The following is a 69,931-nucleotide window of genomic DNA, read 5'->3' as shown; positions in this document are numbered from 1 at the left end:
CACAAGAGCCTCCAGAGCAAGCTGTTTGCCCTGTTGCCTGAATGACCGCCCAGCAGTTTTCTCAGGAAAGAATCAGGGGTTTCTGTGGCAGCGTCCGCAGGCAGCTCTGCATCTGGGCCCATGTTCACATCTTCTGTGTAGACACCGAGAACCTTCCCTGACACATGCCCCCGGGTGACCACCTCCGCACGCCGACCACAGGCCCCAGTGCGGGCGTCAGACTGACCGCCCGTCTCAGCCTCCTGTTGTTGTCAGAGCTGCTCCAGGCCCTGCTCAAGCCCCGTGCACCCACCTTTCACAGGGCTGTCCTCCACCCCCACCTTCAGCAGCAGTTCCCCTAAGTATTTAAGTGAAGGCGCCCAGAGATAAGAAAGGACGCTACAAACAAACAAACAGATGGAACCAGCTGGGACCAAGATGGCAATGAGTGTGACCTCCAACCGACCCTGAGTCTCATCACGTGTTGAATTTACTACATCAGCATATTAAGTGACACACCTACTGGCGGCCATGGCTGGACATGAAGGACCAGAAAGGGGTAAAAGGAGGTGGTACCCCAGCCCCTTGGAAGAAGCCCCGCCCCTTCCCCAGAAGGCTTCTTCATCCCATCACTAGCCTCCCTCCTCCTCCCTTTGTCTTTACTCTTTAAAATTAAACCTCTCTCTCCAGGAGGGTGAGAAGGTGATCTGTGACCTCAGTTCCCGCTTCTCCACTCTTTGGCCACTGAATGGAGCCTGTGCTGTGTTGGTCTCGGCTTTGGTTCTGTTATTTGCCTACTTGAACCCACGTGGAAAAAGGAAACCTTCCCCGCTGAGGCAGAGCGCCTCACAGGCTGGGGCCCGAGCAGGGTCCACATGACTTCACCTGGTAACAGTCTGTAAGGGGACGGTGGTCTCTGCCCGCGGGGTGGGGAGGGAACACCTACAGCCACAGCAGCGGCTTCGTGGACGGCACGGCGCCTCGTGGGCCTGGACCGTGTGCTCTCGTCCCCCCACGCCTGACACCCCTGACAGTCGTGACGTGGTGACACTGGCTGCTGGGCGTCCAGTCAGGGGGGACCAGAGGCAGCACCTGGTGCCAGGTGAGACGTGCCTTTTCACGGGCAGGGGACATAGGAGATATTAGGACTTTGTGTCTAGAAAACAAACCAAGCGGCTAGAAGGTGATCTGAGCCATGGACTTGAAACTCACGTGCGAGGTGAGGGCTCCCACTGGACACTGGCTCGGGAGCTTCCGCACAGGCGAGACCACACCCGTGCTTCCCGCCCGACCCCTCCAGGCCTCCCTGTGGGCACAGCTGGGCCTGCGCCCCTCAGGCTTCCCGACCCATAACCTGGAGGGCTGATGCTGGCAGAGCCTGGGAATGCGAGGGGTCCCTCCACCAACGCTGCTCGGCCCCTCCTCCCCAGTGACCAGGGGAGGGAAGCCCCGTGGAGTCTGAGGCCCGGCACAGGCGAAGCTCATACCGCCCCCACCCCGGGACCCCCAGCCCCGCCCTGCTTCCTCAGGCCCACCGCCTGCCCCTCCCGGTGCCCGCGTCCCACCGACCCACATTCCCGGTGTGGACGTCCACGTGCACAAGCCGCCGCGTGTCCTGTTCCCGCATGGGACACCCCCATCCCTGCTTCTCCCTAATGACGGCCTGGACCCCGAATGTTCTGGGCAGGAAGAGGGCCGAGGAGGATGCCGGCCTGTCCCGCCTTCCTCCCGGGGGCCCAGACACAGGGCTCGGGGCTGCTGGGCCTTGAGTTCTGGATGCTCTCAGGTGTGGGATGAACCTGCCCATTGGAGCTGCCCCTTCCAAGACTCAGGAAACAGGGGGACCCACCAAACGGAGCCCGTCCCCAGGCTCTGCTGCAAGTCTGCTCGGCTTTGCTCTCCCCATCCTGAAGACAGACCTGCGGGAAACAGGGCCTGCGATTCCCACACTGACGGTGTTCTGTGGAATTTCCCCTAGACCCCTTCCTACCCTGTTCTGAGCAAATTACTAGTCAGTCCATGCTACCATCACCCCACGAGCAGACCAGGAAGCTGAGGCTCCGAGAAGCCAAGTAATCCAGCCGGAAGCACAGCTGTGGGACACGGAGTGGGGTCTGCACCCGCCACCCGCCCAGGGGGACTGCCCACTCCCCGCAGCTTCCACGCCTGTTCCCTTCACCCCCTCCCGGGGCCAGCTCACAGAGCCTCCTCTTGGGGGGATTCACTTACCTTCTTCTAACAGGATCCGTCTCACTGTCCTGTTCTGGGATCACCCGGAAGGCTTGTCACTGAAGCACGTTCAGCCTCACGTCACCAGGGCAGCTTTCCTGGATCACACTCACCACCTGCACGTCCACTCCCAGCTCAGACCCAGAAAGGCCCCCTCGGCCCCGAGCCCCATGGCTCTGCCTGGGCTCCCACCCCCTCCTGCCTGGTCCGTCCCTCTCATGTCCCCTGCAGCGACACCAGGAGCTCCCACCTGCCCCAGGCAGGCTGTCTGCTCTGTCCGGGGAAGGCCTCCGTGGTGTCAGGCGGAAGACACAAGAGGTACCCGTGGGGCCTCCCTCATGCAGCACAGTGGCCAGCACCTGCCTACTGACCTCATCACTCTAGATGGACAGGGGTTCAGGGGGCCCGTGGCATCTCCCGGTTCTCATTTCATCCCAGCACTGCCCACAGGGAAGTTGCTAAGCAACTCTGTGCCGGCTGCACAGAGAGGACGCTCATACACACGCCCCCCGCCCCCCCCAGCACACAGGGCTCTCGTGGCCAGGCCCCTCCCAGGATGTGGAGCTCACCTGAGCAGGTCCCCAGCAGCCCGCCCCGCCCCCCAACCCGGGGCCCTCGTGGTCAGGCCCCTCCCAGGATATGGAGCTCACCTGGGCTGGCACCCAGCAGCCCACGGGGCTCTCGTGGTCCGGCCCCTCCCAGGATACGGAGCTCCCCTGGGCAGGTACCCTGGCAGGGCTGGACACACAGGAACCGTGCACGTAGCCCTCATTGCAGAGCACCCCCAGCCCACCTGTCGGTCAGAGCTGACACAGAGCACCTCAGAGCAGGACCTGAACTAACAAACAGCAGCTCCGGGACACGTCTGTGACCCTGGGCTTCACTCTGTGTGGTCTCCTTCCGCCTGGTCTTCCAGAGGCTTCCACTGCAGCCGGGGCACCAGGCCTCTGTCTCCACCCACCACCCCTCATCTCTCTGACTCCTGGGTTCCTCTCATTAGGAGAGGGTCTTCTTGAAGTTGTCTCCCACTCAAGGGCCAGATAAAATGATTAGAAAACAAGCCAGAGCTGCAGCCCCTTGTCTATCCTGACTCAGGAGCCCACACCTGTTCCTTGGACCTGGCCGGTTCAGCAAGGTCCATTTTCTGCAACTGTGAGCCCCTGAGGGGTGATGATTGGCTGACCTGGGCAGCCTTACCGTGCCGGCCAGCCCTCCCCAGGTGTGCCTGGGTTGAGGTCAATATAAACAGTGCTCCAGGCAGCAAGGGCCCCTGTAGCTGTGCCTGACGCCATATTCTCTGCCCCGTCAGCAGTGTCGGGGCTGGGCTGGTGGGTGGGAGTGAGGGGCCACGGCTTTGTGGGTGGCCTGGTGTGAGTGGGCTCTGCTGGACTTTCTGCAGGAGTTGCCAAGCTGCTACCTGCTAAAGAAGAGGATGTGTCACCCGTAACTGCCGCTGGAATTTCTCCCCGGGCAGAGGTGAGGAAGGAAAAAAGCAGTGGGGGCTTGGACAGGAGGGGTATCTCAGGCAGGGAAATGGAAAGCTTCCAGAAGAGCGCCCGGGGCCAGGACAATCCTGGCTGGCCTGCAGGCACCAAGTCGGCCTGCGTGCTGTCGCTGGTGTGGCTCCATGGCCCTTCCTGTAGGATTTCAAGTCCTTGTACATATTCAGGTGTTTTACCTGGGAAGGGTGGGAACAGTTCAGCAGCAGCTGGCCTGGGGCTCAGCTCACGTTTACTCACAGACGCCTCGGCACGGTCCCCCAGGCTTGCAATGAGGACACTCCTTGCGGGGGGGCTGCTGGCTGCATGCGAGACGATTCCCCACCTCTGACCAACTTCAGAATTGTCTACCACTGGAGCAAGTGCCCTGATAGGGTTTTCATCTGTATAACTGGTGGGTTCTGTTTTTTTTTTTTCTTTTTTGGTTCAAGGTAGGTTTTATTCCTCTTTTTTGTACTTATAGATATAAGCATGGAAATAATTCATTCATATAAATACATGTATGTGAAGGGAATAACTTTTTTCCGTTTTTTAAAAAATTTTATTTTTCATTTTATTTTATTTATTTTTTATACAGCAGGTTCTTATTGGTTATCTATTTTATACATATAAATGTATACATGTCAATCCCAATCTCCCAACTCCTCCCACCGCCACCCCCCCACGGCTTTCCCCTCTTGGTGTCCATACATTTGTTCTCTACATCTGTGTCTCTATTTCTGCCCTTCAAACCGGTTCATCTGTACCATTTTTCTAGGTTCCACATATATGTGTTAATATACAATATTTGTTTTTCTCTTTCTGACTTACATCACTCTGTATGACAGTCTCTAGATCCATCGACGTCTCTACAAATGACCCAATTTCATTCTTTTTATGGCTAATAGTCCATTTTATATATGTACCACATCTTTATCCATTCGTCTGTCTGTGGGCATTTAGGTTGCTTCCATTACCTGGCTATTGTAAATAGTGCTGCAATGAACATTGTGGTGAATGTGTCTTTTTGATTTATGTTTTTCTCTGGGTATATGCCCAGCAGTGGGTTGCTGGATCATCTGGTAATTCTATTTTTAGTTCTTTAAGGAACCTCCATACTGTTCTCCATAGTGACTGTATCAATTTACATTCCCACCAATCGTGGAAGAGGGTTCCCTTTTCTCCACACCCTCTCCAGCATTTGTTGTTTGTAGATTTTCTGATGATGCCCATTCTAACTGGTGTGAGGTGATACCTCATTGTAGTTTTGATTTGCATTTCTCTAATAATTAGTGATGTTGAGCAGCTTTTCATGTGCTCCTTGGCCATCTCTACGTCTTCTTGGAAGAAATGTCTATTTAGATCTTCTGCCTATTTTTGTATTGGGTTGTTTGTTTTTTTAATATTGAGCTGCATGAGCTGTTTATATATATTGGAGATTAATCCTTTGTCCATTGATTTGTTTGCAAATATATTCTCCCATTCTGAGGGTTGTCTTTTCGTCTTGTTTGTAGTTTGCTTTGCTTTGCAAAAGCTTTTACGTTTCATTAGGTCCCATTTGTTTAGTTTTCTTTTTTATGGCATTACTCTAGGAGGTGGATCAAAAAAGATCTTGCTGTGATTTATGTTAGAGTATTCTTCCTATGTTTTCCTCTAAGAGTTTTATACTGTCCGGTCTTACATTAAGGTCTCTAATCCATTTTGAATTTATTTTTGTGTATGGTGTTAGGGGGTGTTCTAATTTCATTCTTTTACATGGAGCTGTCCATTTTTCCCAGCACCACTGATTGAAGACACTGTCTTTTCTCCATTGTATAGTCTTGCCTACTTTGTCATAGATTAGTTGACCATAGGTGTATAGGTTTATCTCTGGGCTTTCTTTCTTTTTTTTTCCTTTTACACCTTTATTGGAGTATAATTGCTTTACAATGGAGTGTTAGTTTCTGCTGTATAACAAAGTGAATCAATTATACGTATACATCTATCACCATATCCCCTCCCTCTTGCATCTCCCTCCCACTCTCCATATCCCACCCCTTTAGGTGGTCGCAAAGCACTGAGCTGATCTCCCTGTGCTATGTGGCTGCTTCCCAGTAGCTATCGATGTTACATTTGGTAATGTATATATGTCCATGGCACTCTCTCACTTCGTCCCAGCTTACCCTTCCCCCTCCCCGTGTCCTCAAGTCCTTTCTCTACGTCTGTGTCCTTAATCCTGTCCTGCCCCTAGGTTCTTCATAAACTTTTTTCTTTAGATTCCATATATCTCTGTTAGCACACGGTATTTATTTTTCTCTTTCTGACTTACTTCACTGTGTAGGACAGACTCTAAGTCCATCCCCCTCACTACAAATAACTCAGTTTTGTTTCTTTTTATGGCTGAGTAATATTCCATTGTATATATGTGCCAGATATTCTTTATCCATTCATCTGTCGATGGACACTTAGGTTGCTTCCATGTCCTGGCTATTGTAAGTAGAACTGCAATGAACATTGTTGTATATAACTCTTTTTGAATTATGGTTTTCTCAGGGCAAATGCCCGGTAGTTGGATTGCTGGGTCGTATGGTACTTCTATTTTTAGTTTTTTAAGGAACCTCTGTACTGTTATCCCTAGTGGCTATAGCAATTTACATTCCCAGCAACAGTGCAAGAGCGTTCCCTTTTCTCCAGTAAATGCCTCTCCAGCATTTATTGTTTGTAGATGTTTTGATGATTGCCATTCTGACTGCTGGGAGGTGATACCTCACTGTAGTTTTGATTTGCATTTCTCTAATGATTAGTGATGTTCAGCATCCTTTCATGTGTTTGTTGGCAATCTGTATATCTTCTTTGGAGAAATGTCTATTTAGGTCTTCTGCCCATTTTTGGATTGTGTTGTTTGTTTTTGTGATATTGAGCTACACGAGCTGCTTGTAAATTTTGGAGATTAATCTTTTGTCATTTGCTTCATTTGAAAACATTTTCTCCCATTCTGAGAGTTGTCTTTTCATCTTGTTTATGTTTTCCTTTGCTGTGCAAAAGCTTTGAAGTTTCATTAGGTCCCATTTGTTTAGTTTTTGTTTTTATTTCCACTTCTCTAGGAGGTGGGTCAAAAAGGATCTTGCTGTGATTTATGTCATAGAGTGTTCTGCCTGTTTTCCTCTAATAATTTTATAGTGTCTGGTCTAACATTTAGATCTCTAATCCATTTTGAGTTTATTTTTGTGTATGATGTTATGGAGTGTTCTAATTTCATTCTTTTACGTGTAGTTGTCCAGTTTTCCCAGCACCACTTACTGAAGAGACTGTCTTTTCTTCATTGTATATCTTTGCCTCCTTTGTCATAGATGAGTTAGCATAGGTACGTAGGTTTATCTCTGGGCTTTCTATCTTGTTCAATTGATCTATATTTCTGTTTTTGTGCCAGTACCATATAGTCTTGATTAATGTAGCTTTGTAGTATAGTCTGAAGTCAGGAAGTCTGATTCCTCCAGCTCTTTTAATTTCCCTCAAGACTGCTTTGGCTATTCGGGGTCTTTTGTGTCTCCATACAAATTTTAAGATTTTTTTGTTCTAGTTCTGTAGAAAATGCCAGTGGTAATTTGATAGGGATTGCATTGAATCTGTAGCTTGCTTTGGGTACTATAGTCATTTTCACAATATTGATTCTTCTAATCCAAGAACATGGTTTATACCTCCATATGTTTATATCATCTTTGATTTCTTTCAGCAGTGTCTTACAGTTTTCTGAGTACAGGTCTTTTACCTCCTTATGTAGGTTCATTCCTCCGTATTTTATTCTTTTTGTTGCAGTGGTGAATGAGATTGTTTCCTTAATTTCTCTTTCTGATCTTTCATTGTTAGTGTATAGGAATGCAAGAGATTTCTGTGCATTAATTTTGTATCCTGCAACTTTATCAAATTCATTGATTAGCTCTAGTAGTTTTCTGGTGGCATCTTTAGGATTCACTATGTGTAGTATCGTGTCATTTGCAAACAGTGACAATTTTACTTCTTCTTTTCCAATTTGTATTCCTTTTATTTCTTTTTCTTCTCTGATTACTGTGTCTAGGACTTCCAAAACTATGTTGAGTAATAGTGGTGAGAGTGGACATCCTTGTCTTGTTCCTGATCTTAGAGGAAATGCTTTTAGTTTTTCACTATTGAGAATGATGTTTGCTGTGGGTTTGTCATATACTGCCTTTATTATGTTGAGGTAGATTCCCTCTATGCCCACTTTTTGGAGACTTTTAATCATAAATGGGTGTTGAATTTTGTCGAAAGCTTTTCCTGCATCTATTGGGATGATCATATTTTTATTCTACAATTTGTTAATATGGTGTATCACATTGATTGATTTGTGTATATTGAAGAATTCTTGCATCCCTGGGATAAACCCCACCTGATCATGGTACATGATCCTTTTAATGTGTTGTTCAATTCTGTTTCCTAGTATTTTGTTGAGGATTTTTACATCTATATTTATCAGTGATATTGGTCTCTAGTTTTCTTTTTCTGTAGTATCTTTGTCTGGTTTTGGTATCAGGGTGATGGTGGCCTCATATAATGAGTTTGGGAGTGTTCCTTCCCCTGAAAAGTTCTGAAGAGTTTGAGAAGATTGGGTGTTAGCTCTTGTCTAAATGTTTGATAGAATTCACCTCTGATGCCATCTAGTTCTGGACTTTTGTTTGTTGGAAGATTTTTAATCACACTTTCAATTTCGTTACTTGTGATTGGTCTGTTCATGTTTTCTATTTCTTCCCGGTTCAGTCTTGGAAGGTTATACCTTTCTAAGAATTTGTCCATTTCTTCCAGGTTGTCCATTTTATTGGCATAGAGTTGCTTGTAGAGGTCTCTTAGGATGCTTTGTATTTCTGTGGTGTCTGTTACAACTTCTCCTTTTTCATTTCTAATTTTATTGATTTGAGCCCTCTCCCTCTTTTACTTGAGTCTGGCTAAAGGTTTATCATTTTTGTTTATCTTCTCAAAGAACCAGCTTTTAGTTTTATTGATCTTTGCTCTTGTTTTTATTTCATTTATTTCTGCTCTGATCTTTATGATTTCTTTCCTTCTATTAACTTTGGGTTTTGTTCTTCGTTCTCTAGTTCCTTTAGGTGTAGGGTTAGATTGTTTATTTGAGATTTTTCTGGTTTCTTGAGGTAGGCTTTTATTGCTATAAACTTCCCTCTTAGAACTGTTTTTGCTGCATCCCATAGGTTTTGGATCATCGTGTTTTTGTTGTCATTTGTCTCTAGGTAGTTTTTGATTTCCTCTTTTATTTCTTCAGTGATCTCTTGGTTATTTAGAAACGTATTGTTTAGCCTCCATGTGTTTGTTTTTTACGTTATTTTCCCTGTAATTGATTTCTAATCTCATAGCATTGTGGTCGGAACAGCTGCTTGATATGATTTCAGTTTTCTTAAATTTACTGAGGCTTTATTTGTGACCCAAGATGTGATCTATCCCGGAGAATGTTCCGTGTGCCATTGAGAAGAACTTGTAGTCTGCTGTTTTTGGATGGAATGTCCTATAAATATCCATTAAATCTATCTGGTCTATTGTGTCATTTAAAGCTTGTGTTTCCTTATTAATTTTCTGTCTGGATGATCTCCATTGGTGTAAGTGAGGTGTTAAAGTCCCTTGCTATTATTGTGTTACTGTTGATTTCCTCTTTTATAGCTGTTAGCAGTTGCCTTATATATTGAGGTGTTCCTGTGTTGGGTACATATATATTTATAATTGTTATATCTTGGATTGATCCCTTGATCATTATGTAGTGTCCTTCCTTGTCTCTTGTAACATTCTTTATTTTAAAATCTATTTTATCTGATATGAGTATTGCTACTCCAGCTTTCTTTTGATTTTCATTTGCATGGAATATATTTTTCCATCCCCTCACTTTCAGTCTGTATGTGTCCCTAGGTCTGAAATGGGTCTCTTGTAGACAGCATATATATGGGTCTTGTTTTTGTATCCATTCAGTGAGCCTGTGTCATTTGGTTGGAACATTTAATCCATTCACATTTAAGGTAATTATCAATATGTATGTTCCTATTATTATTTTCTTAATTGTTATGGGTTTGTCTTAGTGGGTCTTTTTCTTCTCTTGTGTTTCCCACTTAGAGAAGTTCCTTTAGCATTTGTTGTAGAGCTGGTTTGGTGGTGCTGAATTCTCTTAGCTTTTGCTTGTCTGTAAAGCTTTTGATTTCTCCATCAAATCTGAATGAGATACTTGCTGGGTGGAGTACTCTTGGTGGTAGGTTCTTCCCTTTCATCACGTTAAATTTATCATGCCACTCCCTTCTGGCTTGTAGATTTTCTGCTGAGAAATCAGCTGTTAACCTTATGGGAGTTCCGTTGTATGTTGTCATTTTTCCCTTGTTGCTTTCAATAATTTTTCTTTGTCTTTAATTTTTTCAATTTGATTACTGTGTGTCTCGGCATTTTTCTCCTTTGGTTTATCCTGCCTGGGACTCTCTGCGCTTCGTGGACTTCGGTGGCTATTTCTTTTCCCATGCTAGGGAAGTTTTCAACTATAATCTCTTCAGATATTTTCTCGAGTCCTTTCTCTCTCTGTTCTCCATCTGGGACCCCTATAATGCGAATGTTGTTGCATTTAATATTGTCCCAGAAGTCTCTTAGGTTGTCTTCATTTATTTTCATTCTTTTTCTTTATTCTGTTCCATGGCAGTGATTTCCACCTTTCTGTCTTCCAGGTCACTTATCCGTTCTTCTGCCACAGTTATTTTGCTACTGATTCCTTCTAGTGTATTTTTCATTTCAGTTATTGTATTGTTCATCTCTGTTTGTTTGTTCTTTAATTCTTCTAGGTGTTTGTTCCTTAATTCTTCTAGGTCTTTGTTAAGCATTTCTTGCATCTTCTCGATCTTTGCCTCCATTATTTTTCTAAGGTCTTGGATCATCTTCACTATCATTATTCTGAATTCTTTTACTGGAAGGTTACCTATCCCCACTTCATTTCGTTGTTTTTCTGAGGATTTATCTTGTTCCTTGATCTGGTATCAAGTCCTCTGCCTTTTCATTTTCTCTATCTTTCTGTGAATGTGGTTTTCCTTCCACAGGCTGCAGAATTGCAGTTCTTCTTGCTTCTGCTATCTGCTCTCCAGTGATTGAGTCTATCTGAGAGGCTTGTGCAAGCTTCCTTATGCGAGGGACTGGTGGTGGGTAGAGCTGGGTGTTGCTCTGGTGGGCAGAGCTTTAATCTGCTTGTCTGTGGATTAAATAAAAGTTTAATAAAAAGTTTAATCCGCTTGTCTGCTGATGCATGGGGCTGGGTTCCCTCCCTGTTGGTTGTTTGGACTGAAGCGACCCAGCACTGGAGCCTACCTTGCTCTTGGTGGGGCTAATGGTGGACTCTGGGAGAGTTCACGCCAAGGAGTATTTCCCAGAACCTCTGCTGTCAGTGTCATTGTCCCCATGGTGAGCCGCAGCCACACCCCACCTCTGCAGGAGACCCTCTAAAACTAGCAGCTAGGTATGATCATTCACCTACGGGGTGACTGCTCCTTCCCCTGGGTCCTGATGTGCACACTACTTTGTGTGTGTCCTCCAAGAGTGGAGTCTCTGTTGAGACTCTGAGTCTCTGAGTGCAGTTGAGACTCTGAGTGGAGTCGCACAGACTCTGGGTCCTGTGAAGCTTCGATGCTTTGTGGTTCTAGAAATCCTATAGGAGACGGTCCACAGCAGGTGAAGCTAATGCTGTCATAGAGGTGGTGAAGCCAAAGATCTGCAGTTCCGACTAGAGGTGCTGATGTACAAACAGGACAAAATCAACTCGTGTGAATGTAGTTCAGGCACGTTTAAAATGAATGCAGTCATGTTAATGCCTAACATCTTCTATCTTGTGCCTCTCCTCAAGGACCCCCTCCTCAGTTCCTGAGGCTCCTGTAAGTCATGTACAGGGGAATGGAGAGTGGGCTCTGTCCAGTCTGAGCCCTGAGTTACCCTGTGTGTATCTTAGGATACTTTGTATTTCTGTGGTGGCTCTTGTAACATCATCTCTTTCAGTTCTGATTTATTTGGGCCCTCTCTTTTTAAAAAAAATGCTACTGTTGTCTTTTATTCTTTACAGAAGTTTAATAAGTGTTTGATCTACTACCCTTACTCTATGTATACTTTTTGCCGTGAGATTTTTACTTTTGTTTGTTTTCTTGTTACTGTCAATAATTAGTGAGAATTCTTTTAAGCTACCTTCAACATTGCTTATAAAGCTGCTTTATTAGTGATGACAGAGCTTTAATGGAAGTCGTGTTCTGGTTGTAAACTAGGATGCAATGTGCCAGCAAAAAGCCCCTTAAGTGTATGTCTCATTACTTCTTGTTCTTTTTTTTCCTTTTTTTCTCTCTTTTTTTTTCTTGTTCTTTTTTTAATTTTTATTTTTTATCAGAGCAAATTTGATTAAAATGTTTTGTTTGTTCTAGGTGTGTAAGATGTGGTTCTTTTACACATATACATGTATCTATACTTCTTCAGATCGTTTTCTCATGTAGGTTATGACACAATGCTGAGTAGTCTTCTCTTGGTATTCCATAGGTCTTTGGTGATTATATATTTCACATGTGTTTCTATATCTATGTTAACCCCAATATCCTAATGTATCCAGTCCTCACACCTTTCCATTTGGTGAACCATAACTTTGTTTAATGAATCTGTGATTGCCTTTCTCTGTGGAAATATCTTCATTGGTATCAATTTTTAGCTAACACCTATAAGTGATATTATAGGATATGTGTCTTTTGCTGTCTGACTTAGTACAATTTGCCTGATTACCTCTAGAATCATCTACGGTGCTGCAAATGGCATTGTTTCATTTTTTTCCCTAGATAATATTCCATCTGTACATGTACCAGTTTTTCTTTGTCCACTCACTTCTTGATGGACTTTTTGGTTGCCTCCATGTCTTGGCTATTGTAATACTGCTGCACTGCACATTTGCCTGCCTGTGTCTTTCCAATTCTGTCTTCTTATGTTATAGGTCCAAGAGTGGGCATCCTGTATCATATAGTATCTCAGGGTTTACCGTTTAAATGCACCACGATTCTGTGCTCATTAGTGGCTCTTTCCAGGTTACATCCCACTTAAAGTTGAGGGTATGCATTTCTCCACAACACCTTCAGCACTTATTTATTTTTAACATCTTTATTGGAGTATAATTGCTTTACAATGGTGTGCTAGCTTGTGCTTTACAACAAAATGAATCAGTTATACATATACATATGTTCCCATATCACTTCCCTCTTACGTCTCCCTCCCTCCCACCCTCCCTCCCCTCCAGGCGGTCACAAAGCACCGAGCTGATCTCCCTGTGCTATGCTGCTGCTTCCCACTAGCTATCTACCTTACGTTTGGTAGTGTATATATGTCCATGCCTCTCTCTCCCTTTGTCACAGCTTACCCTTCCCCCTCCCCATATCCTCAAGTCCATTCTCTAGTAGGTCTGTGTCTTTATTCCTGTTTTACCCCTAGGTTCTTCATGATATTTTTTTTTTCTTAAATTCCATGTATATGTGTTAGCATACGGTATTTGTCTCTCTCTTTCTGACTTACTTCACTCTGTATGACAGACTCTAGGTCTATCCACCTCATTACAAATAGCTCAATTTTGTTTCTTTTTATGGCTTCAGCATTTATTGTTTGTAGTTTTCTTGCTGATGGATATTCTGACTGGTGTGAGCTGATACCTCTTTGTGGTTGAATTTGCATATGACTCATAATCCTTTGAAATTGAGCTTTAAGGCATGTTCTTTTTATTTTTCAAACTGTGATTACAGCTTAGCTCTTCAAAGTGTTTTCTAAAGTATGTGTTACATTTTGAAATTTATTGGCCATTACCTCCCTCAAAACATTTTGAGGGCAGGTTTCATTTACAGCCCTGCAGTACTTGTTCACATGAAGCGACCATTAGCACAGGCTTTAAAGCTGCTTTTGCAGGTAACGGCCAGATTGCGGCAGCCGTTCTTTGTTCCCCATGCTGGTACTAGGGAAACAGAGCTTCCGGCCAGTGGTCTTCCTCGGTTATAAATTAGAGTGGAATGTGCCCGGATAAACCCCCAAAGGCTGATGTCTCCTTACTTTTGTTTGTTTTTTTAATTTAATTTATATTTTTATCGGAGTAATATTCCATTGTGTATATGGACCACTTCTTGGTGCATTGCTCTGTTGAGGGACATTTTCGTTGCTTCCAAGTGTTGGCTATATTAAATATTGCTGGGGTGCAAGATTGCCAGCCTGTGACTTTTTGATTCTCATTTTCTCAGGTGATAGGCCCAGCAGTGGGTGTGACTGATTGACTAGTAGCTCAATGTTTACCTTTTCAAAGCACCTCCATTGTGTTTTCATTAGTGGCTCTTACCATGTCTCCCTTAGAACCGAGGGTACGAACTTCTCCACAATCCCTTCAGCATTTATAGTTTGCAGCATTTTTGCTAATGGCCAATCTGACTGCTGTGACCTGATAGGTTTTTGTAATTTGGGTTTGCATGACTTTAAAAATTCCTAAAATTCATCATTTTCCACGCCTTTTTCCTTTCTGTTAAAAATCAAGTGTGAGTACAATATATCTCTTGAAACTGTCTTCTTGGAAGGTTGCCCTCTTTTGAATTTTTGGTGGATATTCGACCCCAGGATTTTTTTGGAGGGCAGACGTCATTACAGAACTGCAAGTTTGGTGAATATTTAGTGACCATTAGCACTGGGTTTAAAGCTGCTGTTGTGGGAAACGGCCACAAGGAGGCAGCATTTGTCCTTTCCCAAATCTGGGTACTAGGGCAGCAGAGCCTTTCTGGAAGTCGTGGTCCTAGGTTTTAAGTTAGAATGGAATGTGCCAGGAGGAACGCCCATAAGTTTATGTCTCATTACATCATGGTTTTTAAAATTTATTTAATCGGGGTAATGATTAGATATTGTTTGTCCAGATGTACACAATCTGGTTCATTTGTACAATATATATGTCTATTCATGTTCAGATCCTCTTCCCATGTAAAATATTACAGTGTTCCGTAGACCTCCCTTGCTATATGGTCCGTCTTTTTGATATATGTTTATTATATGTATTTGTATACGTATGGTAACGTTAATCTTAATTTATCCATTCTGCCCACCTTTCCTTTTAGATAAGCATACTTAATTTCTAAGTCTGTGAGTGTCTTTCTCTGTGGAAATATGTTCATTTGTGTTAGTTATTAGATAACGCCTATAAGTGATATCATAGGATATAGGTCTTTTGCTTTCTGACTCACCTCATATTCTGTGATTATCTCCAAGCTCATCCATGGCGCCTCAAATAGCAGTGTTTCATTGTTTTCCATGGCTAATATGCTATTCTGAGCGTGGACCATTTCTTCTTCATCCATACATCTGTTGATGGACATTTTGGTGGCTTCACTGTCTTGGCTATTGTGAATAAGGCTGCAGTGCAGCTTTTGCAGCCCGCGTCTTCTCGATTCTGGTCTTCTCAGGTGAGAGGCCCAGTGGTGTGACTGCTGCATCGAATGGCACCTCAACTTTACTTTTAATCGTAGCCCCTTTCTGTTCTCATTATTGGCTCTTACCACGTTACATCTCACCAGCAGCTAGAGGGGACACAGTTCTCTAAAGCCCCTTCAGAATTTATTGTTTGTAGACCTTTTGCTGATGGTCAGTCGACTGGTGTGAGTTGAAACCTTTTTGTACATTAGATTTGCATGAGTCTAATAATTCCTGAGGTTGAGCTTTCACCCATTTTCCTTTTTTTAAACAAGAGAGTGAGTCAAACTTACCTCTTCATACTATCGTCTTGAAAAATTTGCCCGTTTTGAATTTTATTGTCCATTCCCTACCTAAGCACAGTTGTTTAGGGCAGATGTCCTTTGCAGCCCTGAGTCCTTGTGAATGTTAAGAGAACATTAGCTGTGGGCTTAACGCCGCTCTTGCGGAAAACGGCCACAAGGCAGCAGAATTTCTACATTTCCAACTCTGAGTTTTTGGGCAGCAGAGCCTTCCTGGAAATCGTGTTAGTAGGCTGCAAATTAGAGTGGAATGTGCCAGAGCACATCCCCAAGAGCTTATATCTCCTTACTTCTTGTTTGTTTTATAAATTTAATTTTTATTAATTATCAGAGCAAACTTGATAAAAATATTTTGTTTCTCCTAGGTGTACAGAATCTGGTTCATTATATCAATGTATCTGTCATTTATCTTTGCATTCTTTACCGTGTAGGTTATTACAGAGTGTTGCCTAGACCTCTCTTGGTATTCCATAGGTATTTTGTGATTATATATTTCATATGTATTAGTACATGTCTGTTAACTCTCATATCCTAATTCACACATTCCTTACACTTTTCCATTGGTTAAACATAATTTTTTTTTCTTAATCCATGCTTTTCCTTCTCTTGGAAATAAGTTCATGAGTATCAACTTTTAGGTAACACCTAGAAGTGATGTCATAGGATATCTGTCTTTCACTTTCTTTCTTTAATTTGAGTGATTATCTCTAGGTCCTTATATGGTGGTGCAAACGGCACTGTTTCATTGTTTTCCGTGGCTAATATTCCATTGTTTACATGGACCACTTCCTCTTTGTGCATTTTTCTGTTGATGGACATTTTGGTTTCTTCCAAGTCTTGGCTATGTTAAATATTCCTGCAGTGCAGGATTTCCAGCGTGTGTCTTTTCCATTCTGCTCTGCTCAGGTGATAGGCACATCAAAGGACCTACCAGATCACATGGTAGCTCAATTTTTACCCTTAAACGCACCTCCATTATGTTCTCACTACTGGCTGTTACCAGTTTACATCCCCCCAGCAGCTGGAGGGTACACAGTTCTCTGAAACCCCTTCAGCATTTATTCTTTGTAGACTTTTTGCTGAAGAACATTCTGACGGCTGTGAGGTGAACATTTCTGTAATTGGATTTGCATGGCTTTATTCATTGCTGATGTTGCGCATTTTTCAATTCCCTTTTATTTTAAAGAGAAAAAAAAGAAAAGACAAAATGTGCGTAAAATATGCCTCTTGACATTGTCTTCTTGAAATGTTGACGTCTTTTGAATTTTCTGGTCGATTACGACCCCAGGACATTTTTTGAGGCCCGATGTCCTTTACAGTGCTGCACATATTTTGAATATTAAGTGACCATTACCTCTTGGTTTAAAGCTGCTGTTGTGTGAAACAGCCACAAGGCGGCAGCATTTCTCCTTTACCAAATCTGGTTACCAGGGCAACAGAGCCTTAATGGAAGTCCTGTTCTAGGTTGAAAATTAGAATGGGATGTGCCAGGAAAAATTCCTTTCAGTTTATGTCTCATTATTTCTTGTTCATATTTTTAATTTAATATTTATTTTTTATCGCAGCAAATTTGATTACAACGTTTTTTTTTTTTGTTCTAGGTGTGCAAGATGTGGTTCTTTCACACACATACATATATCTATTCTTCTTCGGAACCTTTTCCCAGGTAGGTTATGACACAATGTTGAGTAGTCTTCTCTTGGTATTCCGTAGGTCTTTGGTGATTATATATTTCACATGTGTTTCTATATCTATGTTAACCCCAATATCGTAATGTATCCAATCCGCACACCTTTCGATTTGGGGAACCATAAGTTTGTTCAATGAATCTGTGATTGCTTTTCTCTGTGGAAATATCTTCATTGTTATCAATTTTCGGGTAACACCTATAAGTGATATACGTTAGGTGTCTTTCACTTTCTCACTTACTACAAGTTGCATGGTTACCTCTAGACTCATCTATGGTGCTGCAAATGGCATTGTTTCATTTTTTTCCCGAGCTAATATTCCATCTCTACATGTAACAGTTCCTCTTTGTCCACTCATCTGTTGATGGACTTTTGGTTGCTTCCATGTCTTGGCTATTGTAATACTGCTGCAGTGCAGATTTGCCTGCCTGTGTCTTTCCAATTATGTCTTCTTATGTTATAGGCCCAGGAGTGGGCCTGCTGGATCATATAGTAGCTCAATGTTTACCTTTTAAAGGCACCTCCACCCTGTTCCCATTAGTGACTCTTACCAGGTTACGTCCCACTTCAAATTAAGGGTATGCATTTCTCCACAACCTCTTCAGCATTGATCGTTTGTAGTTTCTTTCCTGATGGTTATTCTGAATGGTGTGAGCTGATACCTCTGTGTGGTTGGATTTGCATGTGTCTCATAATCCTTTGAAATTGAGCTTTCAGGCATGTCCTTTTATTTTTCAAACGGTTATTACAGCTTAGTTCTTCAAATGGTTTTCTTGAAATATGTGCCACATTTTGAAATACTTTGGCCTTTACCTCTCGCAAGACATGATGAAGGCAGGTTTCCTTTACAGCCCTGCAGGACTTGTTCATATGAAGTGACAATTAGCATAGGTTTTAAAGCTGCTTTTGCAGGTAATGGCCAGAGGGTGGAGCATTTCGTAATTCTATGAAACGTAACTGAACACACAATATATATTTTTTCTTTTAAATTTGCATTGTTACTTTTTTAAAGTACAATTATAATTGAAGTTCTTTGTAACAAGTGAAATTTAAAAAATTAAAGGAAAAGATAACATTTTACCACTTGCCATCCTTTCCCATTTACTGAAACGACCAGCATATTGTGTAGATTTCTCATTTTATCCAGGTGTTCTATACATCTGGAATATCATGCTTCTCACTGTAGAAAAACAGATTTAGCTCTCACACTTTTTATAGGCTACATAACAGTCCGTAGAACAGAAGTACCAACTATTTCAGACTTAGCTTTTTGAGGGACACTCAGGTTACTTTCTGTTTTATTTTGTTGTTCTTTTTTGGGGGGGGTAGGAGTTTATTATTTATTTATTTATTTTTGTTGTGTTGGGTCTGAGTTTCCGTGTGAGGGCTTTCTCTAGTTGTGGCAAGTGGGGGGCCACTCTTCATCTCGGTGTGCGGGCCTCTCACTATCGCGGCCTCTCTTGTTGCGGAGCAAAGGCTCCAGATGCGAGGGCTCACTGGTTGTGGCTTATGGGCCTAGTTGCTCCATGGCATGTGGGATCCTCCCAGACCAGGGCTCGAACCTGTGTCCCCTGCATTAGCAGGCAGATTCTAACCACTGCACCACCAGCGAAGCCCCCTATTTTGTTGTTCTGCTAGTTTGTTTTAACCCAAGAAAATATTTTTTTAAATACAAAAGAACAAAATTAAGCTAGGGGTAAGGATTAGGGTTTAGGGTAAGGTTTAGGGTTAGGATACAGGTTAGGATTATTGTACGGCTTAGAATATGGTTTAGGGTTATGGTTATGGTACGGGTTAGTGTTAGGGTACAGTTTAGGGTATGGCTATGGTTTAGTGTTAGGGTACGGGTTAAGGTATGGGTTAGTGTTAGGGTATGGGTTAGGATTAGGGTACGGTTTACGTTCAGGGTTATGGTTAGGTTTAGTGTATGGGTTAGTGTTAGGTACGGGTTAGGGTAAGGGTTAGGGTTAGGTTTAGTGTTAAGGAAGGGGTACAGTTTAGGGTACAGTATAGGGAACAATAAAGGGTTAGGGTTAGGGTACGTGTTAGGGTACAGTTTAGTGTTAGTGTACGGGTTAGGATTAAGTTATGGTTTAGGGTAAGGTTTAGGGTTACAGTTAGGGAACGGGTATGGTTTGGGGTACAGTTTAGGGTATGACCACGGGTTAGGAGTAGGGTAAGTGTTAGGGTACGGTTTAGTGTTAGTGTACAGGTTAGGATTATGGTACGGGATAGTGTAAGGGTTAGGGTTAGGGTTAGGGAATGGGTACGGATTAGGTTACAGGTTAGGGTATGACAACGGGTTAGGGTTAGGGTACGTGTTAGTGTAAGGGTTAGGATTAGGGTACGGGTTAGGTTATGGGTTAGTGTTAGGGGATGGGTTAGGATTAGGGTACGGGTTATTGTACGGTTTAGGGAAAGGGTTAGGATACGGGGTAGGGTTAGGATAAAGTTTAGTGTATGGCTATGTGTTACTGTTAGGGTACATGTTAGCGTACGGGTTAGTGTTCGTGTACACCTTAGGGTAAGGGTTAGGGTTAGGGAATGGGTACGGTCTCAGGTACAGGTTAGGGTACGGTAGCGGGATAGGGTTAGGGTACGTGTTAGGATGAGACTTCTTTGTAGTGCAGATTTGAATTTCCCGCTTGCTTTGTTGGCCAAAAAGTGCGTATGCGTTTTATCCTGAATATATTCAGGATATTCAGGCCCTTTTTGGCCAAGTGCATCGTGGCCGAAGATCTGCCGCTTTTCATATGCTTTAAATGCAATTCCAATCTACCTCCTGAAATCTGTTTCCTGCAATTGTGCCTTGTTTCAAGTCCTCTTCACAGCCTTACCTCAATATATTTTTGGACGATAGTTGTCCTTTATAACTCTGCAGGTTTGTGAATTGCAGTGCCCATGAGCTCCTTTTTTCAACTCGCTCTCTGTGAGCTGGCCACAAATCAACAGGATTGCTTCAGGCCCTATTCTGGTTCCGGCACGGCACGCTGAGCCTTTGGTTAATTCTACATCCTGGTGGGAAATTAGAGTGAAATGTGCCCGTCCAAACAACTACAGCTAGTCTCTCATTGGTTCTCCCTATTCCCGTTCATCCTCCGCAGAAATTGCAGAGTGTGCCAAACAGGAGGTTACAAGCACTGACTCTCCAAGTGGGGAGATTGTTAGTAAAGCGTCTGGAATGGCGAACCCGAGTACCAGAGGACGAATAATGAGATGCGTTTTAGAAACCTTGCCTGATCACACTGTGGACCATCCTCTGGGTTTCCCACGCATGTTTTAGCTGTAGGAAGAATCCCTTAAACCTGGAGAGTTGGGACCAATGGAATGGGTAGCACGCAGTACTGCTTCAAAGGGTCTGCATTTGCTCACTGAACCTCACCAATCCTCACAGCCCCAAGTGTCCAGCCTTATGTCTCACCCAGCTGTGGGTGTAGATGTGGTAAATCCAGGTTTCATCACAAGCCCTGAACGAATTATTTAAGAATTTATCTCTCTTTCACTGTCTTTGTGTTTTGATCTTGAAATTTATTTTTATAATGGGGTTTAGCTGATTTGCACTGCTGTGTTTATGCTGCTCGATGCACACTTGATCCTCTTACGGAGACCTATAAATACATAGGTTTTAAGATTCTTACTAGTCAGATGTATTCCTCTGCGGTGAATAGGGGGTGTTGAGTCCACTTCGTTGAACAAGGAGTATATCTTGTCTATTACTGGCTTATGGAACGGTATCTGTGCTAATTCAATCTCTGGATTTATGCAGCACCCCAACTCACCTTTCCCCTTAAGCAAACATGTTTGTTTTCTAAATGTGAGACTCTGTTCTGTTTTGTAATTCAGTTCATGTGTAGCCAAGTTTACATTCCCTCTATAAGTGATATCTTATGACTAGTTTCTTTTTCTGTGTGACTTATTTCACTCAGAATCATCGTACCTAAATCCACTCATTATGCTGCTACGGGCCTGATGACATTGATTTCATTGCGGAGTGATATTCCATTGTATGTAAGTACCACAACTTCTTTATCCATTTTTCTCTTTCTGGGATATTTAAGTTGTTCCGTTGTCGAGGTTCTTGTAAACACAGCAGCCCTAAACTTTGGGGTGGCTGTGTCTTGTTGATTTTAATTTCCCTAAGCTATAGGGCCATAGGTGGAAGTGCCCGAGTCTCTGTAGCTTTGTTTTTTAGAGGTTTCGGGAAACACCATACACTTCTCCAGAGTGGCTGTTGGCCATTTACATCCCGCCCATCAGCATAACAAGGCTCCCTGTTCTCCATGGCCTGTCCTGCCTTTCTGGATTTTACACTTTTTTCAGATGGCCCATTTGACCGGTGGGAAGTGAGACTTCATTGTAGTGCGGATTTCCATTGCACGCTTCCTTGGTTGGCAAAAAAGGCCGTATGCGTTTTTTCCTGGATATATTCAGGAAAAAACGCATATGCATTTTTTGGCCAAGTGCATCATTGTCGAAGTTCTGCCGCTTTTCATATGCTTTAAATGCAATTCCAATCTACCTCCTGAAATCTGTTTCCTGCAATTGTGCCTTGCTTTCAAGTCCTCTTCGCAGCCTTACCTCAATATATTTTTGGACGATAGTTGTCCTTTATAACTCTGCAGGTTTGTGAATTGCAGTGCCCCTGAGCTCCTTTTTTCAACTCGCTTTTTTGTGAGCTGGACGCAACACGGCAGGATTGCTTCAGGCCCTAATCTTGTTCCGGCGTGGCACGCTGAGTCTTTGGTTAATTCTTCTTCTTGGTGGGAAATTAGAGTGAAATGTGACCGTCCAAACAACTACAGCTAGTCTCTCATTTGTTCTCCCTATTCCTGTTCATCCTCCGCAGAAATTGCAAACTGTGCCAAACAGGAGTTTTAAGGCACTGACTTTCCAAGTGGGGAGATTGTTGGTAAAACGTCTGGTCTGGCGAACCTGAGTACAAGGTGACGAAAAATGGGATGCGTTTAAGAAACGTTGCCGGATCACATGGACCATACTCTGGGTTTCCCATGCATGTTTTAGCTTTAGGAATAATCCCTTAAACCTGGAGAGTTGGGACCAATGGAATGGGTAACATGCAGGATTACTTCAAAGGGTCTGCATTTGCTCACCGAACCTCACCAATCCTCACAGCCCCAAGTGTCCAGCCTTATGTCTCACCCAGCTGTGGGTGTAGATGTGGTAAATCCAGGTTTCATCACAAGCCTGAACGAATTATTTAAGAATTTATCTCTCTTTCACTGTCTTTGTGTTTTGTTTTTGAAGTTTATTTTTATAATGGGGTTGAGCTGATTTTCACTGCTGTGTTTATGCATCTCTACACACACTTGATTCTCTTACGGAGACATATAAATACATAGATTTTAAGATTCTTACTAGTCAGTTATATTCCTCTGCGGTGAATAGGGGGTGTTGAGTCCACTTCGCTGAGCAAGGAGTAGGTCTTGTCTATTACATATTTGGCTTATGGAATGGTATCTGTGCTAATTTCAATCTCTGGATTTATGCAGCACCCCAACTCACCTTTCCCCTTAAGCAAACATGTTTGTTTTCTAAATGTGAGACTCTGTTCTGTTTTGTAATTCAGTTCATGTGTAGCCAAGTTTACATTCCCTCTATAAGTGATATCTTATGATAAGTTTCTTTATCTGTGTGACTTATTTCCTTAGAATCATCGTACCTAAATCCACTCATTATGCTCCTACGGGCCTGATGATATTGATTTCATTGCTGAGTGATATTCCATTGTACATAAGTACCACAACTTCTTTATCCATTTTCCTTTTTCTGGGATATTTAAATTGTACTGTAGTCGAGGTTCTTGTAAACACAGCAGCCCTAAACTTTGGGGTGGCTGTGTCTTGTTGATTTTAATTTTCCTAAGCTATAGGGCCATAAGTGGAAGCAACCTAGGCTCTGTAGCTTTGTTTTTTAGATGTTTCAGGAAACACCATACACTTCTCCAGAGTGGCTGTTGGCCATTTACATCCCGCCCATCAGCATAACAAGGCTCCCTGTTCTCCATGGCCTGTCCTGCCTTTCTGGTTTTTACACTTTTTTCAGATGGCCCATTTGACCGGTGGGAAGTGAGACTTCATTGTAGTGCAGATCTCCGTTGCAGGCTTGCTTATTTGGACAAAAAGAGCGTATGTGTTTTTTCCTGCATGTATTCAGGAAAAAAACGCATACGCCCTTTTTGGCCAAGTGCATCATTGTCGAAGTTCTGCCGCTTTTCATATGCTTTAAATGCAGTTTCCATCTACCTCCTGAAATATATTTCCTGCAATTGTGCCATGCTTTCAAGTCCTCTTCGCAGCCTTACCTCAATATATTTTTGGACGATAGCTGTCATTTATAACTCTGCAGGTTTATGTACAGTGCCCCTGAGGTCCTTTCTTCAACTCGCTTTCTTGTGAGCTGGCCGCAGAACTGCAGGATTGCTTCAGGCCCTAATCTTGTTTCATCACGGCACGCTGAGCCTTTTGTTAATTCCTCTTCCTGGTGGGAAATTAGAGTGAAATGATACCGTCCAAACACCTACAGCTAGTCTCTCATTGTTTCTCCCTATTCCCGTTCAACCTCCGCAGAAATTGCTAACTGTGCCAAACAGGAGTTTTAAGGCACTGACTCTCCACGTGGGGAGATTTTTAGTAAAGCGTCTGGAATGGCGAACCCGTGTACCAAGGGACAAAAAATGAGATGGGTTTTAGAAACGTTGCCCGATCACATGGTGTACAATCCTCTGGGTTTCCCATGCATGTTTTAGCTGTAGGAAGAATCCCTTAAACCAGGAGAGTTGGGACCCATGGAATGGGTAGCATACAGTATTACTTCAAAGGGTCTGCATTTGCTCACCGAACCTCACCAATCCTCTCAGCCCCAAATGTCCTGCCTTATGTCTCACCCAGCTGTGGGTGTAGATGTGGTAAATCCAAGTTTCATCACAAGCCCTGAACGAATTATTTAAGAACTTTCTCTCCTTCACTGTCTTTGTTTTTGAAATTTATTTTAATAATGGGGTTTAGTTGATTTTCATGGCTGTGTATACTGCTCTACACACACTTGATTCTCTTACAGAGACATATAAATACATATGTTTTAATATTCTTATTGTCAGATATATTCCTCTGCAGTGAATAGGCGGTGTTGAGTCTAATTCGTTGAGCAAGGAGTATATCTCGTCTATTACATATTTGGCTTATGGAATAGTATCTGTGCTAATTTCAATCTCTGGTTTTACGCAGCACCCCAACTCACCATTCCCCTTCAGAAAGCATAAGTTTGTTTTCTAAATGTGAGACTCTGTTCTGTTTTGTAATTCAGTTCATGTGTAGCCAAATTTACATTCCCTCTATAAGTGATATCTTATGATAAGTTTCTTTTCTGTGTGACTTATTTCCTTTGAATCATCGTACCTAAATCCATTCATTATGCTTGTACGGGCCTGACGACATTGATTTCATTGTTGAGTGATATTCCATTGTACGTAAGTACGAAAACTTCTTTATCCATTTCTCTCTTTCAAGGATATTTAATTTGTACCATAGTCGAGGCTCTTGTAAACAGAGCAGCCCTAAACTTTGCGGTGGTTGTTTCTTGTTATTTTAATTTTCCTGAGCTATAGTGCTATAAGTGGGTTTAGGGTTAGGGTTAAGGTTAGGGTTAGGGAACAGGTATGGTTTAGGATGCGACAATGGTTTAGGGTGAGCGAAAGTGTTAGGGTACAGGTCAGTGTTAGTGTACCGTTTAGGATTAGGGTAAGTGTTAGGGTAATGCTTCGGGTTAGGGTTACGGTTAGGGAACGGGGACGGTTTAGGGTATAGGTTAGGGTACGACAACGCTTTAGGGATAGCGTACATGTAAGGGTAAGGTTTAGTGTTAGCGTACGGGTTAGGATTAGGGGAAGGGTTAGGGTAAGGCTTCAGGTAAGGGTTAGGGTTAGGGTTAGGGGAGAGGGACAGTTGAGGGTACAGGTTAGGGTGCGACAATGGTTTAGGGTGAGCGTACGTGTTAAGGTACGGGTTAGTGTTAGCGTACGGGTTAGGATTAGGTGACCAGTTAGGGTAAGGCTTCGGGTAAGGGTTAGGGTTAGGGTTAGGGTTAAGGGACGGGGACGGTTTAGGGTACAGGTTAGGGTACGACAACGGTTTAGGGTGAGCATACGTGTGAGGGCATGGGTTAGTGTTAGCGTACAGGTTAGGATTAGGGGACGGGATAGGGTAAGGCTTCGGGTAAGTGTTAGGGTTAGGGTTAGGGGACGATTTAGGGTACAGGTTAGGGTACGACAATGGTATAGGGTGAGCGTACGTGTGAGGGCACGGGTTAGTGTTAGCGTACGGGTTAGGATTAGGGGACGGGTTAGGGTAAGGCTTCAGGTAAGGGATAGGGTTAGGCTTAGGGTTAGGGGACGGGAACAGTTTAGGATACAGGTTAGGGTAAGACAACGATTTAGGGTGAGCGTACGTGTGAGGGCACGGGTTAGTGTTAACGTACGGGTTAGGATTGGGGATGGGTTAGGGGACGCGTTAGGGGAAGGGTTAGGGTTAGGGTTGGGGAAGGGGACGTTTTAGGGGACAGGTTAGGGTTAGGGTTAGGGGACGGGGAGGGTTTAGGGGACAGGTTAGGGTACGACAACGGTTCAGGGTGAGCATACATGTGAGGACACGGGTTAGTGTTAGCGTACGGGTTAGGATTAGGGGACAGGTTAGGGTAAGGCTTCGGGTAAGGGTTAGGGTTAGGGTTCGGGTTAGGGGACGGGGACGGATTAGGGGACAGGTTAGGGTACGACAACGGTTTAGGGTGAGTGTACGTGTGAGGGCATGCGTTAGTGTTAGTGTACGGGTTAGGATTAGGCGATTGGTTAGGGTAAGGCTTCGGGTAAGGGTTATGGTTAGGGTTAGGGTTAGGGGACGGGGACTGTTTAGGGGACAGGTTAGGGTACGACAACGGTTTAGGGTGAGCGTACGTGTGAGGGCACGGGTGAGTGTTAGCGTACGGGTTAGGATTAGGGGACGGGTTAGAGTAAGGCTTCGGGTAAGGGTTAGGGTTAGGGTTAGAGGACGGGGACGGTTTAGGGGACATGTTAGGGTACGATAACGGTTCAGGGTGAGCATACGTGTGAGGGTACGGGTTAGTGTTAGCGTACGGGTTAGGATTAGGGGACGTGTTAGGGTAAGGCTTCCGGTAAGGGTTAGAGTTAGGGTTAGGGTTAAGTTTAGGGGATGGGGATGGTATAGGGGACAGGATAGGGTAGGACAACGGATTAGAGTGAGCTTACGTGTGACGGCATGGGTTAGTGTTAGCGTATGGGTTAGGATTAGGGGACGGGTGAGGGTAAGCCTTCGGGTAAGGGTTAGGGTTAAGGTTAGGGTTAGGGGACGGGGCCGGTGTAGGGGACAGGTTACGGTATGACAACAGTTTAAGGTGAGAGTACGTGTGAGGGCATGGGTTAGTGTTAGCATAGGGGTTAGGATTAGGGGACGGGTTAGGGTAAGGCTTCGGGTAAGGGTTAGGTTTAGGGTTAAGTTTAGGGTTAGGGTTGGGGACGGGGACGGTTTAGGGGACAGGTTAGGGTACGACAACGGTTTAGGGTGAGCGTATGTGTGAGGGCACGGGTTAGTGTTAGTGTGCGGGTTAGGATTAGGTGACGGGTGAGGGGAAGGCTTCGGGTAAGGGTTAGGGTGAGGGTTAGGTTTAGGGAACGGGGACAGTTTAGGGGACAGGTTAGGGTACGACAACGATTTAGGGTGAGCGTACGTGTGAGGGCACGGGTTAGTGTTAGCGTACGGTTTAGGATTAGGGGACGGGTTAGGGTAAGGCTTCGGGTAAGTGTTAGGGTTAGGGTTAGGGGACGGGGACGGTTTAGGGGACAGGTTAGGGTACAACAACGGTTTACGGTGAGTGTACCTGTGAGGGAATGGGTTAGTGTTAGCGTACGGGTTAGGATTAGGGGACGGGTTAGGGTAAGGCTTCGGGTAAGGGTTAGAGTTATGGTTAGGGTTAGGGTTAGGGGACGGGGACGGTTTAGGGTCCAGGTGAGGGTACGACAACGGTTTAGGGGGCGCGTACGTGTGAGGGCGCGGGTTAGTGTGAGCGTACGGGTTAGGATTAGGGGACGGGTGAGAGTAAGGCTTCGGGGAAGGGTTAGGGTTAGGGTTCGGGCTAGGGTTAGGGTTAGGGGACGGGGACGGTTTAGGGTCCAGGTGAGGGTACGACAACGGTTTAGGGGGAGCGTACGTGTGAGGGCGCGGGTTAGTGTGAGCGTACGGGTTAGGATTAGGGGACGGGTGAGGGTAAGGCTTCGGGGAAGGGTTAGGGTTAGGGTTCGGGCTAGGGTTAGGGTTAGGGGACGGGGACGGTTTAGGGTCCAGGTGAGGGTACGACAACGGTTTAGGGGGAGTGTACGTGTGAGGGCACGGGATAGTGTGAGCGTACGGGTTAGGATTAGGGGACGGGTGAGGGTAAGGCTTCGGGGAAGTGTTAGGGTTAGGGTTTGGGCTAGGGTTAGGGTTCGGGGATGGGGACGGTTTAGGGTCCAGGTGAGGGTACGACAACGGTTTAGGGGGAGCGTACGTGTGAGGGCGCGGGTTAGTGTGAGCTAACGGGTTAGGATTAGGGGACGGGTGAGGGTAAGGCTACGGGGAAGGGTTAGGGTTATCGTTAGGGTTAGGGTTAGTGTTAGGGGACGGGGACGGTTTCGGGGACACGTTAGGGTATGACCACAGTTTAGGGTGAGCGTACGTGTGAGAGCATGGTTTAGTGTTAGGGTACGGGTTAGGATTAGCGGATGGGTTAGGGTAAGGCTTTGGGAAAGAGTTAGGGTTAGGGTTAGGGGACGGGGTTGGTTTAGGTTACAGGTTAGGGTACGACAACGGTTTAGGGTGAGCGTACGTGTGAGGGCTTGGGCTAGTGTTAGTGTAAAGGGTTAGGATTAGGGGACGGGTTAGGGTAAGGCTTTGGCTAAGGGTTAGGGTTAGGGGACGGGGACGGTTTAGGGGACAGGTTAGGGTACGACAACGGTTTAGGGTGAGCGTACGTGTGAGGGCATGGGCTATTGTTAGCGTACGGGTTAAGATCAGGGGACGGCTTAGGGTAAGGCTTCGGGTAAGGCTTGGGTAAGGGTTAGGGTTAGGGTTAGGGTTAGGAATCGGGGACGGGGACGGTTTAGGAGATAGGTTAGTGTACGACAACGGTTTAGGGTGAGCTTACGTGTAAGGGCACGGGTTAGTGTTAGCGTACGGATTGGGATTAGGGGACGGATGAGGGTAAGGCTTTGGGTAAGTGTTAGGGTTAGGTTTAGGGTTGGGGATGGGGACGGTTTAGGGGACAGGTTAGGGTACGAGAATGGTTTAGGGTGAGCGTACGTGTGAGGGCACGGGTTAGTGTTAGCGTACGGGTTACGTTTAGGGGACGGGTTAGGGTAAGGCTTCGGGTAATGGTTAGGGTTAGGGTTAGGTTTAGGGGACGGGGACAGCTTAGGTGAAATGGTTAGTGTACGACAAAGGTTTAGGGTGAGCATACGTGTGAGGGCACGGGTTAGTGTTAGCGTACGGGTTAGGATTAGGGGACGGGTTAGGGTAAGGATTCGGGTAAGTGTTAGGGTTAGGGTTAGGGGATGGGGACGGTTTAGGGGACAGGTTAGGGTACAACAACGGTTTAGGGTGAGCGTACCAGTGAGGGAACGGGTTAGTGTTAGCGTACGGGTTAGGATTAGGGGACGGGTTAGGGTAAGGCTTCGGGTAAGGTTTAGAGTTATGGTTATGGTTAGGGGACGGGAATGGGGACGGTTTAGGGGACAGGTAATGGTACGACAACGGTTTAGGGTGAGCGTTCGTGTGCGGGCACGGTTTAGTGTTAGTGTACGAGTAGGATTAGGGGACGGGTTAGGGTAAGGCTTCGGGTAAGGGTTAGGGTTAGGGTAGGGGACGGGGACGGTTTTCGGGATACGTTAGGGTACGACAACGGTTTAGGGTGAGCGTACGTGTGAGGGCATGGGTTAGTGTTACCGTACAGGTTAGAATTAGGGGACGGGTTAGGGTAAGGCTTCGGGTAAGGGGTAGGGTTAGAGTTAGGGTTAGGGGACGGGGACAGTTTAAGGGACAGGTTAGGGTATGACAGTGGTTTAGGGTGAGCGTATGTGTGAGGGCACGTGTTAGTGTTAGCATATGGGTTAGGATTAGGGGACGTGTTAGGGTAAGGCTTCGTGTAAGGGTTAGGTTTAGGGTTAGGGTTAAGAGATGGGGACGGTTTAGGGGACAGGTTAGGGTACGACAACGGTTTGGGGTGAGCGTACGTGTGAGGGCATGGGTTAGTGCTAGCGTACAGGTTAGGATTAGGGGACGGGTTAGGGTAAGGCTTCAGTTAAGTGTTATAATTAGGGTTAGGGGACGGGGACGGGGAACGTTTAGGATACGACAAAGGTTTAGGGTGAGCGTACAGGTGAGGGCACGGGTTAGTGTGAGCGTACGGGTTAGGATTAGGGGACGGGTGAGGGTAAGGCTTCGGGGAAGGGTTAGGGTTAGGGTTCGGGCTAGGGTTAGGGTTAGGGGACGGGGACGGTTTAGGGTCCAGGTAGGGTACGACAACGGTTTAGGGGGAGCGTATGTGTGAGGGCGCGGGTTAGTGTGAGCGTACGGGTTAGAATTAGGGGACGGGTGAGGGGAAGGCTTCGGGGAAGTGTTAGGGTTAGGGTTCGGGCTAGGGTTAGGTTAAGGGGACGGGGACGGTTTAGGGTCCAGGTGAGGGTACGACAACGGTTTAGGGGGAACGTACGTGTGAGGGCGCGGGTTAGTGTGAGCGTACGGATTAGGATTCGGGGACGGGTGAGGGTAAGGCTTCGGGAAAGGGTAAGGGTTAGGTTTCGGGCTAGGGTTAGGATTAGGGGACGGGGACGGTTTAGGGTCCAGGTGAGGGTACGACAACGGTTTAGGAGAAGCGTACGTGTGAGGGCGCGGGTTAGTGTGAGCGTACGGGTTCGGATTAGGGGACGGTTGAGGGTAAGGCTTCGGGGAAGGGTTAGGGTTAAGTTTCGGGCTAGGGTTAGGGTTAGGGGACGGGGACGGTTTAGGGTCCAGGTGAGGGTACGACAACGGTTTAGGGGGAGCGTACGTGTGAGGGCACGGGTTAGTGTGAGCGTACGGGTTAGGATTAGGGTACGGGTGAGGGTAAGGCTTCGGGGAAGGGTTAGGGTTAGGGTTCGGGCTATGGTTAGGGTTAGGGGACGGGGACGGTTTAGGGTCCAGGTGAGGGTATGACAACTGTTTAGGGGGAGCGTACGTGTGAGGGCGCAGGTTAGTGTGAGCGTACGGGTTAGGATTAGGGGACGGGTTAGGGTAAGGCTTCGGGGAAGGGTTAGTGTTAGGGTTCGGGCTAGGGTTAGGGTTAGGGGATGGGGACGGTTTAGGGTCCAGGTGAGGGTACGGCAACGGTTTCGGGGGAGCGTACGTGTGAGGGCGCGGGTTATTGTGAGCGTACGGGTTAGGATTAGGGGACGGGTGAGGGTAAGGCTTCAGGGAAGCTTTAGGGTTAGGGTTCAGGCTAGGGTTAGGGTTAGGGACGGGGCCAGTTTAGGGTCCAGGTGAGGGTACGACAATGGTTTAGGGGGAGGGTACATGTGAGGGCGCGGGTTAGTGTTAGCGTACGGGTTAGGATTAGGGGACGGATTAGGGTAAGGCTTCGGGGAAGGGTTAGGGTTAGGGTCCGGTTAGGGTTAGGGTTAGGGTATGGGGACGGTTTAGGGTCAAGGTGAGGGTACGACAACGGTTTAGGGGGGCGCACGTGTGAGGGCGCGGGTTAGTGTGAGCGTACGGGTAGAATTAGGGGAAGGGTGAGGGTAAGGCTTCGGGGAAGTGTTAGCTTTAGGGTTCGGGCTAGGGTTAGGTTTAGGAGACGGGGACGGTTTAGGGCCCAGGTGAGGGTACAACAACGGTTTAGGGGGAGAGTACGTGTGAGGGCGCGGGTTAGTGTGAGCGTACGGGTTAGGATTAGGGGACGTGTGAGGGTAAGGCTTCGGGGAAGGGTTAGGGTTAGGGTTGGGGCAAGGGTTAGGGTTAGGGGACGGGGACGGTTTTGGGTCCAGGTAAGGGTACGACAACGGTTTAGGGGGAGCGTACGTGTGAGGGCGCGGGTTAGTGGGAGCGTACGGGTTAGGATTAGGGGACGGGTGAGGGGAAGGCTTCGGGGAAGGGTTAGGGTTAGGGTGCGGGCTAGGGTTAGGGTTAGGGGACGGGCTAGGGTTAGGGTTAGGGGACGGGGACGGTTTAGGGTCCAGGTGAGGGTACGACAACGGTTTAGGGGGGTTGTACGTGTGAGGGCGTGGGTTAGTGTGGGAGTACGGATTAGGATTAGGGGACGGGTGAGGGTAAGGCTTCGGGGAAGTGTTAGGGTTAGGGTTCGGGCTAGGGTTAGGGGACGGGACGGTTTAGGGTCCAGGTGAGGGTACGACAACGGTTTAGGGGGAGCGTACGTGTGAGGGCGCGGGTTAGTGTGAGCGAACGGGTTAGGAATAGGGGACGTGTGAGGGTAAGGCTTCGGGGAAGGGTTAGGGTTAGGGTTCAGGCAAGGGTTAGGGTTAGGGGACGGGGACGGCTTTGGGTCCAGGTAAGGGTACGACAGCGGTTTAGGGGGAGCGTACGTGTGAGGGCGCAGGTTAGTGTGAGCGTACGGGTTAGGATTAGGGGACGGGTGAGGGTAAGGCTTCGGGGAAGGGTTAGGGTTAGGGTTCGGGCTAGGGTTAGGGTTAGGGGACTGGGACGGTTTAGGGTCCAGGTGAGGGTACGACAACGGTTTAGGGGGGTTGTACGTGTGAGGGCGTGGGTTAGTGTGGTCGTACGGGTTAGGGTTAGGGGACGGGTGAGGGGAAGGCTTCGGGGAAGGGTTAGGGTTAGGGTTCGGGCTAGGGTTAGGGTTAGGGGATGGGGACGGTTTAGGGTCCAGGTGAGGGTACGACAACGGTTTAGGGGGAGCGTACGTGTGAGGGCACCGGTTAGTGTGGGCGTACGGGTTAGGATTAGGGGACGGGTGAGGGGAAGGCTTCGGGGAAGGGTTAGGGTTAGGGTTCGGGCTAGGGTTAGGGTTAGGGGACGGGGACGGTTTAGGGTCCAGCTGAGTGTACGACAACGGTTTAGGGGGAGCGTATGTGTGATGGCGCGGGTAAGTGTGAGCGTACGGGTTAGGATTAGGGGACGGGTGAGGGGAATTCTTCGGGGAAGGGTTAGGGTTAGGCTTCGGGCCAGGGTTAGGGTTAGGGGAAAGGGACGATTTATGGTCCGGGTGAGGGTACGACAACGGTTTAGGGAGAGCGTACGTGTGAGGGCACGGGTTAGTGTGAGCGTACGGGTTAGGATTAGGGGACGGGTGAGGGGAAGGCTTCGGGGAATGGTTAGGGTTAGGGTTCGGGCTAGCGTTAGGGTTAGGGGACGGGGACGGTTTAGGGTCCAGGTGAGCGTACGACATCGGTTTAGGGGGAGCGTACGTGTGAGGGCGCGGGTTAGTGTGAGCGTACGGGTTAGGATTAGGGGACGGTTGAGGGGAAGGCTTCGGGGAAGGGTTAGGGTTAGGGTTCGGGCTAGGGTTAGGGTTAGGGGACGGGGACGGTTTAGGGTCCAGGTGAGCGTACGAAAACGGTTTAGGGGGAGCGTACGTGTGAGGGAGCGCGATAGTGTGAGCGTACGTTTTAGGATTAGGTGACGGGTGAGGGGAAGGCTTCGGGGAAGGGTTAGGGTTAAGTTTCGGGCTAGGGTTAGGGTTAGGGGACGGGGACGGTTTAGGGTCCAGGTGAGGGTACGACAACGGTTTAGGGGGAGCGTACGTGTGAGGGCACGGGTTAGTGTGAGCGTACGGGTTAGGATTAGGGTACGGGTGAGGGTAAGGCTTCGGGGAAGGGTTAGGGTTAGGGTTCGGGCTATGGTTAGGGTTAGGGGACGGGGACGGTTTAGGGTCCAGGTGAGGGTATGACAACTGTTTAGGGGGAGCGTACGTGTGAGGGCGCAGGTTAGTGTGAGCGTACGGGTTAGGATTAGGGGACGGGTTAGGGTAAGGCTTCGGGGAAGGGTTAGTGTTAGGGTTCGGGCTAGGGTTAGGGTTAGGGGATGGGGACGGTTTAGGGTCCAGGTGAGGGTACGGCAACGGTTTCGGGGGAGCGTACGTGTGAGGGCGCGGGTTATTGTGAGCGTACGGGTTAGGATTAGGGGACGGGTGAGGGTAAGGCTTCAGGGAAGCTTTAGGGTTAGGGTTCAGGCTAGGGTTAGGGTTAGGGACGGGGCCAGTTTAGGGTCCAGGTGAGGGTACGACAATGGTTTAGGGGGAGGGTACATGTGAGGGCGCGGGTTAGTGTTAGCGTACGGGTTAGGATTAGGGGACGGATTAGGGTAAGGCTTCGGGGAAGGGTTAGGGTTAGGGTCCGGTTAGGGTTAGGGTTAGGGGATGGGGACGGTTTAGGGTCAAGGTGAGGGTACGACAACGGTTTAGGGGGGCGCACGTGTGAGGGCGCGGGTTAGTGTGAGCGTACGGGTAGAATTAGGGGAAGGGTGAGGGTAAGGCTTCGGGGAAGTGTTAGCTTTAGGGTTCGGGCTAGGGTTAGGTTTAGGAGACGGGGACGGTTTAGGGCCCAGGTGAGGGTACAACAACGGTTTAGGGGGAGAGTACGTGTGAGGGCGCGGGTTAGTGTGAGCGTACGGGTTAGGATTAGGGGACGTGTGAGGGTAAGGCTTCGGGGAAGGGTTAGGGTTAGGGTTGGGGCAAGGGTTAGGGTTAGGGGACGGGGACGGTTTTGGGTCCAGGTAAGGGTACGACAACGGTTTAGGGGGAGCGTACGTGTGAGGGCGCGGGTTAGTGGGAGCGTACGGGTTAGGATTAGGGGACGGGTGAGGGGAAGGCTTCGGGGAAGGGTTAGGGTTAGGGTGCGGGCTAGGGTTAGGGTTAGGGGACGGGCTAGGGTTAGGGTTAGGGGACGGGGACGGTTTAGGGTCCAGGTGAGGGTACGACAACGGTTTAGGGGGGTTGTACGTGTGAGGGCGTGGGTTAGTGTGGGAGTACGGATTAGGATTAGGGGACGGGTGAGGGTAAGGCTTCGGGGAAGTGTTAGGGTTAGGGTTCGGGCTAGGGTTAGGGGACGGGACGGTTTAGGGTCCAGGTGAGGGTACGACAACGGTTTAGGGGGAGCGTACGTGTGAGGGCGCGGGTTAGTGTGAGCGAACGGGTTAGGAATAGGGGACGTGTGAGGGTAAGGCTTCGGGGAAGGGTTAGGGTTAGGGTTCAGGCAAGGGTTAGGGTTAGGGGACGGGGACGGCTTTGGGTCCAGGTAAGGGTACGACAGCGGTTTAGGGGGAGCGTACGTGTGAGGGCGCGGGTTAGTGTGAGCGTACGGGTTAGGATTAGGGGACGGGTGAGGGTAAGGCTTCGGGGAAGGGTTAGGGTTAGGGTTCGGGCTAGGGTTAGGGTTAGGGGACTGGGACGGTTTAGGGTCCAGGTGAGGGTACGACAACGGTTTAGGGGGGTTGTACGTGTGAGGGCGTGGGTTAGTGTGGTCGTACGGGTTAGGGTTAGGGGACGGGTGAGGGGAAGGCTTCGGGGAAGGGTTAGGGTTAGGGTTCGGGCTAGGGTTAGGGTTAGGGGACGGGGACGGTTTAGGGTCCAGGTGAGGGTACGACAACGGTTTAGGGGGAGCGTACGTGTGAGGGCACCGGTTAGTGTGGGCGTACGGGTTAGGATTAGGGGACGGGTGAGGGGAAGGCTTCGGGGAAGGGTTAGGGTTAGGGTTCGGGCTAGGGTTAGGGTTAGGGGACGGGGACGGTTTAGGGTCCAGCTGAGTGTACGACAACGGTTTAGGGGGAGCGTATGTGTGATGGCGCGGGTAAGTGTGAGCGTACGGGTTAGGATTAGGGGAAGGGTGAGGGGAATTCTTCGGGGAAGGGTTAGGGTTAGGCTTCGGGCCAGGGTTAGGGTTAGGGGAAAGGGACGATTTATGGTCCGGGTGAGGGTACGACAACGGTTTAGGGAGAGCGTACGTGTGAGGGCACGGGTTAGTGTGAGCGTACGGGTTAGGATTAGGGGACGGGTGAGGGGAAGGCTTCGGGGAATGGTTAGGGTTAGGGTTCGGGCTAGCGTTAGGGTTAGGGGACGGGGACGGTTTAGGGTCTAGGTGAGCGTACGACATCGGTTTAGGGGGAGCGTACGTGTGAGGGCGCGGGTTAGTGTGAGCGTACGGGTTAGGATTAGGGGACGGTTGAGGGGAAGGCTTCGGGGAAGGGTTAGGGTTAGGGTTCGGGCTAGGGTTAGGGTTAGGGGACGGGGACGGTTTAGGGTCCAGGTGAGCGTACGAAAACGGTTTAGGGGGAGCGTACGTGTGAGGGAGCGCGATAGTGTGAGCGTACGTTTTAGGATTAGGTGACGGGTGAGGGGAAGGCTTCGGGGAAGGGTTAGGGTTAGGATTCGTGCTAGGGTTAGGGTTAGGGGACGGGGACGGTTTAGGGTCCAGGTGAGGGAACGAAAACGGTTTAGGGGGAGCATACGTGTGAGGACGTGGGTTAGTGTGATCGTACGGGTTAGGATTACGGGACGGGTGAGGGTAAGACTTCTGGGAAGGGTTAGGGTTAGGGTTCGGGCTAGGGTTAGGTTTAGGGGACGGGGAGTGTTAAGGGTCCAGGTGAGGGTACGACAACGGTTTAGGGGGAGCGTACGTGTGAGGGCGCGGGTTATTGTGAGCGTACGGGTTCAGATTAGGGGACGGGTGAGGGGAAGGCTTCGGGGAAGGGTTAGGGTTAGGGTTCGGGCTAGGGTTAGGGTTAGGGGACGGGGACGGTTTAGGGTCCAGGTGAGGGTACGACAACGGTTTAGGGGGAGCGTACGTGTGAGGGCGCGGGTTAGTGTGAGCGTACGGGTTAGGATTAGGGGACGGGTGAGGGGAAGGCTTCGGGGAAGGGTTAGGGTTAGGGTTCGGGCTAGGGTTAGAGTTAGGGGACGGGGACGGTTTAGGGTCCAGGTGAGGGTACGAGAAAAGTTGAGGGGGAGCGTACGTGTGAGGGCACGGGTTAGTGTGGGCGTACGGGTTAGGATTAGGGGACGGGTGAGGGGAAGGCTTCGGGGAAGTGTTAGGGTTAGGGTTCGGGCTAGGGTTAGGGTTAGGGGACGGGGACGGTTTAGGGTCCAGGTGAGGGTACGACAACGGTTTAGGGGGAGCGTACGTGTGAGGGCGCGGGTTAGTGTGGGCGTACGGGTTAGGATTAGGGGACGGGTGAGGGGAAGGCTTCGGGGAAGTGTTAGGGTTAGGGTTCGGGCTAGGGTTAGGGTTAGGGGACGGGGACGGTTTAGGGTCCAGGTGAGGGTACGACAACGGTTTAGGGGGAGTGTACGTGTGAGGGCGCGGGTTAGTGTGGGCGTACGGGTTAGGATTAGGGGACGGGTGAGGGGAAGGCTTCGGGGAAGTGTTAGGGTTAGGGTTCGGGCTAGGGTTAGGGTTAGGGGACGGGGACGGTTTAGGGTCCAGGTGAGGGTACGACAACGGTTTAGGGGGAACGTACGTGTGAGGGCGCGGGTTAGTGTGGTCGTACGGGTTAGGATTAGGGGACGGGTGAGGGGAAGGCTTCGGGGAAGGGTTAGGGTTAGGGTTCGGGCTAGGGTTAGGGTTAGGGGACGGGGACGGTTTAGGGTCCAGGTGAGGGTACGACAACGGTTTAGGGGGAGCGTACATGTGAGGGCGCGGGTTAGTGTGGGCGTACGGGTTAGGATTAGGGGACGGGTGAGGGGAAGGCTTCGGGGAAGGTTTAGGGTTAGGGTTCGGGCTAGGGTTAGGTTTAGGGGAAGGGGACGGTTTAGGGTCCAGGTGAGGGTACGACAACGGTTTAGGGTGAGCGTACGTGTGAGGGCGCGGGTTAGTGTGAGCGTACGGATTAGGATTAGGGGACGGGTGAGGGGAAGGCTTCGGGGAAGGGTTAGGGTTAGGGTTCGGGCTAGGGTTAGGGTTAGGGGACGGGGACGGTTTAGGGTCCAGGTGTGGGTACGACAACAGTTTAGGGGGAGCGTACGTGTGAGGGCGCGGGTTAGTGTGTGCGTACGGGTTAGGATTAGGGGACGGGTGAGGGGAAGGCTTCGGGGAAGGGTTAGGGTTAGGGTTCGGGCTAGGGTTAGGGTTAGGGGACGGGGACGGTTTAGGGTCCAGGTGAGGGTACGACAACGGTTTAGGGGGAGCGTACGTGTGAGGGCGCGGGTTAGTGTGAGCGTACGGGTTACGATTAGGGGACGGGTGAGGGGAAGGCTTCGGGGAAGGGTTAGGGTTAGGGTTCGGGCTAGGGTTAGGGTTAGGGGACGGGGACGGTTTAGGGTGCAGGTGAGGGTACGAGAAAAGTTAAGGGGGAGCGTACGTGTGAGGGCACGGGTTAGTGTGGGCGTACGGGTTAGGATTAGGGGACGGGTGAGGGGAAGGTTTCGGGGAAGGGTTAGTGTTAGGGTTCGGGCTAGGGTTAGGGTTAGGGGACGGGGATGGTTTAGGGTCCAGGTGAGGGTACGACAACGTTTTAGGGGGAGCGTACGTGTGAGGGCGCAGGTTAGTTTGGTCGTACGGGTTAGGATTAGGGGACGGGTGAGGGGAAGGCTTCGGGGATGGGTTAGGGTTAGGGTTCGGGCTAGGGTTAGGGAACGGGGACGGATTAGGGTCCAAGTGAGGGTACGACAATGGTTTAGGGGGAGCGTACGTGTGAGGGCGCGAGTTAGTGTGGGCGTACGGGTTAGGATTAGGGGACGGGTGAGGGGAAGGCTTCAGGGAAGGGTTAGGGTTCGGGCTAGGGTTAGGGTTAGGGGACGGGGACGGTTTAGGGTCCAGGTGAGGGTACGACAACGGTTTAGGGGGAGCGTATGTGGGAGGGCGCGGGTCAGTGTGGGCGTACGGGTTAGGATTAGGGGACGGGTGATGGGAAGGCTTCGGGGAAGGGTTAGGGTTAGGGTTCGGGCTAGGGTTAGGGTTAGGGGACGGGGACGGTTTAGGGTCCAGGTGTGGGTACGACAACGGTTTAGGGGGAGCGTACGTGTGAGGGCGTGGGTTAGTGTGAGCATACGGGTTAGGATTAGGGGACGGGTGAGGGGAAGGCTTCGGGGAAGGGTTAGGGTTAGGGTTCGGGCTAGGGTTAGGGTTAGGGGACGGGGACGGTTTAGGGTCCAGGTGAGGGTATGACAACGGTTTAGGGGGAGTGTACGTGTGAGGGCGCGGGTTAGTGTGGGCGTACAGGTTAGGATTAGGGGACGGGTGAGGGGAAGGCTTCGGGGAAGGGTTAGGGTTAGGGTTCGGGCTAGGGTTAGGGTTAGGGGACGGGGACGGTTTAGGGTCCAGGTGAGGGTACGACAACGGTTTAGGGGTAGCGTACGTGTGAGGGCGCGGGTTAGTGTGGGCGTACGGGTTAGGATTAGGGGACGGGTGAGGGGAAGGCTTCGGGGAAGGGTTAGGGTTAGGGTTCAGGCTAGGGTTAGGTTTAGGGGACGGGGACGGTTTAGGGTCCAGGTGAGGGTACGACAACGGTTTAGGGGGAGTGTACGTTGAGGGCGCGGGTTAGTGTGGGCGTACAGGTTAGGATTAGGGGACGGGTGAGGGGAAGGCTTTGGGGAAGTGTTAGGGTTAGGGTTTGGGCTAGGGTTAGGGTTAGGGGACGGGGACGGTTTAGGGTCCAGGTGTGGGTACGATAACGGTTTAGGGGGAGCGTACGTGTGAGGGCGCGGGTTAGTGTGAGCGTACGGGTTAGGATTAGGGGACGGGTGAGGGGAAGGCTTCGGGGAAGTGTTAGGGTTAGGGTTCGGGCTAGGGTTAGGGTTAGGGAACGGGGACGGTCTAGGGTCCAGGTGAGGGTACGACAACGGTTTAGGGGGAGCGTACATGTGAGTGCGCGGGTTAGTGTGGGCGTACGGGTTAGGATTAGGGGACGGGTGAGGGGAATGCTTCGGGGAAGGGTTAGGGTTAGGGTTCGGGCTAGGGTTAGGGTTAGGGGACGGGGACGGTTTAGGGTCCAGGTGAGCGTACGAAAACGGTTTAGGGGGAGCGTACGTGTGAGGGAGCGCGATAGTGTGAGCGTACGGTTTAGGATTAGGTGACGGGTGAGGGGAAGGCTTCGGGGAAGGGTTAGGGTTAGGGTTCGTGCTAGGGATAGGGTTAGGGGACGGGGACGGTTTAGGGTCCAGGTGAGGGAACGACAACGGTTTAGGGGGAGCATACGTGTGAGGGCGTGGGTTAGTGTGATCGTACGGGTTAGGATTACGGGACGGGTGAGGGTAAGACTACTGGGAAGGTTTAGGGTTAGGGTTCGGGCTAGGGTTAGGTTTAGGGGACGGGGAGTGTTAAGGGTCCAGGTGAGGGTACAACAACGGTTTAGGGGGAGCGTACGTGTGAGGGCGCGGGTTATTGTGAGCGTACGGGTTCGGATTAGGGGACGGGTGAGGGGAAGGCTTCGGGGAAGGGTTAGGGTTAGGGTTCGGGCTAGGGTTAGGGTTAGGGGACGGGGACGGTTTAGGGTCCAGGGGAGGGCACGACAACGGTTTATGGGGAGCGTACGTGTGAGGGCGCGGGTTAGTGTGAGCGTACGGGTTAGGATTAGGGGACGGGTGAGGGGAAGGCTTCGGGGAAGGGTTAGGGTTAGGGTTCGGGCTAGGGTTAGAGTTAGGGGACGGGGACGGTTTAGGGTCCAGGTGAGGGTACGAGAAAAGTTAAGGGGGAGCGTATGTGTGAGGGCACGGGTTAGTGTGGGCGTACGGGTTAGGATTAAGGGACGGGTGAGGGGAAGGCTTCGGGGAAGGGTTAGGGTTAGGGTTCGGGCTAGGGTTAGGGTTAGGGAACGGGGACGGTTTAGGGTCCAGGTGAGGGTACGACAACGGTTTAGGGGGAGCGTACGTGTGAGGGCGCGGGTTAGTGTGGTCGTATGGGTTAGGATTAGGGGACAGGTGAGGGGAAGGCTTCAGGGAAGGGTTAGGGTTAGGGTTCGGGCTAGGTTTAGGGTTAGGGGACGGGGACGGTTTAGGGTCCAGGTGAGGGTACGACAACGGTTTAGTGGGAGCGTACGTGTGAGGGCGCGGGTTAGTGTGGGCGTACGGGTTAGGATTAGGGGACGGGTGAGGGGAAGGCATCGGGGAAGGGTTAGGTTTAGGGTTCAAGCTAGGGTTAGGGTTAGGGGACGGGGACGGTTTAGGGTCCAGGTGAGGGTACGACAACGGTTTAGGGGGAGTGTACGTGTGAGGGCGCGGGTTAGTGTGGGCGTACAGGTTAGGATTAGGGGACGGGTGAGGGGAAGGCTTCGGGGAAGGGTTAGGGTTAGGGTTCGGGCTAGGGTTAGGGTTAGGGGACGGGGACGGTTTAGGGTCCAGGTGAGGGTACGACAACGGTTTAGGGGGAGCGTACGTGTGAGGGCGCGGGTTAGTGTCGGCGTACGGGTTAGGATTATGGGACGGGTGAGGGGAAGGCTTCGGTGAAGGGTTAGGGTTAGCGTTCGGGCTAGGGTTAGGGTTAGGGGACGGGGACGGTTTAGGGTCCAGGTGAGGGTACGACAACGGTTTAGGGGGAGCGTACGTGTGAGGGCGAGGGTTAGTGTGGTCGTACGGGTTAGGATTAGGGGACGGGTGAGGGGAAGGCTTCGGGGAAGGGTTAGGGTTAGGGTTCGGGCTAGGGTTAGGGTTAGGGGACGGGGACGGTTTAGGGTCCAGGTGAGGGTACGACAATGGTTTAGGGGAAGCGTACGTGTGAGGGCGCGGGTTAGTGTGGGCGTACGGGATAGGATTAGGGGACGGGTGAGGGGAAGGCTTCGGGGAAGGGTTAGGGTTAGTGTTCGGGCTAGGGTTAGGGTTAGGGGAAGGGGACGGTTTAGGGTCCAGGTGAGGGTACGACAACGGTTTAGGGGGAGCGTACGTGTGAGGGCGCGGGATAGTGTGAGCGTACGGGTTAGGATTAGGGGACGGGTGAGGGGAAGGCTTCGGGGAAGGGTTAGGGTTAGGGTTCGGGCTAGGGTTAGGGTTAGGGGATGGGGACGGTTTAAGGTCCAGGTGAGGGTACGACAACGGTTTAGGGGGAGCGTACGTGTGAGGGCGCGGGTTAGTGTGAGCGTACGGGTTAGGATTAGGGGACGGGTGAGGGTAAGGCTTCGGGGAAGGGTTAGGGTTAGGGTTCGGGCTAGGGTTAGGGTCAGGGGACGGGGACGGTTTAGGGTCCAGGTGAGGGTACGACAACGGTTTAGGGGGAGCGTACGTGTGAGGGCGCGGGTTAGTGTGAGCGTACGGGTTAGAATTAGGGGACGGGTGATGGGAAGGCTTCGGGGAAGGGTTAGGGTTAGGGTTCGGGCTAGGGTTAGGGTTAGGGGATGGGGACGGTTTAGGGTCCAGGTGAGGGTACGACAACGGTTTAGGGGGAGCGTACGTGTTAGGGCGCGGGTTAGTGTGGGCGTACGGGTTAGGATTAGGGGACGGGTGAAGGGAAGGCTTCGGGGAAGGGTTAGGGTTAGGGTTCGGGCTAGGGTTAGGGTTAGGGGATGGGGACGGTTTAGGGTCCAGGTGAGGGTACGACAACGGTTTAGGGGGAGCGTACGTGTGAGGGCGCGGGTTAGTGTGGGCGTACGGGTTAGGATTAGGGGACGGGTGAAGGGAAGGCTTCGGGGAAGGGTTAGGGTTAGGGTTCGGGCTAGGGTTATGGTTAGGGGACGGGGACGGTTTAGGGTCCAGGTGAGGGTACGACAACGGTTTAGGGGGAGCGTACGTGTGACGGCGCGGGTTAGTGTGGACGTACGGGTTAGGATTAGGGGACGGGTGAGGGGAAGGCTTCGGGGAAGGGTTAGGGTTAGGGTTCGGGCTAGGGTTAGGGTTAGGGGACGGGGACGGTTTAGGGTCCAGGTGAGGGTACGACAACGGTTTAGGGGGAGCGTACGTGTGAGGGCGCGGGTTAGTGTGAGCGTACGGGTTAGAATTAGGGGACGGGTGATGGGAAGGCTTCGGGGAAGGGTTAGGGTTAGGGTTCGGGCTAGGGTTAGGGTTAGGGGACGGGGACGGTTTAGGGTCCAGGTGAGGGTACGACAACGGTTTACGGGGAGCGTACGTGTGAGGGCGCGGGTTAGTGTGAGCGTACGGATTAGGATTAGGGGAAGGGTGAGGGGAAGGCTTCGGGGAAGGGTTAGGGTTAGGGTTCGGGCTAGGGTTAGGGTTAGGGGACGGGGACGGTTTAGGGTCCAGGTTAGGGTACGACAACGGTTTAGGGGGAGCGTAAGTGTGAGGGCGCAGGTTAGTGTGAGCGTACGGGTTAGGATTAGGGGACGGGTGAGGGGAAGGCTTCGGGGAAGGGTTAGGGTTAGGGTTCGGGCTAGGGTTAGGGTTAGGGGACGGGGACGGTTTAGGGTCCAGGTGAGGGTACGACAACGGTTTAGGGGGAGCGTACGTGTGAGGGCGCAGGTTAGTGTGAGCGTACGGGTTAGGATTAGGGGACGGGTGATGGGAACGCTTCGGGGAAGGGTTAGGGTTAGGGTTCGGGCTAGGGTTAGGGTTATGGGACGGGGACGGTTTAGGGTCCAGGTGAGGGTACGACAACGGTTTAGGAGGAGCGTACGTGTGAGGGCGCGGGTTAGTGTGAGCGTACGGGTTAGGATTAGGGGACGGGTGAGGGGAAGGCTTCGGGGAAGGGTTAGGGTTAGGGTTCGGGCTAGGGTTAGGGTTAGGGGATGGGGACGGTTTAGGGTCCAGGTGAGGGTACGACAACGGTTTAGTGGGAGCGTACGTGTGAGGGCGCGGGTTAGTGTGAGCGTACGGGTTAGGATTAGGGGACGTGTGAGGGGAAGGCTTCGGGGAAGGGTTAGGGTTAGGGTTCGGGCTAGGGTTAGGGTCAGGGGACGGGGACGGTTTAGGGTGCAGGTGAGGGTACGAGAAAAGTTAAGGGGGAGCGTACGTGTGAGGGCACGGGTTAGTGTGGGCGTACGGGTTAGGATTAGGGGACGGGTGAGGGGAAGGTTTCGGGGAAGGGTTAGTGTTAGGGTTCGGGCTAGGGTTAGGGTTAGGGGACGGGGATGGTTTAGGGTCCAGGTGAGGGTACGACAACGTTTTAGGGGGAGCGTACGTGTGAGGGCGCGGGTTAGTTTGGTCGTACGGGTTAGGATTAGGGGACGGGTGAGGGGAAGGCTTCGGGGATGGGTTAGGGTTAGGGTTCGGGCTAGGGTTAGGGAACGGGGACGGATTAGGGTCCAGGTGAGGGTACGACAACGGTTTAGGGGGAGCGTACGTGTGAGGGCGCGAGTTAGTGTGGGCGTACGGGTTAGGATTAGGGGACGGGTGAGGGGAAGGCTTCGGGGAAGGGTTAGGGTTCGGGCTAGGGTTAGGGTTAGGGGACGGGGACGGTTTAGGGTCCAGGTGAGTGTACGACAACGGTTTAGGGGGAGCATACGTTTGAGGGCGCGGGTTATTGTGAGCCTACGGGTTAGGATTAGGGGACGGGTGAGGGGAAGGCTTCGGGGAAGGGCTAGGGTTAGGGTTTGGGCTAGGGTTAGGGTTAGGGGACGGGGACGGTTTAGGGTCCAGGTGAGGGTACGACAACGGTTTAGGAGGAGCGTACGTGTGAGGGCGCGGGTTAGTGTGAGCGTACGGGTTAGGATTAGGGGACGGGTGAGGGGAAGGCTTCGGGGAAGGGTTAGGGTTAGGGTTCGGGCTATGGTTAGGGTTAGGGGATGGGGACGGTTTAGGGTCCAGGTGAGGGTACGACAACGGATTAGGGGGAGCGTACGTGTGAGGGCGAGGGTTAGTGTGAGCGTACGGGTTAGGATTAGGGGACGGGTGAGGGGAAGGCTTCGGGGAAGGGTTAGGGTTAGGGTTCGGGCTAGGGTTAGGGTCAGGGGACGGGAACGGTTTAGGGTGCAGGTGAGGGTACGAGAAAAGTTAAGGGGGAGCGTACGTGTGAGGGCACGGGTTAGTGTGGGCGTACGGGTTAGGATTAGGGGACGGGTGAGGGGAAGGTTTCGGGGAAGGGTTAGTGTTAGGGTTCGGGCTAGGGTTAGGGTTAGGGGACGGGGATGGTTTAGGGTCCAGGTGAGGGTACGACAACGTTTTAGGGGGAGCGTACGTGTGAGGGCGCGGGTTAGTTTGGTCGTACGGGTTAGGATTAGGGGACGGGTGAGGGGAAGGCTTCGGGGATGGGTTAGGGTTAGGGTTCGGGCTAGGGTTAGGGAACGGGGACGGATTAGGGTCCAGGTGAGGGTACGACAACGGTTTAGGGGGAGCGTACGTGTGAGGGCGCGAGTTAGTGTGGGCGTACGGGTTAGGATTAGGGGACGGGTGAGGGGAAGGCTTTGGGGAAGGGTTAGGGTTCGGGCTAGGGTTAGGGTCAGGGGACGGGGACGGTTTAGGGTCCAGGTGAGTGTACGACAACGGTTTAGGGAGAGCGTACGTGTGAGGGCACGGGTTAGTGTGAGCGTACGGGTTAGGATTAGGGGACGGGTGAGGGGAAGGCTTCGGGGAAGGGTTAGGGTTAGGGTTCGGGCTAGGGTTAGGGTTAGGGGACGGGGACGGTTTAGGGTCCAGGTGAGGGTACGACAACGGTTTAGGGGGAGCGTACGTGTGAGGGCGCCGGTTAGTGTGGGCGTACGGGTTAGGATTCGGGGACGGGTGAGGGGAAGGCTTCGGGGAAGGGTTAGGGTTAGGGTTCGGGCTAGGGTTAGGGTTAGGGGATGGGGACGGTTTAGGGTCCAGGTGAGGGTATGACAACCGTTTAGGGGGAGCGTACGTGTGAGGGCGCGGGTTAGTGTGGGCGTACGGATTAGGATTAGGGGACGGGTGAGGGGAAGGCTTCGGGGAAGGGTTAGGGTTAGGGTTCGGGCTAGGGTTAGGGTTAGGGGACGGGGACGGTTTAGGGTCCAGGTGAGGGTACGACAACGGTTTAAGGGGAGCGTACGTGTGAGGGCGCGGGTCAGTGTGGGCGTACGGGTTAGGATTAGGGGACGTGTGAGAGGAAGGCTTCGGGGAAGTGTTAGGGTTGGGGTTCGGGCTAGGGTTAGGGTTAGGGGACGGGGACGGTTTAGGGTCCAGGTGAGGGTACGACAACGGTTTAGGAGGAGCGTACGTGTGAGGGCGCGGGTTAGTGTGGGCGTACGGGTTAGGATTAGGGGACGTGTGAGGGGAAGGCTTCGGGGAAGGGTTAGGGTTAGGGTTCGGGCTAGGGTTAGGGTTAGGGGACGGGGATGGTTTAGGGTCCAGGTGAGGGTACGACAACGGTTAAGGGGGAGCGTACGTGTGAGGGCGCCGGTTAGTGTGGGCGTATGGGTTAGGATTCGGGGACGGGTGAGGGGAAGGCTTCGGGGAAGGGTTAGGGTTAGGGTTCGGGCTAGGGTTAGGTTTAGGGGACGGGGACGGTTTAGGGTCCAGGTGAGGGTACGACAACGGTTTAGGGGGAACGTACGTGTGAGGGCGCGGGTTAGTGTGAGCGTACGGCTTAGGATTAGGGGACGGGTGAGGGGAAGGCTTCGGGGAAGGGCTAAGGTTAGGGTTCGGGCTAGGGTTATGGATAGGGGACGGGGACGGTTTAGGGTCCACGTGACGGTACGTCAACGGTTTAGGGGGAGCGTACGTGTGAGGGCGCGGGTTAGTCTGAGCGTACGGGTTAGGATTAGGGGACGGGTGAGGGGAAGGCTTCGGGGAAGGTTTAGGGTTAGGGTTCGGGCTAGGGTTAGGGTTAGGGGACGGGGACGGTTTAGGGTCCAGGTGAGCGTACGAAAACGGTTTAGGGGGAGCGTACGTGTGAGGGAGCGCGATAGTGTGAGCGTACGGTTTAGGATTAGGTGACGGGTGAGGGGAAGGCTTCGGGGAAGGGTTAGGTTTAGTGTTCGTGCTAGGGTTAGGGTTAGGGGACGGGGACGGTTTAGGGTCCAGGTGAGGGAACGACAACGGTTTAGGGGGAGCATACGTGTGAGGGCGTGGGTTAGTGTGATCGTACGGGTTAGGATTACGGGACGGGTGAGGGTAAGACTTCTGGGAAGGGTTAGGGTTAGGGTTCGGGCTAGGGTTAGGTTTAGGGGACGGGGAGTGTTAAGGGTCCAGGTGAGGGTACGACAACGGTTTAGGGGGAGCGTACGTGTGAGGGCGCGGGTTACTGTGAGCGTACGGGTTCGGATTAGGGGACGGGTGAGGGGAAGGCTTCGGGGAAGGGTTAGGGTTAGGGTTCGGGCTAGGGTTAGGGTTAGGGGACGGGGACGGTTTAGGGTCCAGGTGAGGGTACGACAACGGTTTAGGGGGAGCGTACGTGTGAGGGCGCGGGTTAGTGTTTGCGTACGGGTTAGGATTAGGGGACGGGTGAGGGGAAGGCTTCGGGGAAGGGTTAGGGTTAGGGTTCGGGCTAGGGTTAGAGTTAGGGGACGGGGACGGTTTAGGGTCCAGGTGAGGGTACGAGAAAAGTTGAGGGGGAGCGTATGTCTGAGGGCACGGGTTAGTGTGGGCGTACGGGTTAGGATTAGGGGACGGGTGAGGGGAAGGCTTCGGGGAAGGGTTAGGGTTAGGGTTCGGGCTAGGGTTAGGGTTAGGGGAAGGGGACGGTTTAGGGTCCAGGTGAGGGTACGACAACGGTTTAGGGGGAGCGTACGTGTTAGGGCGCGGGTTAGTGTGAGCGTACGGGTTAGGATTAAGGGACGGGTGAGGGGAAGGCTTCGGGGAAGGGTTAGGGTTAGGGTTCGGGCTAGGGTTAGGGTTAGGGGACGGGGACGGTTTAGGGTCCAGGTGAGGGTACGACAACGGTTTAGGGGGAGCGTACGTGTGAGGGCGCGGCTCAGTGTGGGCGTACGGGTTAGGATTAGGGGACGGGTGAGGGGAAGGCTTCGGGGAAGTGTTAGGGTTAGGGTTCGGGCTAGGGTTAGGTTTAGGGGACGGGGACGGTTTAGGGTCCAGGTGTGGGTACGACAACGGTTTAGGGGGAGCGTACGTGTGAGGGCGCGGGTTAGTGTGAGCGTGCGGGTTAGGATTAGGGTACGGGTGAGGGGAAGGCTTCGGGGAAGGGTTAGGGTTAGGGTTCGGGCTAGGGTTATGGTTAGGGGACGGGGACGGTTTAGGGTCCAGGTGAGGGTACGACAACGGTTTAGGGGGAGCATACGTGTGAGGGCGCGGGTTAGTGTGGGCGTACGGGTTAGGATTAGGGGACGGGTGAGGGGAAGGCTTCGGGGAAGGGTTAGGGTTAGGGTTCGGGCTAGGGTTAGGGTTAGGGGACGGGGACGGTTTAGGGTCCAGGTGAGGGTACGACAACGGTTTAGGGGGAGTGTACGTGTGAGGGCGCGGGTTAGTGTGGGCGTACGGGTTAGGATTAGGGGACGGGTGAGGGGAAGGCTTCGGGGAAGGGTTAGGGTTCGGGTTCGGGCTAGGGTTAGGGTTAGGGGACGGGGACGGTTTAGGGTCCAGGTGAGGGTACGACAACGGTTTAGGGGGAACGTACGTGTGAGGGCGCGGGTTAGTGTGGTCGTACGGGTTAGGATTAGGGGACGGGTGAGGGGAAGGCTTCAGGGAAGGGTTAGGGTTAGGGTTCGGGCTAGGGTTAGGGTTAGGGGAAGGGGACGGTTTAGGGTCCAGGTGAGGGTACGACAACGGTTTAGGGGGAGCATACGTGTGAGGGCGTGGGTTAGTGTGATCGTACGGGTTAGGATTACGGGACGGGTGAGGGTAAGACTTCTGGGAAGGGTTAGGGTTAGGGTTCGGGCTAGGGTTAGGTTTAGGGGACGGGGAGTGTTAAGGGTCCAGGTGAGGGTACGACAACGGTTTAGGGGGAGCGTACGTGTGAGGGCGCGGGTTAGTGTGAGCGTACGGGTTAGGATTAGGGGACGGGTGAGGGGAAGGCTTCGGGGAAGCGTTAGGGTTAGGGTTCGGGCTAGGGTTAGAGTTAGGGGACGGGGACGGTTTAGGGTCCAGGTGAGGGTACGAGAAAAGTTGAGGGGGAGCGTACGTGTGAGGGCACGGGTTAGTGTGGGCGTACGGGTTAGGATTAGGGGACGGGTGAGGGGAAGGCTTCGGGGAAGGGTTAGGGTTAGGGTTCGGGCTAGGGTTAGGGTTAGGGGAAGGGGACGGTTTAGGGTCCAGGTGAGGGTACGACAACGGTTTAGGGGGAGCATACGTGTGAGGGCGTGGGTTAGTGTGATCGTACGGGTTAGGATTACGGGACGGGTGAGGGTAAGACTTCTGGGAAGGGTTAGGGTTAGGGTTCGGGCTAGGGTTAGGTTTAGGGGACGGGGAGTGTTAAGGGTCCAGGTGAGGGTACGACAACGGTATAGGGGGAGCGTACGTGTGAGGGCGCGGGTTAGTGTGAGCGTACGGGTTAGGATTAGGGGACGGGTGAGGGGAAGGCTTCGGGGAAGCGTTAGGGTTAGGGTTCGGGCTAGGGTTAGAGTTAGGGGACGGGGACGGTTTAGGGTCCAGGTGAGGGTACGACAACGGTTTAGGGGGAACGTACGTGTGAGGGCGCGGGTTAGTGTGAGCGTACGGCTTAGGATTAGGGGACGGGTGAGGGGAAGGCTTCGGGGAAGGGCTAAGGTTAGGGTTCGGGCTAGGGTTATGGATAGGGGACGGGGACGGTTTAGGGTCCACGTGACGGTACGTCAACGGTTTAGGGGGAGCGTACGTGTGAGGGCGCGGGTTAGTCTGAGCGTACGGGTTAGGATTAGGGGACGGGTGAGGGGAAGGCTTCGGGGAAGGTTTAGGGTTAGGGTTCGGGCTAGGGTTAGGGTTAGGGGACGGGGACGGTTTAGGGTCCAGGTGAGCGTACGAAAACGGTTTAGGGGGAGCGTACGTGTGAGGGAGCGCGATAGTGTGAGCGTACGGTTTAGGATTAGGTGACGGGTGAGGGGAAGGCTTCGGGGAAGGGTTAGGTTTAGTGTTCGTGCTAGGGTTAGGGTTAGGGGACGGGGACGGTTTAGGGTCCAGGTGAGGGAACGACAACGGTTTAGGGGGAGCATACGTGTGAGGGCGTGGGTTAGTGTGATCGTACGGGTTAGGATTACGGGACGGGTGAGGGTAAGACTTCTGGGAAGGGTTAGGGTTAGGGTTCGGGCTAGGGTTAGGTTTAGGGGACGGGGAGTGTTAAGGGTCCAGGTGAGGGTACGACAACGGTTTAGGGGGAGCGTACGTGTGAGGGCGCGGGTTACTGTGAGCGTACGGGTTCGGATTAGGGGACGGGTGAGGGGAAGGCTTCGGGGAAGGGTTAGGGTTAGGGTTCGGGCTAGGGTTAGGGTTAGGGGACGGGGACGGTTTAGGGTCCAGGTGAGGGTACGACAACGGTTTAGGGGGAGCGTACGTGTGAGGGCGCGGGTTAGTGTTTGCGTACGGGTTAGGATTAGGGGACGGGTGAGGGGAAGGCTTCGGGGAAGGGTTAGGGTTAGGGTTCGGGCTAGGGTTAGAGTTAGGGGACGGGGACGGTTTAGGGTCCAGGTGAGGGTACGAGAAAAGTTGAGGGGGAGCGTATGTCTGAGGGCACGGGTTAGTGTGGGCGTACGGGTTAGGATTAGGGGACGGGTGAGGGGAAGGCTTCGGGGAAGGGTTAGGGTTAGGGTTCGGGCTAGGGTTAGGGTTAGGGGAAGGGGACGGTTTAGGGTCCAGGTGAGGGTACGACAACGGTTTAGGGGGAGCGTACGTGTTAGGGCGCGGGTTAGTGTGAGCGTACGGGTTAGGATTAAGGGACGGGTGAGGGGAAGGCTTCGGGGAAGGGTTAGGGTTAGGGTTCGGGCTAGGGTTAGGGTTAGGGGACGGGGACGGTTTAGGGTCCAGGTGAGGGTACGACAACGGTTTAGGGGGAGCGTACGTGTGAGGGCGCGGCTCAGTGTGGGCGTACGGGTTAGGATTAGGGGACGGGTGAGGGGAAGGCTTCGGGGAAGTGTTAGGGTTAGGGTTCGGGCTAGGGTTAGGTTTAGGGGACGGGGACGGTTTAGGGTCCAGGTGTGGGTACGACAACGGTTTAGGGGGAGCGTACGTGTGAGGGCGCGGGTTAGTGTGAGCGTGCGGGTTAGGATTAGGGTACGGGTGAGGGGAAGGCTTCGGGGAAGGGTTAGGGTTAGGGTTCGGGCTAGGGTTATGGTTAGGGGACGGGGACGGTTTAGGGTCCAGGTGAGGGTACGACAACGGTTTAGGGGGAGCATACGTGTGAGGGCGCGGGTTAGTGTGGGCGTACGGGTTAGGATTAGGGGACGGGTGAGGGGAAGGCTTCGGGGAAGGGTTAGGGTTAGGGTTCGGGCTAGGGTTAGGGTTAGGGGACGGGGACGGTTTAGGGTCCAGGTGAGGGTACGACAACGGTTTAGGGGGAGTGTACGTGTGAGGGCGCGGGTTAGTGTGGGCGTACGGGTTAGGATTAGGGGACGGGTGAGGGGAAGGCTTCGGGGAAGGGTTAGGGTTCGGGTTCGGGCTAGGGTTAGGGTTAGGGGACGGGGACGGTTTAGGGTCCAGGTGAGGGTACGACAACGGTTTAGGGGGAACGTACGTGTGAGGGCGCGGGTTAGTGTGGTCGTACGGGTTAGGATTAGGGGACGGGTGAGGGGAAGGCTTCAGGGAAGGGTTAGGGTTAGGGTTCGGGCTAGGGTTAGGGTTAGGGGAAGGGGACGGTTTAGGGTCCAGGTGAGGGTACGACAACGGTTTAGGGGGAGCATACGTGTGAGGGCGTGGGTTAGTGTGATCGTACGGGTTAGGATTACGGGACGGGTGAGGGTAAGACTTCTGGGAAGGGTTAGGGTTAGGGTTCGGGCTAGGGTTAGGTTTAGGGGACGGGGAGTGTTAAGGGTCCAGGTGAGGGTACGACAACGGTTTAGGGGGAGCGTACGTGTGAGGGCGCGGGTTAGTGTGAGCGTACGGGTTAGGATTAGGGGACGGGTGAGGGGAAGGCTTCGGGGAAGCGTTAGGGTTAGGGTTCGGGCTAGGGTTAGAGTTAGGGGACGGGGACGGTTTAGGGTCCAGGTGAGGGTACGAGAAAAGTTGAGGGGGAGCGTACGTGTGAGGGCACGGGTTAGTGTGGGCGTACGGGTTAGGATTAGGGGACGGGTGAGGGGAAGGCTTCGGGGAAGGGTTAGGGTTAGGGTTCGGGCTAGGGTTAGGGTTAGGGGAAGGGGACGGTTTAGGGTCCAGGTGAGGGTACGACAACGGTTTAGGGGGAGCATACGTGTGAGGGCGTGGGTTAGTGTGATCGTACGGGTTAGGATTACGGGACGGGTGAGGGTAAGACTTCTGGGAAGGGTTAGGGTTAGGGTTCGGGCTAGGGTTAGGTTTAGGGGACGGGGAGTGTTAAGGGTCCAGGTGAGGGTACGACAACGGTATAGGGGGAGCGTACGTGTGAGGGCGCGGGTTAGTGTGAGCGTACGGGTTAGGATTAGGGGACGGGTGAGGGGAAGGCTTCGGGGAAGCGTTAGGGTTAGGGTTCGGGCTAGGGTTAGAGTTAGGGGACGGGGACGGTTTAGGGTCCAGGTGAGGGTACGAGAAAAGTTGAGGGGGAGCGTACGTGTGAGGGCACGGGTTAGTGTGGGCGTACGGGTTAGGATTAGGGGACGCGTGAGGGGAAGGCTTCGGGGAAGGGTTAGGGTTAGGGTTCGGAATAGGGTTAGGGTTAGGGGAAGGGGACGGTTTAGGGTCCAGGTGAGGGTACAACAACGGTTTAGGGGGAGCGTACGTGTTAGGGCGCGGGTTAGTGTGAGCGTACGGGTTAGGATTAAGGGACGGGTGAGGGGAAGGCTTCAGGGAAGGGTTAGGGTTAGGGTTCGGGCTAGGGTTAGGGTTAGGGGACGGGGACGGTTTAGGGTCCAGGTGAGGGTACGACAACGGTTTAGGGGGAGTGTACGTGTGAGGGCGCGGGTCAGTGTGGGCGTACGGGTTAGGATTAGGGGACGGGTGAGGGGAAGGCTTCGGGGAAGGGTTAGGGTTAGGGTTCGGGCTAGGGTTAGGTTTAGGGGACGGGGACGGTTTAGGGTCCAGGTGTGGGTACGACAACGGTTTAGGGGGAGCGTACGTGTGAGGGCGCGGGTTAGTGTGAGCGTACGGGTTAGGATTAGGGTACGGGTGAGGGGAAGGCTTCGGGGAAGGGTTAGGGTTAGGGTTCGGGCTAGGGTTATGGTTAGGGGACGGGGACGGTTTAGGGTCCAGGTGAGGGTACGACAACGGTTTAGGGGGAGCGTACGTGTGAGGGCGCGGGTTAGTGTGGGCGTACGGGTTAGGATTAGGGGACGGGTGAGGGGAAGGCTTCGGGGAAGGGTTAGGGTTAGGGTTCGGGTTAGGGTTAGGGTTAGGGGACGGGGACGGTTTAGGGTCCAGGTGAGGGTACGACAACGGTTTAGGGGGAGTGTACGTGTGAGGGCGCGGGTTAGTGTGGACGTACGGGTTAGGATTAGGGGACGGGTGAGGGGAAGGCTTCGGGGAAGTGTTAGGGTTAGGGTTCGGGCTAGGGTTAGGGTTAGGGGACGGGGACGGTTTAGGGTCCAGGTGAGGGTACGACAACGGTTTAGGGGGAACGTACGTGTGAGGGGGCGGGTTAGTGTGGTCGTACGGGTTAGGATTAGGGGACGGGTGAGGGGAAGGCTTCAGGGAAGGGTTAGGGTTAGGGTTCGGGCTAGGGTTAGGGTTAGGGGACGGGGACGGTTTAGGGTCCAGGTGAGGGTACGACAACGGTTTAGGGGGAGCGTACGTGTGAGGGCGCGGGTTAGTGTGGGCGTACGGGTTAGGATTAGGGGACGGGTGAGGGGAAGGCTTCGGGGAAGGGTTAGGGTTAGGGTTCGGGCTAGGGTTAGGTTTAGGGGAAGGGGACGGTTTAGGGTCCAGGTGAGGGTACGACAACGGTTTAGGGGGAGCGTACGTGTGAGGGCGCGGGTTAGTGTGAGCGTACGGGTTAGGATTAGGGGACGTGTGAGGGGAAGGCTTCGGGGAAGGGTTAGGGTTAGGGTTCAGGCTAGGTTTAGGGTTAGGGGACGGGGACGGTTTAGGGTCCAGGTGTGGGTACGACAACGGTTTAGGGGGAGCGTACGTGTGAGGGCGCGTGTTAGTGTGAGCGTACGGGTTAGGATTCGGGGACGAGTGAGGGGAAGGCTTCCGGGAAGTGTTAGGGTTAGGGTTCGGGATAGGGTTAGGGTTAGGGGACGGGGACGGTTTAGGGTCCAGGTGAGGGTACGACAACGGTTTCGGGGGAGCGTACGTGTGAGGGCGTGGTTTAGTGTGAGCGTAAGGGTTAGGATTAGGGGACGGGTGATGGGAAGGCTTCGGGGAAGGGTTAGGGTTAGGGTTCGGGCTAGGGTTAGGGTTAGGGGACGGGGACGGTTTAGGGTCCAGGTGTGGGTACGACAACGGTTTAGGGGGAGCGTACGTGTGAGGGCGCGGGTTAGTGTGGGCGTACGGATTAGGATTAGGGGACGGGTGAGGGGAAGGCTTCGGGGAAGGGTTAGGGTTAGGGTTCGGGCTAGGGTTAGGGTTAGGGGACGGGGACGGTTTAGGGTCCAGGTGAGGGTACGACAACGGTTTAGGGGGAGCGTACGTGTGAGGGCGCGGGTTAGTGTGAGCGTACGGGTTAGGATTAGGGGACGGGTGAGGGGAAGGCTTCGGGGAAGAGTTAGGGTTAGGGTTCGGGTTAGGGTTAGGGTTAGGGGACGGGGACGGTTTAGGGTCCAGGTGAGGGTATGACAACGGTTTTGGGGGAGCGTACATGTGAGTGCGTGGGTTAGTGTGGGCGTACGGGTTAGGATTAGGGGACGGGTGAGGGGAATGCTTCGGGGAAGGGTTAGGGTTAGGGTTCGGGCTAGGGTTAGGGTTAGGGGACGGGGACGGTTTAGGGTCCAGGTGAGGGTACGACAACGGTTTACGGGGAGCGTACGTGTGAGGGCATGGGTTAGTGTGAGCGTACGGGTTAGGATTAGGGGACGGGTGATGGGAAGGCTTCGGGGAAGGGTTAGGGTTAGGGTTCGGGCTAGGGTTAGAGTTAGGGGACGGGGACGGTTTAGGGTCCAGGTGTGGGTACGACAACGGTTTAGGGGGAGCGTACGTGTGAGGGCGCGGGTTAGTGTGGGCGTACAGATTAGGATTAGGGGACGGGTGAGGGGAAGGCTTTGGGGAAGTGTTAGGGTTAGGGTTCGGGCTAGGGTTAGGGTTAGGGGACGGGGACGGTTTAGGGTCCAGGTGAGGGTACGACAACGGTTTAGGGGGAACGTACGTGTGAGGGCGTGGGTTAGTGTGAGCATACGGGTTAGGATTAGGGGACGGGTGAGGGGAAGGCTTCGGTGAAAGGCTAAGGTTAGGGTTCGGGCTAGGGTTATGGATAGGAGACGGCGACGGTTTAGGGTCCACGTGACGGTACGTCAACGGTTTAGGGGGAGCGTACATGTGAGTGCGCGGGTTAGTGTGGGCGTACGGGTTAGGATTAGGGGACGGGTGAGGGGAATGCTTCGGGGAAGGGTTAGGGTTAGGGTTCGGGCTAGGGTTAGGGTTAGGGGACGGGAACGGTTTAGGGTCCAGGTGAGCGTACGAAAACGGTTTAGGGGGAGCGTACGTGTGAGGGAGTGCGATAGTGTGAGCGTACGGTTTAGGATTAGGTGACGGGTGAGGGGAAGGCTTCGGGGAAGGGTTAGGGTTAGGGTTCGTGCTAGGGTTAGGGTTAGGGGACGGGGACGGTTTAGGATCCAGGTGAGGGAACGACAACGGTTTAGGAGTAGCATACGTGTGAGGGCGTGGGTTAGTGTGATCGTACGGGTTAGGATTACGGGACGGGTGAGGGTAAGACTACTGGGAAGGGTTAGGGTTAGGGTTCGGGCTAGGGTTAGGTTTAGGTGACGGGGAGTGTTAAGGGTCCAGGTGAGGGTACGACAACGGTTTAGGGGGAGCGTACGTGTGAGGGCGCGGGTTATTGTGAGCGTACGGGTTCGGATTAGGGGACGGATGAGGGGAAGGCTTCGGGGAAGTGTTAGGGTTAGGGTTCGGGCTAGGGTTAGGGTTAGGGGACGGGGACGGTTTAGGGTCCAGGTGAGGGTACGACAACGGTTTAGGGGGAGCGTACGTGTGAGGGCGCGGGTTAGTGTGAGCGTACGGGTTAGGATTAGGGGACGGGTGAGGGGAAGGCTTCGGGGAAGGGTTAGGGTTAGGGTTCGGGCTAGGGTTAGAGTTAGGGGACGGGGACGGTTTAGGGTCCAGGTGAGGGTACGAGAAAAGTTAAGGGGGAGCGTACGTGTGAGGGCACGGGTTAGTGAGGGCGTACGGGTTAGGATTAAGGGACGGGTGAGGGGAAGGCTTCGGGGAAGGGTTAGGGTTAGGGTTCGGGCTAGGGTTAGGGTTAGAGGACGGGGACGGTTTAGGGTCCAGGTGAGTGTACGACAACGTTTTAGGGGGAGTGTACGTGTGAGGGCGCGGGTTAGTGTGGTCGTACGGGTTAGGGTTAGGGGACGGGTGAGGGGAAGGCTTCGGAGAAGGGTTAGGGTTAGGGTTCGGGCTAGGGTTAGGGTTAGGGGACGGGGACGGTTTAGGGTTCAGGTGAGGGTACGACAACGGTTTAGGGGGAGCACACGTGTGAGGGCGCGGGTTAGTGTGGGCGTACGGGTTAGGATTAGGGGACGGGTGAGGGGAAGGCTACGGGGAAGTGTTAGGATTAGGGTTCGGGCTAGGGTTAGGGTTAGGGGAAGGGGACGGTTTAGGGTCCAGGTGAGGGTACGACAACGGTTTAGGGGGAGCGTACGTGTGAGGGCGCGGGTTAGTGTGAGCGTACGGGTTAGGATTAAGGGACGGGTGAGGGGAAGGCTTCGGGGAAGGGTTAGGGTTAGGGTTCGGGCTAGGGTTAGGGTTAGGGGACGGGGACGGTTTAGGGTCCAGGTGAGGGTACGACAACGATTTCGGGGGAGCGTACGTGTGAGGGCGCGGGTCAGTGTGGGCGTACGGGTTAGGATTAGGGGACGGGTGAGGGGAAGGCTTCGGGGAAGGGTTAGGGTTAGGGTTCGGGCTAGGGTTAGGGTTAGGGGACGGGGACGGTTTAGGGTCCAGGTGTGGTTACGACAACGGTTTAGGGGAAGCGTACGTGTGAGGGCGCGGGTTAGTGTGAGCGTACGGGTTAGGATTAGGGGACGGGTGAGGGGAAGGCTTCGGGGAAGGGTTAGGGTTAGGGTTCGGGCTAGGGTTATGGTTAGGGGACGGGGACGGTTAATGTCCAGGTGAGGGTACGACAACGGTTTAGGGGGAGCGTACGTGTGAGGGCGCGGGTTAGTGTGGGCGTACGGGTTAGGATTAGGGGACGGGTGAGGGGAAGGCTTCGGGGAAGGGTTAGGGTTAGGGTTCGGGCTAGGGTTAGGTTTAGGGGAAGGGGACGGTTTAGGGTCCAGGTGAGGGTACGACAACGGTTTAGGGGGAGCGTACGTGTGAGGGCGCGGGTTAGTGTGAGCGTACGGGTTAGGATTAGGGGACGGGTGAGGGGAAGGCTTCGGGGAAGGGTTAGGGTTAGGGTTCAGGCTAGGGTTAGGGTTAGGGGACGGGGACGGTTTAGGGTCCAGGTGTGGGTATGACAACGGTTTAGGGGGAGCGTACGTGTGAGGGCGCGGGTTAGTGTGAGCGTACGGGTTACGATTCGGGGACGGGTGAGGGGAAGGCTTCCGGGAAGTGTTAGGGTTAGGGTTCGGGCTAGGGTTAGGGTTAGGGGACGGGGAGGGTTTAGGGTCCAGGTGAGGGTACGACAACGGTTTCGGGGGAGCGTACGTGTGAGGGCGTGGTTTAGTGTGAGCGTAAGGGTTAGGATTAGGGGACGGGTGATGGGAAGGCTTCGGGGAAGGGTTAGGGTTAGGGTTCGGGCTAGGGTTAGGGTTAGGGGACGGGGACGGTTTAGGGTCCAGGTGAGGGTACGACAACGGTTTAGCGGGAGCGTACGTGTGAGGGCGCGGGTTAGTGTGGGCGTACGGGTTAGGATTAGGGGACGGGTGAGGGGAAGGCTTCGGGGAAGGGTTAGGGTTAGGGTTCGGGCTAGGGTTAGGGTTAGGGGACGGGGACGGTTTAGGGTCCAGGTGAAGATACGACAACGGTTTAGGGGGAGTGTACGTGTGAGGGCGCGGGTTAGTGTGGGCGTACGGGTTAGGATTAGGGGACGGGTGAGGGGAAGGCTTCGGGGAAGTGTTAGGGTTAGGGTTCGGGCTAGGGTTAGGGTTAGGGGACGGGGACGGTTTAGGGTCCAGGTGAGGGTACGACAACGGTTTAGGGGGAACGTACGTGTGAGGGCGCGGGTTAGTGTGGTCGTACGGGTTAGGATTAGGGGACGGGTGAGGGGAAGGCTTCAGGGAAGGGTTAGGGTTAGGGTTCGGGCTAGGGTTAGGGTTAGGGGACGGGGACGGTTTAGGGTCCAGGTGAGGGTACGACAACGGTTTAGGGGGAGCGTACGTGTGAGGGCGCGGGTTAGTGTGGGCGTACGGGTTAGGATTAGGGGACGGGTGAGGGGAAGGCTTCGGGGAAGGGTTAGGGTTAGGGTTCGGGCTAGGGTTAGGTTTAGGGGAAGGGGACGGTTTAGGGTCCAGGTGAGGGTACGACAACGGTTTAGGGGGAGCATACGTGTGAGGGCGCGGGTTAGTGTGAGCGTACGGGTTAGGATTAGGGGACGGGTGAGGGGAAGGCTTCGGGGAAGGGTTAGGGTTAGGGTTCAGGCTAGGGTTAGGGTTAGGGGACGGGGACGGTTTAGGGTCCAGGTGTGGGTACGACAACGGTTTAGGGGGAGCGTACGTGTGAGGGCGCGGGTTAGTGTGAGCGTACGGGTTAGGATTCGGGGACGGGTGAGGGGAAGGCTTCCGGGAAGTGTTTGGGTTAGGGTTCGGGATAGGGTTAGGGTTAGGGGACGGGGACGGTTTAGGGTCCAGGTGAGGGTACGACAACGGTTTCGGGGGAGCATACGTGTGAGGGCGTGGTTTAGTGTGAGCGTAAGGGTTAGGATTAGGGGACGGGTGATGGGAAGGCTTCGGGGAAGGGTTAGGGTTAGGGTTCGGGCTAGGGTTAGGGTTAGGGGACGGGGACGGTTTAGGGTCCAGGTGTGGGTACGACAACGGTTTAGGGGGAGCGTACGTGTGAGGGCGCGGGTTAGTGTGGGCGTACGGATTAGGATTAGGGGACGGGTGAGGGGAAGGCTTCGGGGAAGGTTTAGGGTTAGGGTTCGGGCTAGGGTTAGGGTTAGGGGACGGGGACGGTTTAGGGTCCAGGTGTGGGTACGACAACGGTTTAGGGGGAGCGTACGTGTGAGGGCGCGGGTTAGTGTGAGCGTACGGGTTAGGATTAGGGGACGGGTGAGGGGAAGGCTTCGGGGAAGGGTTAGGGTTAGGGTTCGGGCTAGGGTTAGGGTTAGGGGACGGGGACGGTTTAGGGTCCAGGTGAGGGTATGACAACGGTTTTGGGGGAGCGTACATGTGAGTGCGCGGATTAGTGTGGGCGTACGGGTTAGGATTAGGGGACGGGTGAGGGGAATGCTTCGGGGAAGGGTTAGGATTAGGGTTCGGGCTAGGGTTAGGGTTAGGGGACGGGGACGGTTTAGGGTCCAGGTGAGGGTACGACAACGTTTTACGGGGAGCGTACGTGTGAGGACGTGGGTTAGTGTGAGCGTACGGGTTAGGATTAGGGGACGGGTGATGGGAAGGCTTCGGGGAAGGGTTAGGGTTAGGGTTCGGGCTAGGGTTAGAGTTAGGGGACGGGGACGGTTTAGGGTCCAGGTGAGGGTACGACAACGGTTTAGGGGGAGCGTACGTGTGAGGGCGCGGGTTAGTGTGGGCGTACAGATTAGGATTAGGGGACGGGTGAGGGGAAGGCTTTGGGGAAGTTTTAGGGTTAGGGTTCGGGCTAGGGTTAGGGTTAGGGGACGGGGACGGTTTAGGGTACAGGTGTGGGTACGACAACGGTTTAGGGGGAGCGTACGTGTGAGGGCGAGGGTTAGTGTGAGCGTACGGGTTAGGATTAGGGGACGGGTGAGGGGAAGGCTTCGGGGAAGGATTAGGGTTAGGGTTCGGGCTAGGGTTAGGGTTAGGGGACGGGGACGGTCTAGGGTCCAGGTGAGGGTACGACAACGGTTTAGGGGGAGCGTACATGTGAGTGCGCGGGTTAGTGTGGGCGTACGGGTTCGGATTAGGGGACGGGTGAGGGGAATGCTTCGGGGAAGGGTTAGGGTTAGGGTTCGGGCTAGGGTTAGGGTTAGGGGACGGGGACGGTTTAGGGTCCAGGTGAGCGTACGAAAACGGTTTAGGGGGAGCGTACGTGTGAGGGAGCGCGATAGTGTGAGCGTACGGTTTAGGATTAGGTGACGGGTGAGGGGAAGGCTTCGGGGAAGGGTTAGGGTTAGGGTTCGTGCTAGGGTTAGGGTTAGGGGAAGGGGACGGTTTAGGGTCCAGGTGAGGGAACGACAACGGTTTAGGGGGAGCATACGTGTGAGGGCGTGGGTTAGTGTGATCGTACGGGTTAGGATTACGGGACGGGTGAGGGTAAGACTACTGGGAAGGGTTAGGGTTAGGGTTCGGGCTAGGGTTAGGTTTAGGGGACGGGGAGTGTTAAGGGTCCAGGTGAGGGTACGACAACGGTTTAGGGGGAGCGTACGTGTGAGGGCGCGGGTTATTGTGAGCGTACGGGTTCGGATTAGGGGACGGGTGAGGGGAAGGCTTCGGGGAAGGGTTAGGGTTAGGGTTCGGGCTAGGGTTAGGGTTAGGGGACGGGGACGGTTTAGGGTCCAGGTGTGGTTACGACAACGGTTTAGGGGGAGCGTAAGTGTGAGGGCACGGGTTAGTGTGAGCGTACGGGTTAGGATTAGGGGACGGGTGAGGGGAAGGCTTTGGGGAAGGGTTAGGGTTAGGGTTCGGGCTAGGGTTATGGTTAGGGGACGGGGAAGGTTTAGGGTCCAGGTGAGGGTACGACAACGGTTTAGGGGGAGCGTACGTGTGAGGGCGCGGGTTAGTGTGGGCGTACGGGTTAGGATTAGGGGACGGGTGAGGGGAAGGCTTCGGGGAAGTGTTAGGGTTAGGGTTTGGGCTAGGGTTAGGTTTAGGGGAAGGGGACGGTTTAGGGTCCAGGTGAGGGTACGACAACGGTTTAGGGGGAACGTACGTGTGAGGGCGCGGGTTAGTGTGAGCGTATGGGTTAGGATTAGGGGACGGGTTAGGGGAAGGCTTCGGGGAAGGGTTAGGGTTAGGGTTCAGGCTAGGGTTAGGGTTAGGGGACGGGGACGGTTTAGGGTCCAGGTGTGGGTACGACAACGGTTTAGGGGGAGTGTACGTGTGAGGGCGCCGGTTAGTGTGAGCGTACGGGTTAGGATTCGGGGACGGGTGAGGGGAAGGCTTCCGGGAAGTGTTAGGGTTAGGGTTCGGGATAGGGTTAGGGTTAGGGTACGGGGACGGTTTAGGGTCCAGGTGAGGGTACGACAATGGTTTCGGGGGAGCGTACGTGTGAGGGCGTGGTTTAGTGTGAGCGTAAGGGTTAGGATTAGGGGACGGGTGATGGGAAGGCTTCGGGGAAGTGTTAGGGTTAGGGTTCGGGCTAGGGTTAGGGTTAGGGGACGGGGACGGTTTAGGGTCCAGGTGAGGGTATGACAACGGTTTAGGGGGAGTGTACGTGTGAGGGCGCGGGTTAGTGTGGGCGTACAGGTTAGGATTAGGGGATGGGTGAGGGGAAGGCTTCGGGGAAGGGTTAGGGTTAGGGTTTGGGCTAGGGTTAGGGTTAGGGGACGGGGAAGGTTTAGGGTCCAGGTGAGGGTACGACAACGGTTTAGGGGGAGCGTACGTGTGAGGGCGCGGGTTAGTGTGGTCGTACGGGTTAGGATTAGGGGACAGGTGAGGGGAAGGCTTCGGGGAAGGGTTAGGGTTAGGGTTCGGGCTAGGGTTAGGGTTAGGGGACGGGGACGGTTTAGGGTCCAGGTGAGGGTACGACAACGGTTTAGGGGGAGCGTACGTGTGAGGGCGCGGGTTAGTGTGAGCGTACGGGTTAGGATTAGGGGACGGTTGAGGGGAAGGCTTCGGGGAAGGGTTAGGGTTAGGGTTCGGGCTAGGGTTAGGGTTAGGGGACGGGGACGGTTTAGGGTCCAGGTGAGCGTACGAAAACGGTTTAGGGGGAGCGTACGTGTGAGGGAGCGCGATAGTGTGAGCGTACGGTTTAGGATTAGGTGACGGGTGAGGGGAAGGCTTCGGGGAAGGGTTAGGGTTAGGGTTCGTGCTAGGGTTAGGGTTAGGGGACGGGGACGGTTTAGGGTCCAGGTGAGGGAACGACAACGGTTTAGGGGGAGCATACGTGTGAGGGCGTGGGTTAGTGTGATCGTACGGGTTAGGATTACGGGACGGGTGAGGGTAAGACTTCTGGGAAGGGTTAGGGTTAGGGTTCGGGCTAGGGTTAGGTTTAGGGGACGGGGAGTGTTAAGGGTCCAGGTGAGGGTACGACAACGGTTTAGGGGGAGCGTACGTGTGAGGACGCGGGTTATTGTGAGCGTACGGGTTCGGATTAGGGGACGGGTGAGGGGAAGGCTTCGGGGAAGGGTTAGGGTTAGGGTTCGGGCTAGGGTTAGGGTTAGGGGACGGGGACGGTTTAGGGTCCAGGTGAGGGTACGACAACGGTTTAGGGGGAGCGTACGTGGGAGGGCGCGGGTCAGTGTGGGCGTACGGGTTAGGATTAGGGGACGGGTGATGGGAAGGCTTCGGGGAAGGGTTAGGGTTAGGGTTCGGGCTAGGGTTAGGGTTAGGGGACGGGGACGGTTTAGGGTCCAGGTGAGGGTACGACAACGGTTTAGGGGGAGCGTACGTGTGAGGGCGCCGGTTAGTGTGGGCGTACGGGTTAGGATTAGGGGACGGGTGAGGGGAAGGCTTCGGGGAAGGGTTAGGGTTAGGGTTCGGGCTAGGGTTAGGGTTAGGGGAAGGGGACGGTTTAGGGTCCAGGTGAGGGTACGACAACGGTTTAGGGGGAGCGTACGTGTTAGGGCGCGGGTTAGTGTGAGCGTACGGGTTAGGATTAAGGGACGGGTGAGGGGAAGGGTTCGGGGAAGTGTTAGGGTTAGAGTTCGGGCTAGGGTTAGGGTTAGGGGACGGGGACGGTTTAGGATCCAGGTGAGGGTACGACAACGGTTTAGGGGGTGCGTACGTGTGAGGGCGCGGGTCAGTGTGGGCGTACGGGTTAGGATTAGGGGACGGGTGAGGGGAAGGCTTCGGGGAAGGGTTAGGGTTAGGGTTCGGGCTAGGGTTAGGGTTAGGGGACGGGGACGGTTTAGGGTCCAGGTGAGGGTACGACAACGGTTTAGGGGGAGTGTACGTGTGAGGGCGCGGGTTAGTGTGGGCGTATGGGTTAGGATTAGGGGACGGGTGAGGGGAAGGCTTCGGGGAAGGGTTAGGGTTAGGGTTCGGGCTAGGGTTAGGGTTAGGGGACGGGGACAGTTTAGGGTCCAGGTGAGGGTACGACAACGGTTTAGGGGGAGCGTACGTGTGAGGGCGCGGGTTAGTGTGGGCGTACGGGTTAGGATTAGGGGACGGGTGAGGGGAAGGCTTCGGGGAAGGGTTAGGGTTAGGGTTCGGGCTAGGGTTAGGGTTAGGGGACGGGGACGGTTTAGGGTCCAGTTGTGGGTACGACAACGGTATAGGGGGAGCGTAAGTGTGAGGGCACGGGTTAGTGTGAGCGTACGGGTTAGGATTAGGGGACGGGTGAGGGGAAGGCTTCGGGGAAGGGTTAGGGTTAGGGTTCGGGCTAGGGTTATGGTTAGGGGACGGGGAAAGTTTAGGGTCCAGGTGAGGGTACGACAACGGTTTAGGGGGAGCGTACGTGTGAGGGCGCGGGTTAGTGTGGGCGTACGGGTTAGGATTAGGGGACGGGTGAGGGGAAGGCTTCGGGGAAGTGTTAGGGTTAGGGTTTGGGCTAGGGTTAGGTTTAGGGGAAGGGGACGGTTTAGGGTCCAGGTGAGGGTACGACAACGGTTTAGGGGGAGCGTACGTGTGAGGGCGCGGGTTAGTGTGAGCGTACGGGTTAGGATTAGGGGACGGGTTAGGGGAAGGCTTCGGGGAAGGGTTAGGGTTAGGGTTCAGGCTAGGGTTAGGGTTAGGGGACGGGGACGGTTTAGGGTCCAGGTGTGGGTACGACAACGGTTTAGGGGGAGCGTACGTGTGAGGGCGTGGTTTAGTGTGAGCGTAAGGGTTAGGATTCGGGGACGGGTGATGGGAAGGCTTCGGGGAAGTGTTAGGGTTAGGGTTCGGGCTAGGGTTAGGGTTAGGGGACGGGGACGGTTTAGGGTCCAGGTGAGGGTATGACAATGGTTTAGGGGGAGTGTACGTGTGAGGGCGCGGGTTAGTGTGGGCGTACAGGTTAGGATTAGGGGATGGGTGAGGGGAAGGCTTCGGGGAAGGGTTAGGGTTAGGGTTTGGGCTAGGGTTAGGGTTAGGGGACGGGGAAGGTTTAGGGTCCAGGTGAGGGTACGACAACGGTTTAGGGGGAGCGTACGTGTGAGGGCGCGGGTTAGTGTGGTCGTACGGGTTAGGATTAGGGGACAGGTGAGGGGAAGGCTTCGGGGAAGGGTTAGGGTTAGGGTTCGGGCTAGGGTTAGGGTTAGGGGACGGGGACGGTTTAGGGTCCAGGTGAGGGTACGACAACGGTTTAGGGGGAGCGTACGTGTGAGGGCGCGGGTTAGTGTGAGCGTACGGGTTAGGATTAGGGGACGGTTGAGGGGAAGGCTTCGGGGAAGGGTTAGGGTTAGGGTTCGGGCTAGGGTTAGGGTTAGGGGACGGGGACGGTTTAGGGTCCAGGTGAGCGTACGAAAACGGTTTAGGGGGAGCGTACGTGTGAGGGAGCGCGATAGTGTGAGCGTACGGTTTAGGATTAGGTGACGGGTGAGGGGAAGGCTTCGGGGAAGGGTTAGGGTTAGGGTTCGTGCTAGGGTTAGGGTTAGGGGACGGGGACGGTTTAGGGTCCAGGTGAGGGAACGACAACGGTTTAGGGGGAGCATACGTGTGAGGGCGTGGGTTAGTGTGATCGTACGGGTTAGGATTACGGGACGGGTGAGGGTAAGACTTCTGGGAAGGGTTAGGGTTAGGGTTCGGGCTAGGGTTAGGTTTAGGGGACGGGGAGTGTTAAGGGTCCAGGTGAGGGTACGACAACGGTTTAGGGGGAGCGTACGTGTGAGGACGCGGGTTATTGTGAGCGTACGGGTTCGGATTAGGGGACGGGTGAGGGGAAGGCTTCGGGGAAGGGTTAGGGTTAGGGTTCGGGCTAGGGTTAGGGTTAGGGGACGGGGACGGTTTAGGGTCCAGGTGAGGGTACGACAACGGTTTAGGGGGAGCGTACGTGGGAGGGCGCGGGTCAGTGTGGGCGTACGGGTTAGGATTAGGGGACGGGTGATGGGAAGGCTTCGGGGAAGGGTTAGGGTTAGGGTTCGGGCTAGGGTTAGGGTTAGGGGACGGGGACGGTTTAGGGTCCAGGTGAGGGTACGACAACGGTTTAGGGGGAGCGTACGTGTGAGGGCGCCGGTTAGTGTGGGCGTACGGGTTAGGATTAGGGGACGGGTGAGGGGAAGGCTTCGGGGAAGGGTTAGGGTTAGGGTTCGGGCTAGGGTTAGGGTTAGGGGAAGGGGACGGTTTAGGGTCCAGGTGAGGGTACGACAACGGTTTAGGGGGAGCGTACGTGTTAGGGCGCGGGTTAGTGTGAGCGTACGGGTTAGGATTAAGGGACGGGTGAGGGGAAGGGTTCGGGGAAGTGTTAGGGTTAGAGTTCGGGCTAGGGTTAGGGTTAGGGGACGGGGACGGTTTAGGATCCAGGTGAGGGTACGACAACGGTTTAGGGGGTGCGTACGTGTGAGGGCGCGGGTCAGTGTGGGCGTACGGGTTAGGATTAGGGGACGGGTGAGGGGAAGGCTTCGGGGAAGGGTTAGGGTTAGGGTTCGGGCTAGGGTTAGGGTTAGGGGACGGGGACGGTTTAGGGTCCAGGTGAGGGTACGACAACGGTTTAGGGGGAGTGTACGTGTGAGGGCGCGGGTTAGTGTGGGCGTACGGGTTAGGATTAGGGGACGGGTGAGGGGAAGGCTTCGGGGAAGGGTTAGGGTTAGGGTTCGGGCTAGGGTTAGGGTTAGGGGACGGGGACAGTTTAGGGTCCAGATGAGGGTACGACAACGGTTTAGGGGGAGCGTACATGTGAGGGCGCGGGTTAGTGTGGGCGTACGGGTTAGGATTAGGGGACGGGTGAGGGGAAGGCTTCGGGGAAGGGTTAGGGTTAGGGTTCGGGCTAGGGTTAGGGTTAGGGGACGGGGACGGTTTAGGGTCCAGTTGTGGGTACGACAACAGTTTAGGGGGAGCGTACGTGTGAGGGCGCGGGTTAGTGTGTGCGTACGGGTTAGGATTAGGGGACGGGTGAGGGGAAGGCTTCGGGGAAGGGTTAGGGTTAGGGTTCGGGCTAGGGTTAGGGTTAGGGGACGGGGACGGTTTAGGGTCCAGGTGAGGGTACGAGAAAAGTTAAGGGGGAGCGTACGTGTGAGGGCACGGGTTAGTGTGGGCGTACGGGTTAGGATTAGGGGACGGGTGAATGGAAGGTTTCGGGGAAGGGTTAGTGTTAGGGTTCGGGCTAGGGTTAGGGTTAGGGGACGGGGATGGTTTAGGGTCCAGGTGAGGGTACGACAACGTTTTAGGGGGAGCGTACGTGTGAGGGCGCGGGTTAGTTTGGTCGTACAGGTTAGGATTAGGGGACGGGTGAGGGGAAGGCTTCGGGGATGGGTTAGGGTTAGGGTTCGGGCTAGGGTTAGGAAACGGGGACGGATTAGGGTCCAGGTGAGGGTACGACAACGGTTTAGGGGGAGCGTACGTGTGAGGGCGCTAGTTAGTGTGGGCGTACGGGTTAGGATTAGGGGACGGGTGAGGGGAAGGCTTCGGGGAAGGGTTAGGGTTAGGGTTCGGGCTAGGGTTAGGGTTAGGGGACGGGGACGGTTTAGGGTCCAGGTGAGGGTACGACAACGGTTTAGGGGGAGCGTACGTGTGAGGGCGCGGGTTAGTGTGAGCGTACGGGTTAGGATTAGGGGACGGTTGAGGGGAAGGCTTCGGGGAAGGGTTAGGGTTAGGGTTCGGGCTAGGGTTAGGGTTAGGGGACGGGGACGGTTTAGGGTCCAGGTGAGCGTACGAAAACGGTTTAGGGGGAGCGTACGTGTGAGGGAGCGCGATAGTGTGAGCGTACGGTTTAGGATTAGGTGACGGGTGAGGGGAAGGCTTCGGGGAAGGGTTAGGGTTAGGGTTCGTGCTAGGGTTAGGGTTAGGGGACGGGGACGGTTTAGGGTCCAGGTGAGGGAACGACAACGGTTTAGGGGGAGCATACGTGTGAGGGCGTGGGTTAGTGTGATCGTACGGGTTAGGATTACGGGACGGGTGAGGGTAAGACTTCTGGGAAGGGTTAGGGTTAGGGTTCGGGCTAGGGTTAGGTTTAGGGGACGGGGAGTGTTAAGGGTCCAGGTGAGGGTACGACAACGGTTTAGGGGGAGCGTACGTGTGAGGACGCGGGTTATTGTGAGCGTACGGGTTCGGATTAGGGGACGGGTGAGGGGAAGGCTTCGGGGAAGGGTTAGGGTTAGGGTTCGGGCTAGGGTTAGGGTTAGGGGACGGGGACGGTTTAGGGTCCAGGTGAGGGTACGACAACGGTTTAGGGGGAGCGTACGTGGGAGGGCGCGGGTCAGTGTGGGCGTACGGGTTAGGATTAGGGGACGGGTGATGGGAAGGCTTCGGGGAAGGGTTAGGGTTAGGGTTCGGGCTAGGGTTAGGGTTAGGGGACGGGGACGGTTTAGGGTCCAGGTGAGGGTACGACAACGGTTTAGGGGGAGCGTACGTGTGAGGGCGCCGGTTAGTGTGGGCGTACGGGTTAGGATTAGGGGACGGGTGAGGGGAAGGCTTCGGGGAAGGGTTAGGGTTAGGGTTCGGGCTAGGGTTAGGGTTAGGGGAAGGGGACGGTTTAGGGTCCAGGTGAGGGTACGACAACGGTTTAGGGGGAGCGTACGTGTTAGGGCGCGGGTTAGTGTGAGCGTACGGGTTAGGATTAAGGGACGGGTGAGGGGAAGGGTTCGGGGAAGTGTTAGGGTTAGAGTTCGGGCTAGGGTTAGGGTTAGGGGACGGGGACGGTTTAGGATCCAGGTGAGGGTACGACAACGGTTTAGGGGGTGCGTACGTGTGAGGGCGCGGGTCAGTGTGGGCGTACGGGTTAGGATTAGGGGACGGGTGAGGGGAAGGCTTCGGGGAAGGGTTAGGGTTAGGGTTCGGGCTAGGGTTAGGGTTAGGGGACGGGGACGGTTTAGGGTCCAGGTGAGGGTACGAGAAAAGTTAAGGGGGAGCGTACGTGTGAGGGCACGGGTTAGTGTGGGCGTACGGGTTAGGATTAGGGGACGGGTGAATGGAAGGTTTCGGGGAAGGGTTAGTGTTAGGGTTCGGGCTAGGGTTAGGGTTAGGGGACGGGGATGGTTTAGGGTCCAGGTGAGGGTACGACAACGTTTTAGGGGGAGCGTACGTGTGAGGGCGCGGGTTAGTTTGGTCGTACAGGTTAGGATTAGGGGACGGGTGAGGGGAAGGCTTCGGGGATGGGTTAGGGTTAGGGTTCGGGCTAGGGTTAGGAAACGGGGACGGATTAGGGTCCAGGTGAGGGTACGACAACGGTTTAGGGGGAGCGTACGTGTGAGGGCGCTAGTTAGTGTGGGCGTACGGGTTAGGATTAGGGGACGGGTGAGGGGAAGGCTTCGGGGAAGGGTTAGGGTTAGGGTTCGGGCTAGGGTTAGGGTTAGGGGACGGGGACGGTTTAGGGTCCAGGTGAGGGTACGACAACGGTTTAGGGGGAGCGTACGTGTGAGGGCGCGGGTTAGTGTGAGCGTACGGGTTAGGATTAGGGGACGGTTGAGGGGAAGGCTTCGGGGAAGGGTTAGGGTTAGGGTTCGGGCTAGGGTTAGGGTTAGGGGACGGGGACGGTTTAGGGTCCAGGTGAGCGTACGAAAACGGTTTAGGGGGAGCGTACGTGTGAGGGAGCGCGATAGTGTGAGCGTACGGTTTAGGATTAGGTGACGGGTGAGGGGAAGGCTTCGGGGAAGGGTTAGGGTTAGGGTTCGTGCTAGGGTTAGGGTTAGGGGACGGGGACGGTTTAGGGTCCAGGTGAGGGAACGACAACGGTTTAGGGGGAGCATACGTGTGAGGGCGTGGGTTAGTGTGATCGTACGGGTTAGGATTACGGGACGGGTGAGGGTAAGACTTCTGGGAAGGGTTAGGGTTAGGGTTCGGGCTAGGGTTAGGTTTAGGGGACGGGGAGTGTTAAGGGTCCAGGTGAGGGTACGACAACGGTTTAGGGGGAGCGTACGTGTGAGGACGCGGGTTATTGTGAGCGTACGGGTTCGGATTAGGGGACGGGTGAGGGGAAGGCTTCGGGGAAGGGTTAGGGTTAGGGTTCGGGCTAGGGTTAGGGTTAGGGGACGGGGACGGTTTAGGGTCCAGGTGAGGGTACGACAACGGTTTAGGGGGAGCGTACGTGGGAGGGCGCGGGTCAGTGTGGGCGTACGGGTTAGGATTAGGGGACGGGTGATGGGAAGGCTTCGGGGAAGGGTTAGGGTTAGGGTTCGGGCTAGGGTTAGGGTTAGGGGACGGGGACGGTTTAGGGTCCAGGTGAGGGTACGACAACGGTTTAGGGGGAGCGTACGTGTGAGGGCGCCGGTTAGTGTGGGCGTACGGGTTAGGATTAGGGGACGGGTGAGGGGAAGGCTTCGGGGAAGGGTTAGGGTTAGGGTTCGGGCTAGGGTTAGGGTTAGGGGAAGGGGACGGTTTAGGGTCCAGGTGAGGGTACGACAACGGTTTAGGGGGAGCGTACGTGTTAGGGCGCGGGTTAGTGTGAGCGTACGGGTTAGGATTAAGGGACGGGTGAGGGGAAGGGTTCGGGGAAGTGTTAGGGTTAGAGTTCGGGCTAGGGTTAGGGTTAGGGGACGGGGACGGTTTAGGATCCAGGTGAGGGTACGACAACGGTTTAGGGGGTGCGTACGTGTGAGGGCGCGGGTCAGTGTGGGCGTACGGGTTAGGATTAGGGGACGGGTGAGGGGAAGGCTTCGGGGAAGGGTTAGGGTTAGGGTTCGGGCTAGGGTTAGGGTTAGGGGACGGGGACGGTTTAGGGTCCAGGTGAGGGTACGACAACGGTTTAGGGGGAGTGTACGTGTGAGGGCGCGGGTTAGTGTGGGCGTACGGGTTAGGATTAGGGGACGGGTGAGGGGAAGGCTTCGGGGAAGGGTTAGGGTTAGGGTTCGGGCTAGGGTTAGGGTTAGGGGACGGGGACAGTTTAGGGTCCAGGTGAGGGTACGACAACGGTTTAGGGGGAGCGTACGTGTGAGGGCGCGGGTTAGTGTGGGCGTACGGGTTAGGATTAGGGGACGGGTGAGGGGAAGGCTTCAGGGAAGGGTTAGGGTTAGGGTTCGGGCTAGGGTTAGGGTTAGGGGACGGGGACGGTTTAGGGTCCAGTTGTGGGTACGACAACAGTTTAGGGGGAGCGTACGTGTGAGGGCACGGGTTAGTGTGGGCGTACGGGTTAGGATTAGGGGACGGGTGAGGGGAAGGCTTCGGGGAAGGGTTAGGGTTAGGGTTCGGGCTAGGGTTAGGGTTAGGGGACGGGGATGGTTTAGGGTCCAGGTGAGGGTACGACAACGTTTTAGGGGGAGCGTACGTGTGAGGGCGCGGGTTAGTTTGGTCGTACAGGTTAGGATTAGGGGACGGGTGAGGGGAAGGCTTCGGGGATGGGTTAGGGTTAGGGTTCGGGCTAGGGTTAGGAAACGGGGACGGATTAGGGTCCAGGTGAGGGTACGACAACGGTTTAGGGGGAGCGTACGTGTGAGGGCGCGGGTTAGTTTGGTCGTACAGGTTAGGATTAGGGGACGGGTGAGGGGAAGGCT

This window comes from Leucopleurus acutus (assembly GCF_964270905.1).
Source record: "Leucopleurus acutus genome assembly, chromosome: 10".
In the NCBI taxonomy this organism is placed as follows: Eukaryota; Metazoa; Chordata; class Mammalia; order Artiodactyla; family Delphinidae; genus Leucopleurus; species Leucopleurus acutus.
Note: the sequence above shows the minus strand (reverse complement) of the source record.